Raw genomic sequence first — 72,089 nt, 5'->3', positions numbered from 1 at the left:
TTTTTTTCAGTTTTCTGCACTCGTTTGGAAAAGTGGGCCCTAAAACATAAAACTATAAATCTGTAAAAAGGTCAAATCAATTCGCATAGTATAAATAAGCATTTAATATTGTCCTTTATAACTTTTACCAATTCAAAGAATTTTACTTCCACATTCAATGATATAAAATCTGTTTGGAAGTGAATTTTCCTTACTCTGGGGTAATTTTTACTGCCGTACAGAGGCCATAAAATGACAATGAAAATAAACTAGTAAATGCAATTGATTCATCACATACATGTGACCTTTCCTTTTGCATTATTCACACAGGACTAAAAATCAGGTTTCCTCAGAGTTGGTCAAAAGCAGAGGATGTCTAACAACCTCCCCGATGCGGACTACTTTTCATCGAAGAAAGTCCATAAATTCTAAATGAAATGCGATGTTGTGGCCAGAGAAGGAACTTTTGTGCATGATTTGTAAACAAACCGGATGTAAATAATTTGTGCAAAATGGAGGGAGAACAAAGTGTATCAACTGAGTGCCTTTTTATTTCATTGTACCTTCTTTTTCAAAGGCGGCCAGCACCTTGACCATGTCGAATAACCGCTTCGTCCCTTGAGTGATATATATTTCCATATCAATTTTAATATTCTATTATGGTTTCTTGCTTTGAGGGCAAATACCCCAGAAATGTTTTTATCAATTCTAACATATCACTGACATGGTCGATTTGTACGGGACTATAAAGACACATGAAGCTTGAGTTTAAAATTTTACATAAGGTCACGATGTCCTGTAAAAAAAAAATCAGAGGACCGCTAAGAAAATGATCTGGGATTAAAAGAAATCCTGAATATAGGTGAGATAACGCGCATGAGCTGTGAAAGAATAGAGTGTGGCCGGGGTCCCCTCTGACTCACGCGGTGAGGGTTGCTGAAGCCTGACCCGAGGTCAGGAAAGAGTGATCATTAACGCCCAGAGGAGACAGATGAAGAGGTACGTACGGAAAAAAATAAATAAATAAAAAAGGTAGAGGGGAGGAGGAGGAGAGAAGGTAAACTGGTGCTTTAAATAGGAAATGGATAGTGATTGACAGGGTAAAGAGGGTAGGTAGAGCCCTAGCTTGCGCCCTGAGAACCATGCCCTATATAATGTGAAGTAGTAAAATATTGAACAATTAATAGAACTCATAGTATTACAGTAGACTACACGGTACAATATATTTGGAATGTATATTGTGTTATATACTACAAGAATATATTAGTCCTCTGAACAAAATAAAATTCCTTAAAATAAGTCTCTGTCAGTGTCTTTCTAAAAAGAAATCCCAGGGCCACACTTGGCTTTGTGATTTATTTTATTATTATGTATTTATTTAGCAGACGCCTTTATCCAAGGCGACTTACAGAGACTAGGGTGTGTGAATTATGCATCAGCTGCAGAGTCACTTACAATTACGTCTCACCCGAAAGACGGAGCACAAGGAGGTGAAGTGACTTGCTCAGGGTCACACAATGAGTCAATGGCTGAGGTGGGATTTGAACTGGGGACCTCCTGGTTACAAGCCTATTTCTTTAACCACTGGACCACACAGCCTCCTAGTTACATAAGTCCTAGTTACATAAAGTCTACATTAAATAAAGCTGTTAATATTGTAAAATATATGTTAAATCCTGTCAATTTATTGTCAATTAACCTTGAGTGAAAATAGGACCTAGTGCCAAAATGCTTACTGCAAATGCTTGTAAATGAGTCTATTGGGACCTTAATACCAGGCAACACCAGAAATGAGTGCTTTTCATCAACTTTCCATGTCAGTCACATTCACCAGCTATTCTCACCCACTGCCTGTCATGCTTAGTATCCAATCTGTCTGCACTTCAATGAGGCCGTACATTTAAATGTTGGCACCTATGGTCAAAGCCTTGCAAAGTGATCTCCTATATCAGGGTGCACTGTATCATAGCTATGGACAACATGGACCACTTAGTGTATGGCACACACCAGTCCTGTATTTAGTAATACATCTGCGTAGTACTTTATCTATCAGAAGCCACTGCATGAATCCTTTAAAATGTGTATTATTCGATTCTGATCTCACTATGTGCAGTGATTAACAATCAGATGAGTAATCATGATCTTTTCTGCAATTTGCATTTGAGCGTTTATGTAACTACCCTCTTGTTTTTCTATGCTTGCATGACAGCTTATTCAAATTGGTTCAATTTTCATGACATCATTTTTAACTGAGCTAAAGCAATTTAACGCTTGGTTTGAAATAGATTAATAAATTGCAAAAGAAGGTTTGGTGGTGCATTTTATTTCTGAACAACAAATTCCTTCAGATAAAGGTAAAGCATGTCTATCTATTTCTGTATGCATTTGCCATTATAGCTCAGAATGGTTTGCACAATGGTTTGTATTAATTAACAATAGGAAATCAACTATGGATAGTTGTATAACTTTTTTAACAATAAACATTTGACTTTTTACAAGCTGCTAGTGTAAATAAGTAACAAGGAGGGTGCATGTTGGGGCTCTTAAATGAACCTCCTGAACTATCCATTCAAAGCTCTGTAACATCAAGGTTTTGTTTTGTTTTTTGAATAATTAAATGCTTTGTGAACTTACTTCATTTTTAAAGGCAAGTCTGATGTCCTTGTTGCTTAAAATGTAAAATTGTAATGAATTGGTGCTTAACTATATAGGGTACTTGTTATGTATCATAATAAACTGTTCTATATATTGCACTGTCCTTATTAAACTTTACCATAGTAAATGGTAAATTTGCAGTTTTTCCATGCTTTTCCCATGGTTCATGACACACACACACACACACACACACACACACACACACACACACACACACAGACAGACACACACACACACACACACACACACACAGACAGACACACACACACACACACACATATATATATATATATATATATATACTTTTTTGCTATAACGTACATCTCTGGGCTTTAATATGATTTATTAATCTTTGTTATTCTTTTACTATGCCTTATATAGAAGTATTGTTTGGAATTAGGGTGTTGTATTCTACAAATATAATTAAAATTAATGATTTTTTTACATGAACAAAAGTCTACGCAATATACAGTGATCTTTATTTTACATTTATTTTACATTAAAAACAGCATGACTGAAAAACAGATGTGCTTCTTGCGTTCAATACTTTTTCGTCGGCCTGTGAGTAATTCTCATCTCAGACTGGATGTCTCTCACAGTGGCCAGTGAGCTGGAGACAGCCGGTCTTCAGTTTATGTGCATTTACAAAGGATTTCGAGCTTCTTGACAGGAATTCAATGGTAATGTAAGTCTCAAGGTTGGTATTAATCTTTTTATAAACCACAGTCTGTATATTTAAACCTGATTAATTAAAAAAATGACAAACTGTTATGGCACGATCAAAAGATAAACTACAGACAAAAAATGTCCACATGCTGTCTGTTTATTGTATGAATTTCATCAAACCCTTTGAACCAATCCTTGATTTTCTTATTGTTTTACCATTTGTAACAGAACATATTAAACACAGTACATTTTAATGTGTGTATTCCTGTTAACCAGCTGGGCCAATCAAGCTAAATTAATTTAACCGTGCTACATTGCTGCCACCGCATAACTGCACTAAATATATCAATCCAGCCCATATAAGTTATTCATTTCAATTATTAAAATATCAACAGACTCTGAACATTTTTCCTGAAATCCATATTAAGGCAGCACGAAATAAAACGGCACAGCATTTCACTTTTCTTTTGTATATAAATGTACAATATATTGTTATTATTATTAATAACTCTGAGTAGAGTATGTGTAGACTAGACATTTTATTTTGCCTATATTTATACTTTTGTTCTTGACCGTGGTCAGGCGCACGTCTCTTGAAAACACAGCTCTTAATAAATATTTGATTCTTGCAGTCTTTTAAATAAACAAGTCAATGTTGTTTCAAGTTGCACTTTGATGTATTAGAATTTTTTTTTTTTTTTCCCGGAATGAGAATAATAAATGCACAAAGGATTCGCTCAGGTAACCCAACAAGGAGGCGGGTCTCTCCAAAATGGAAAACGAGAGAATGGTAAAACTTTTTCGGGTAAGGTAAAATTGTTTATAACTCAAAAAGAATGCATGTCCAACACTATGAAGCTTAAACTATGATACTGAATCTTTAACCACAGAAAGAAGAATAGCCAACCAAACCACCCACGACTGGAATCTCTTACTACATGCATCCCCTGAGCCATGAAAAGAGCAGCTGCACGCCGATTGACAGGAGGATTCACTTCCCTACAGTCATATAACTGCTGTCTGCAAAGCACTGCTAATAAGTTCAGATGTGTGGATTTATCTACGGTTAATACCATTAAAGCTGTTCTTTAAGGCAAAGACTTAATGCTTAATAATGCATGTAACAAATTCACTTAGGAGGGTGTTATTATAGTTGGGGCATGGCAGGATATGTATTAGTATCTTTGACACCTTCATTAATTCAGTATTGCACATAATTCCAGTTATCATGTTTTCTGTTACAGTGTTGTTGTTCCTGTTGTTAAAAATAAGAAAATGATCAGTTTGCCTTCTGTTGATTTATTTTTAATCTTTTATATATTTGTCAATATGTTTGGGATTCAGGGCTGTAATTTGATTAGACCCAGATATTTCACTTCAAGCATTACAATTAATTATAATATGTTACCATATTTCTCATCATAATTAAGAAACTGGTAACACTTTATATTAAGGTGATGCTTATTAATGTTGTATAAATGTGTAATATATGTGTAATAACGGTGGTATATAGTGTTAATAAAGCATTGTTGATTGTTTATAACCATGTGATAGCCATAGATGGAATTACGTTTAAACATCCCAAAGTAGATAAGTGGCTAAAAACTGTCCCCTTTATAAAACTGTAATTCCGTCTAAGGTTAGTGCTTGGTTATAATGCTTTATTAACACTTTATAACATAGTTATTAAGCACATATTGTATATTTATAAAACATTAATAAGCAGCACCTTAATATAAAGTGTTACCAAGAAGGTCTTCATGAAGAGGAACATATAGGCTATTCAAAAACTTTTCAGAAATTCAATTATGAATTTCAGTCATTATTTGCACAAATGAAGCATTATCAAATGGCATTGCACACATGCTTTTGTCCTGCCAAGTAGGGCTGTTACTCTGTTTTTTTTATTTGTTTGTTTTTTATTTATTTTTTGGTCAGTGCACTTGTAAATAGTGTACTGGCTTCTGGTTATTATTTTATATGAATCCCTTTCACTGACTTGCAGATAGATTCCTTGTTGGAGGCAGACCACACTTTATGCCACACTTGGGATGAGACTCCATTCCTATTTGTCTGTGTTAATTTATTTCTTTGCTGTTTATCAAATGTAATTACTAGTCCACTCAAAGCAGTTTTGGGAAATAAAAACTGATTGTATTGGATAGATGCCTCCCACGATGTCAGAAGTAGCTTTGCAAATCTGAAATATCCCTTAAAATTAGGTTGAGTAGAGGGTGGCCACATGTTTAACTGCCGTTTGTAGTTTTTCAGAAATCCATAAAGGGAAGTGGACACTCCTAGCTGAATGGCGAGGTTTACTACAGTCTTTCTTAAGCCCCTTTCACACTGGCGCTCCTACTCGGTTTCCAACCCGGGATCTGGTTACCTGGGTCACAATCCTGCGTAGCGTGAAACCACATACTTGGGTTGTGCCCTGGTTGACCCGGGTCGGCCACAACCCACCTCAGGATGATGTTTTGACCCGGGTCGAGTGAGACAAAATGCATGATGGGTGTTTGTAAGCAGATGAAATAAGAAACAGCCACACCTGCGTGAAGGTTTCACGCCCGTAAGCAACATTTCTGTTTATTCTATTTAGCCATATTTTTGTTGATTGAGACACACCATGAGCCAGATTGCAGCAGGGATGAAGAAACATTTGCTCTAATCAACATTTGGGCTGACGATTCAATACAGAGAAGCTTGGATGGATTTGTCTGTAACAAGCTGCTTCCGGGGCATTGCATACTTACTTCTGTCAAGCAGATCGACCCTGCTTCTTCAAAAAGCAGCGTGAAATCACATAGGCGACCCGCATGATACCGGGTCGCGACCCAGGTAGAGCATGCCTGTATGAAAGGGACTTTAGATTTGATTAAACTATACCTTGCTGGGAAAAGTCATAACTGAATTTTATGGGAGTATTTTAGAGCACTGGAATTCCTTGGTGCAGTGAAAATTACTAAAATTCATCTGTAGCCTGTCCCAACAGTACATACCTTCTGTGTTTCAAGTACAGCAATGGGTGTGTCAGAGGTTCCCAATATTATTGAACTTATAATACTATGACTGGATAAATGGGTTTAACAGGGATCAAAATGAAAATTAAGTCTGGAAAATACAAACATTAACAGCAAAAAAGTACAAAAAAATTATGTTTATTATAGTTGGAACGAAAACTGAATAAATTGAGCCCAGATGTTTTCTCAGAAGTTCATTACTCAACTGAGTAGTATCTGTGTCTGGTACAGTTTTTTTTTATAATTCTGTTTCAGTGAGAAATGGCTTCTAGAATGTTAACAGTCAGTGTTGCTGGAAAAGTCTGCAATTAGACCCAAGCCTTTGTTTGCTGGGCATGCTAGGGCATGATTATGTATGTAACTTTTCCATACAAATATTCTCAATTGTATCTGTTGTTACTTGTGTTTTTATATATTCATCTGTCTATGCATGTATGCATCAGTGGAGCATACTCAAGTTTACTCAAGGTTAACATTTAAAGTGGAACCTGTCATATCCATCAGTGCGTCTAAACCACAAAAGTACAGTACTGCACAAAACAGTGAATATTATTGCAAAACAAAGCACTGCAATTACAAGATAGCATTCCAAAAACAGTTCTTACCATGCTTTCTCAGTATAGTAATTTGATAGTTTTTCTTTTACCATTAAATGCATGTTAAAAGAACTGGCATTTAAAAAAAAAAAGTATTCACACAAACACAAACTGGCTTTGGAAGTCGGTGAAGGATTTTGTTTCAGATTGTTTATGGTACAGTAATTATATGAATCCTTTGTTTTGTAATTTCTTTTATTGAAAAGTTAGGGTTGTCTTTTTTCACTGTAAAAATTGCATATATCACTGCATTTCACGGTCTAAGAATAAGTATTTTGAGGTTTGGCATGGGACCCACCAAAGTGCAAAAGTGGGAGAAGAAGATAGTTTGATATGCTGTTTATGGACAAACGGTTAGGATGGATGGGGTCAAGACATCATTGAACTATTATATGATAAGAATAAATAAATTCTATTAAGAATTTAATGTGATTGTTGCTAACAAAATAATTCCATAAATCTTACTTGTCTTGCACTTCCATTCGCTGTATAGGTCTGCAATATGATGGGGTACTACACTAGGTTACAGAAATCAGTTTGCTAGCTCTGATTTGAGGTATTCTTGCACTTCCTTTTCATTAGTGGAATTGTCTCCATCCTTTTTTTATGCCATTAACCAACCAGTTTCTTCCCCTATTGACTGACATGCTTTCACCCCAAAGACACTGCTCAGGTGAAATGGCCAAGGAAATAATAAGACTTCCTGAAAATAAGACAAGCAAACTGAGAACTTTTATTAACCTACAGTAGTAGTTTCTTGTGGACCTGTTTCCCATGCTTATACTATGGGTTTATCATGTTTTTTTTATTATGGTTAACCATACCATACACATTAAATCATACTCTGTCTTTTATTTAATGTGCCAAATTATTATTGTTGTTTGTGGTTTTGGTCTGCATATCAGCAGGCTACAAGCCTTCTCAAATATTTCATTCAAATCAATTTAGTAGGGTGTGCTAAAGTTCATGTAGACCTAAGTATGAATTCCACAGCCATTGTTGTTGTAGAAGCAGCGTGGATATGGGAAGTGGTTTAATTTGTATTTGTGAATTTCTGTTTTACAGTAATGGAAGGATTAGGGCAGTCCGGTTTTCAGTTTTGTGTAATGAAAGTTTTCAAAGTTACCAACCAGAGTACTGTCCAGCAAGTAGCTTTTAGGTCATTGTGACAAAGTGGTGATTTATTACAGGTGCATGCAGTGCAGAGTGGATACAAGAACAGACAATGATTTTTCAGGTGCAAGGGTGTTTATTGATTTGTTATACAATGTCCAGAGCCTTATGGCAAACACCTGTAAATAATGAATGATGGAAGTGATACAACGGCGTGTATCACTCCGTTTGTAATCCTCGGGTTTGACCCGAAACCAAATAACAAAAGTCCAAGTTCTATTACATACACACGAAGCACAAAACACAAACACAGTTACCAGTGAGTGATTATTAGTGCTCGTGGTGCAAGACAGTTCTCCATGAACAAAGGGAAAATGTTGGTGTCCGGGTTTGATGCTGGCTGAATAGCAACAGCTCCGGATCTTTAGTAGCAGTCTAAAATAACAAACAAACAAACAGTTTTTACTCAGACAACTAAAACACAACACTCACGTTTTTAGCAACACAGGATACTACTTCTAGGTTTGTTCTAACCATTTACAAAGGAACAGATCACTTACAATAGGTCCCCTATTTATACCCTCGCTCATGACCCCTAGGTTAATGAGCGCATCTGCTCCTCCAATCCTCAGATGCCATGCTATTTACCATCTGGGTCATTGAGTTTGGGTACCGTAGCTTCACCCCTTTCCTAAATGACCAACTTCCATCTACCCTATGGAACAAATTGTCGTGCCATTTAGTTAAGGGTACTCTGTTCCCGTTACACAGTGCCCTCACAGGTCGAGAGGGAGCTCTAACACCAAGAATCATTCCATCTCTGTCACAGTCATTGATACTAAACATATTGTCATAATCACTCTTTCCTGTTTACAGTGCTGTGTGGATAATTGTTAGGATGGGACATTTCCTTGTTATCTTTTGAGGCAAGTACAAACACAGAGCATTAGACACTGATAAAAAATGTGCTACATCCTGGCAACTATCCCAGGTGAACATGGAATCAAATCTCAATTTGCTGGCGCTTGAAATAACATGCCCTTCTACAGAACAAATACAAATGGGTTCCAAAATATTATGTTTAGGCTCGCTCCTTTTTCACTGTTGATTTTTCAGGGGCTTACAAAAGAAAATATATATTAATTTTTAAAATAAAAATGTAGCATTTAAATGTTGAAAACTTGCTAAATATTTTAAGATTTATAAATGATATCTGAATGTACACATTTAAAAAAAAATGTATTTATTTTCAAAACACCTATAAATCTGGCGAACAAATACAAGATTTAAGTTAAATCTGGGAAAAAATACAAGATTTAAGTCATGGCACCCCATGACAGTCCCTTTAAACTTGCTGGGATTTATCTCATTCTCAGTGACCTGAAAATGGATCTCTGCCACTCACTTTAAAGGTCACTGTTTAAAATGCCTAATTATCAGATGCTGTGGTCTATTGTAAATAATGTGTTGCATAATGAGAGATATGTTGGAATAGCAGATCATCACCAAGGCAGATGTATGAGTCTATAGAGATTTCTATACAAACATAAGCAATACGATTTGAATGTGTGATGCCCTTTGTTGCATTGCCTTGGTGGGATGCATGGGCAGTGTTAAATTTTAAAGAGAAAGTGGCTTCAAATATCATTTTAATATATTTTTACATTCCTCTTACCATTTTATGAAGCTGTGGTTCTGGGTGCTGTTGTTCCAATATTTAATTGCTATGATCTTTCTCTTTATTTTCTCTATTTGAATGGAATGTTTCTCAGTGCGGGTATTTAGGCTCTACAGCCTTTACCTTGCTTTGCTGGGAGTTAGGCTGTAGATCTACCCTCACTGAGAAACATTTCTGATTCCATTCAAGTCTTATTACAATATAACTTTTGAACCCTACCAGGCCCACCTACTTTACATACACTGCTGTGCAAAAGTCATATACATGTTGCACTTTTCTACTCTGGTGCATTATGAGCATCAACAATTTACTCAAAGCCTCCATTAGTATTTTCTACTATTATAACAACCTTGACTTGCATAAAAGGAAAAACATTGAGTGAAACAGCTCGCATCACTTGATTTTCAAGGTGTGGTATACGAAACATAATCAACAAGTATGGAGAAACATCATCTGTAATTGACAAACCCAGGACTGGAAGACCCAAAAAGCTGTCTAACAAGGACGAGCAATACTTGAAGATAATATCCTTAAGGAATAGAAAGAAGACAAGTGTTGAATTGACAACAGAACTGGCAGAAGGCACAGGTGTCGTTGTCCATCCATCAACAGTCCAAAGCACCTTTGACCATTATTCAGTAGTCCAATTTCTGTGTCCTTGTGCATATTTTAGCCTTTTAGTCTTGTCCCCCTTAACAGAAGTATTCTTACTGCAACACATCCTTTAAGTCCTGATTTTAAGAGTGACCTTTGTACTGTTGATTTGATGGACAACGACATTTGTGCCTTCTGCCACTTCTGTTGTCAATTCAACGCTTGCCTTCTTTCTTATATCATCAAGCATTGATCATCCTTGTTAGACAGCTGTTTGGGTCTGCCAGTCCTGGGTTTGCCAGTTACAGATGATGTTTTTCTGTAATTGTTGATCATGCTTTGGATACCACAGCTTGAAAATCGAGTGATGCAAGCTATTTCACTCAATGTTTTCCTTCTTTATGCAAGTCAAGGTTGTTATAATAGTTGAAAACACTAGTGGAGGCTTTGAGTAAATTGTTCATGCTCATAATGTATCAGAGTAGAGACTGCCTAGCTTTTTTTTTTAGCATTACTAATGATTTCATAACCAAGTGTTTAAATTGGATAAGTAAAAACTTTGAGACAGATAATATTATATTTTTTAAACATCTTTTTTTTTATAGGCTGTATCGGACGGCAATACTGGTTTTGCACATTTAAAAAATGTAGAATTTAAAGATTATATAAAATTAAACACTAACATTTCCAATTAAATAAAATTGAATTTAAAGATGGATCATGCGCTGCTATTTTTAGAGTTTTGTTATAGTTCAAGGAAGAAAATAAAATGACCTTCATCCCAGGTTCCTGAAGGAACTTACTGATTTAAACCACAAATCATTATGCCAGCCGTGCAGGCTGTAATGCAGTATTAGACTGAGACGAGGAAATGAAATAAAATGAAATCACCATCACATGCCTTACCTTCAGTTTACTAATATTGATTAATGCCCCAGACACTGGAAACAACATTTGTATGAGAAGATTTTCACTGATTTTAACATTACAGCAAAAAAAAAAGTCTGCCTATTTATAAAAAGTCCAGTATAGTAAAAAGTAGGACACTTTGGTAGCTGTGTTTGATTGAGACACAGGTGACCGGTAACATGATTCAAAGAGGCCTTGCAGACTGTGAACTAATGCACAAGCCACTATCAGTATTGATTAACCTTCATTGCAGAGGTCTGATTTAACAGACGGGTACGAGGAAGGAGACTACAGAGGGTTTAGAGGGTAAAGCTGAATCAGCAAGGGATGCCAGGCAGAGCCGGAGGTGCATTAGTGCTGCTCAAGCACGCAGTCCTGCCTACCTCTGCTTCCAATGACCTTTAAACCAGCACAAGCATTCGCAGTGTTTCACCTTCTCACAATACAGCTTCAGGGACAACTAGGGGAGCCCAGGCACTCTATAGGCATTCTTTCAATGTTACAGTTGGATTCTGGATTACTTTAAAACCATGGGAATATTTACACAAGGCCACATTGGTAAATACGAGCTGAAGGCTGGTCCAATGTAATTATTCCAAATGTTTAGTAGGTAATGCTGCTTGATTATCTCATTTATGCAACTCTTTGGATATGAAAGTTTACAGTTCCTTCTATCTGTGGGGATTTAGAAAGGACAAATGTGACCTTAGACTGAAGGAGGCAAACACTGTGGTGGGTATGCAACTTTAGTTACCATGGTTTTACAATGATCCCTTTAGACCTCTTCAGAGCATTTAACTTTAATAAATGTCACTTATTAAGTCCAGCCTCTTTAGATTGTTCAGGACTGGCTGGTACAGTTTAGCTCAGTAAGAGAGCGAGAGCTTAAATGACACATCACAATGATACTGCTCCACGGTAAACGCAGTGGAGAAGGGTAAATTGACTACTGTACTGTAACCAGTCTTTATAGGTTTAGGTTTATGTTCAATATTTTGGACTATGTGTAGTCCACAAGCAGTGCAATAAATGTTACATAAATGTTGATGACCCGTGATCCTGTGTGTTCAAGCCTTAAGCCTGGGACACACATGAGTGCCACGGCACCGCTAGCGGGCAGCGGTGAGGTGCGATACCGCAAAATTGGTGGACACACATTAAAACAGCATATACGACGGCGGTTTCCAAAATAAATCAAGGCCCTCTCAGTCTCCTTGTAGTACCTGTTCTTAGGATCAAACAACTCTGGGTGATGCAAAACTTCAGTTAAGTGGTTCATCCATGTTGATGGGTATTCTGAAGTTTTCTGATATGTCGTATCTAGATTGCTAGATTTGATAAGCTCGGTTATCGACTCTGCTTGTGCAACACACTTTCTTTAACAACATTCTGCTGTCTTACCTCAAACATATTTAAGAGCCTGACCATTTCAAAAAATATATTGTTAGGATTTATATTAGCACCCCATTATAACTGTATTTTTGGATTATGCAGACTTTCTGTTTCCCCATGTTAGTTCTGATTGCACACCCTATCCATGTTAGTGTGGTACAGAAACGTTGGTTGCTCCAAGCCTTAACAAATCTTTTTATTTATTTACCTCTCATTAGAACAAAGACCTACTCAAAAGTTTTGACTTTATTTTCACTCTCATTTGTCTTGCCACCACATTATAAAACCCCACCTAACCAGAGTCACTAACTGTGTGAGTGAGGGTCAGAGGGGTCCTAATACATACTACACAGGACGTTCATTTATAGTGTCGTAGTAGGAGTCAAAGTTAAAAAAAAGGTTTCTTTGCAACCCTTGCTTGTGATGTACTGTACAAATACTAATAATAGTGTTACACACATAAACTCCCCACCTCCACCTGAAACCCAATTCCTGAATCCCACATGCTTCCATTGAGAAAGTCCAAATTCGTTACTAAACCAAATCCAGACTTGTTAAATGTGTAGAAAATAAGAACATAATTCATTTAAAATATTAAACAGATTGTTCTTTAACTGCTACTGCTAAAAGCTTAATTGACTGCTGGGTTGTGGCAGACTTTGCCTTTGAGATTATGTCCGGAAATGTCGTTTCAATTACATCTTGTTAAAACAACCTTGAGGAGATAAAAATGCATGTGTCCTGAAGGAAGGAAAAATACTTTGAGTCATGATTGTTTAATCTGTTAATGCTTTATTTTGCTCCTCCCTTCTGAACCTCCCTTCTCCTTGACAACATTGACATAAACAGTTACTGTGCTGCTAGCCTGTGGTATTTTTCCACCATTTGCAATCACAGAGAGTCCCATATCCTTGAAGTGCTCAAAATGCAAGCACTGGAATACGAACCCTAACACACACTACTGTCTAACGTATTGTTTCTATTTATAAACTGTCTCTGCTTGTCCAAGGAAGAATCTGCTCACAATCCAGTATCCCATGTCATCAAATACATATATATATATATATATATATATATATATATATATATATATATAGAATATACTGACTCGCTTCTCTCCCTGCACGGGGGGGTTGTGCCAATAAAAAAAACCTTGGGCTGCAACTTCCTCCTTGAAATTGAATTCAGGACACACTGTACAGGGGGCAGGATCTGCAATGGCATAAAGCAGGCTGCATTAAAGAGGGCGGTGCATCTGAAGGTTACAATACAATACATGCTGTGCTGTTCTGTACTGTACTTGTATAATGTAGACATTTTAAACATGATTTGAACTTCTGATATGAGTTTGCTTTGTTGATTCTCATTTCAAATTCCAATACTTTGTTAATGGGAAAGAAAAATAAAACTGCCCCAAGTAAACTAATACCAAGCCACTCAGAATTTTAATTTAAATACTCATTTTAATCATATCATTTAACTCTTTTAGCACATCAGGCAGCACCTGTAGACTGGCAATTGATCCTCAAATCGCTACCACCTATATTATGTATGTAACGAGGTTAATTATGAAGGTGCTGCACTGCATGTGCAAGATTGTTGTTTATTTTGGTTTATTGATTATGATCACCAGTGATGTAAAATCTAACTTACAAAGTCATCTGCTGTGTCATTGAACAGAAAACTTGTATAGCGTAGCGTTGTATGGAGGTGTTTACTAGAGAACCCAACAAGGCTTTTTGGTTCTTGAAACTCTTAACTGGTTTATTTAAATCAGATCCGCACACACAACTGAACAACAGTTACCATTTTCTTTACTCCCGCCAAATGTAAGTTTAACCAACTTCATAAAGAATACTATTATGTCAGGTAGAGTAAACATATCTTTCAAAACTCTTTACATTTGCAATGGAATATATAAATGTGGTTGTTGTTTTTTTGTTTTTTTCATTCATTTAAGGTTATGGTTTCAGGACAATTTCTTGATTACATGATGTGGCGCGGTAACCTCCTAGTCCAGATGGTAATGCAGAGAGAGAAACTCAGACACAGAAAGCTGCAAGGTTAAATGCGCTAATGTGCACTTTATTCAAACAAATAAACAAAAGTAACACAGACAAAACATTTACAAAAACACTCTTAAAAAAACAAAACGGCACAAGGGCCCAAACAAAACTCACGAAATGTAAACAAACAGACAGGATAGGAGCTCCCAAGTGGCGCATCCAGTAAAGGCGCTCCACCTGGAGTGCAGGACGTGCCCTATAGCCTGGAGATCGCAGGTTTGAATCCAGGCTATGTTACTGCCAACCATGACCGGGGATTCCTAGGGGGCGGCGCAAAATTGGCCGAATGCCGCCTAGGTAGGGAGGGCTTAGGTCGTCAGGAGAATCCATGGTTTCCGGACCAGTGACCCCTGTGGCCGATAGGGCACCTGCGGTTCTGCAGTGGAGCCATCAGATCTGTGTTGTCCTCTGGCACTATAGCTCTGGTGGCCTCGCTGTGGATCCGCAGTGCGAAAAATGACGGATTGCAGGAACACGTTTCGGATGATACGTGTTCCATCCTCCGTTTCCTGAGTCGCCAGGGTTGTAGCAGTGATAATAATTGGGCATTCCAAATTGGGGGGAAAACTTGAGTAAAAAAAACATTGGTGACAACTAAATTAAAAAAAAAAACAAAAAAAAAACAGACAGGATAGCACACAAACACTAACCTTCACCACAAACACCGACATTAATTCTCCACACTAGGCTCCACACCTGTGGCTGAAGGCAAATTAGTCATTTGACCACTTATTAACTTGTCAGCTCCAGTCACATTCCCACATGTTTTGACACAGAGAAATGTAACACCCTCCCTGCCAACCTAATATTCCCCACACCAACACACACCCATGCACCAGCAGGGCTTTCACCCTGCCACACTGCCACACATGAATGATCTGGCCATAGAGACAAAAAAAACGTTGATTATGGGTCTTTGACTATTTAAGATTTCTGTACCCATCATTACCAACACAATGAGCTGGCATCCAAACCCTTGTGTGGTAATGGCAAGCTCTGAGAAAGTAGGCAAGGTCTTCTTCAGAATGGAACTGAAGAATTCTTTACGTCTTTTGACTCTGGAGTGGTGCACTCCAACTCTACTTCAATACCTAACCAAACGCATAACACAAAGGATGTGCCCATGTATACAAAAGATCCTGTCAATCTAACAGTTTTCATGTTAAGTGAGATTGTATCTTAGAATAGAGTAACATCATTAACCAGAAAATATATAATTGAATTATAAGTGTGTTTGTTGAGAAAGTACATGGGAAATCTTTTTTTTTTTTTTTAATTTAGTACAACTGGTCTTTTTGATCTACTGACCTGTAGCTGCACTTATATCCTGTGCTCATTTTAGTTGCTTATTTATATAGCATGTTTATCTCTGCATGCGCTTAAGTCTGCTCTAATCAAAATACAATAGAATTTGTTAAACAAGGGTATTAAGTCTTGTTTTAAGTGCTTTCGGTCATATTTATGCAGAGCTAAAAAAACAAATTCTCATTCTTTTATTGATTTTTACTTTACATTACTACTTAAAATGTCCTATTATAAAATGTCCTATTTGGCAAAAAATGTAAGTGATCCTTAATGAACCCAACCACATTCACAATGAAGGCCACTACACACGAGACACGATGTTAAAAGTGAAAATGGTCAGCGATGCGACAAAATGAATAGAACCTATACTTTTGAGAAGTATCTTTCACACGACAGGCGACACGAAATAATTTTGTCGTGCGACAACTAGAGAATCGAGCAATCAGTGAAGAGTTTCAATGCGCGTAGTCCACCAGGGTAAAGCAATATTCAGAATTATGGAGCAAAAAATAATACTTGCTGTGGCAAAATACCCAGAGCTTTTACGACAGAGCATCACAATTATAAAGATACAGAGATGAAAGATAATATATGGGAGTCCATTTTGGAGGAGCTGAATAAGCCTGATATGTATGTTTTATTGCCATATGTTGAAATACTGTCAGTGAAGATACTCATAATTTTTACATCATGTTGATGAATATGTACCAGTCTTGATCATAGTTTTGCCAATAGCAATTTTTAATAGTTTTATAGATCTGGCAGTTTTTAAATCTGTCGCATCATGTCTGTGTCACTTGAGGTGTCACTGCAAAAATGTCCCCCCCAAAAAAATGGCATTGCGTCTGTTGTGTCGCTGCCTTTGGGCATGTGTGCACAGTGATATCAGTGTGGAAATTTTCATTGTTTAAAGTACATTCATAAATACTGTACATAAATGCATGCAATTAACCCATCACAGGAAAGTTTATCGTGACCGTGTTCTGAAATCTTAAGTTACTTCAGTGTTCTTTTTGCAGAAACTGAGAACTGTTTCCAAATCTTCAAACATAGTTATCTGGTTTAAACAAAAGTAAAAGCTAATAATGATCCATTTGTTGTCCTGTAAATGACTAACTGTGCAACTGTGTTCAAACCAGGTCAAAGGAGGTTATTGATCCACACTGGAGAATAAATGTGAGGCGAAGGGGATGTAGTGGAGGTAGTTCGTACATATGTCACACTGCATGTTTTCCCATATATCTGGAGTACCATGTATCCAATTGTCATGAAACTTGGTACTGTAGTAACATTATTTAAAATATCCGATTCTGGGGATATATGGGGTGGCTGTCTGTCTGTATGTCCATATGAATGTCAGACTTACATTATTGCATGTGTCTGGAGAATTGCACCTCCCATTGCAAACTCATTACACAGTACATCATCACCCTTTCCTTTAAGTCTCGGAACTAACTTGGTGGTTACCCAAGTCCTTCTTGGAAATGTGCAATGTAAAAAGGTAAGTGAAATAGAATTGTGATATACAGTAGATTAATGTAGTTTAATAACTAGAGCATTAAGATGTGTCAAGAATTAAACGATTTACTTTGCCTTACATTATCTGGGTTGTAATGTACAGTAAGGCTATTTTGAAGAAAACGTTTTTGTATTGAGGTATGGTGAAAAATAAAACTGGAACTGTGAAACTAAAGTCTGCTTGACTTTATAAAAAAAAAGTATTTCATTGTAAAATATGTTGAAGAGAAAATAGATGTTTAGATATTTGGTGGTAATGCAGCCATAAATAAAATAAAATAAATAAAAACATATTTTTTATGCATATTAATTCCCGGGTCATATAGTATTCCTCGAACAGGTCAGTAAACTGTAAAATAATTTCTGGTGTGATTTAAGTCATAAAGCATTATATTAACGCACACTATGAAACTATTTTCAAAGATGTAACACTTCACTGAGAATTCTGGATTGAGCGGATTAAGCCTACAGGCTTGCTATTAAAATATTTTTTTTATGTATTTATTTTTTTGTACAGTATATGTTTTTCATATGCTTTGGGTCTAGTTCTCTGTTCGTCATGGGCTAGAGGAGATCCTGCTGGTAGAGGTGAGGCATATAGTTTTTTTGAGCATCCGCACAGCAAGTGCCTGCCAAAGCGCACTCCTGGGTCAGGAATAAATCAGCCCAATGGTGCAATATTGTTGGTACCTTCAGGCTACAAAATAAGATGGGTAACCTTGGAGACAGAGACACACACACACACACACACACACACACACACACACACACACACACACACGTTTGTATTCCCATATTACGCCTGTGAAATCTCTTTCTGAAAGGCATAGTTCTTGGTTCTGAAGATGTGTGAGCCTGTTTCCCGTCTGTTACAGGTGATAACGCTGTCTCAGCAGACAGAGGGATGGTTTCCACCAGACACAAGGGAGCTCCTTCTATTGATGCAAGCTGCATATCTGGGGCAAAAGATCCGGCGAACTGCTCAGTTGCTGTTGGAGTTGCTTTGCATTTCTGGTATGCAGTTTCAGCCTTTTCCACAAATTTTTTAAACGTGATATTGTTCCTGGACGCCTTTTAGGAAATGCAGTATTAAATCTGATTGCAATTTCACTCCAACATTTGAGCGTTGCAAAACTGCTGTGGCGTGTTTTCTACCATTTTGATGCCATTTTTTATGCACTGAACGAAATAAAGTTTCTGCTGTGTCGAGTAATTCTGAGCATGACTTCCAGCTATGACTTCTATGGTATGAATACAATAAATACAACACCTTTATATACTCGGATGATTCGATTTGCATATGTATTTAAATTGACAGATTTGATATTTGCTCTGATTAACGGTCTTTGTTAATAAAATTACACAAATAAATACGTTTTGTTTATACTACACAAAACTTTTAGGCTAGTTGAAAATGTTTTTACACAGAATTGTGGGATCTGGAACCAACTCCCCAGTAATGGTGTTGAAGCTGACACCCTGGGATCCTTCAAGAAGCTGCTTGATAAGATTCTGGGATCAATAAGCTACTAACAACCAAACAAGCAAGATGGGCTGAATGGCCTCCTCTCGTTTGTAACCTTTCTTATGTTCTTATGTTCTTATGTACACCAGGCCGGATCACACAGTACTGTAGTTATTCCACAGATGAGGATGGCCGACTAACATATAAGCGAGTGGGCCGTTGACGGCCTTCCTAATGAGCGAAACAACCACAGTACTGGATAATTCTGTTTTTATAACAAGGAAATGTATGGAAAAGAAACCTAAATTGAACAATGAATTAATGTCCTTATATCAAATGTTGCATCATCTTAGCAACATGACTGAATTTGGAACAGCGCGATTTACTGGGTTATTCTGTCGTTGCATTTGAATGAATGCAAGACAGATTCCAAAAGAGAGATACGGTTAAATAAAATATTCTCTCAGCAGCATTCACTGGCACTAATCACTAAGGGTCTCTGATACTGACTGAATGGAAAAACATGAGCAGTTCCATGATACATGCGGAAAACATTTTAGAGCTAGTTCTTGGCTCACCATGTGGTGTTGTGTAGTGACCTTTTCCCTCTACAGATATACTCCTGAGCTAGGTCTGCTCTCTGGAATTGCCAGCTGTTCAAATCCCCAAGCTGACTGCCCAGCATCTTAGAAGGTCCTAAAATAAACCCAAGTCATTATGTGATGTTCTCGTGCCTTGATGTGCCTTTGCAGGAGGGTCCCTCGCCCTGAATGGTGCAACCTGGTATTTTCTCAGCTGTTTATTGCGATGACACCTGGATTATGTAGAGTACACTTTGTCCTCTTCTAGCCGATATCATCTCACTCGAAACAGAGCTAATATACTTGTGAGTGCTGTAGCTTTGAGTAAAAAAATAATTCAAAATAACCTGGAGATAAAAAAATCACAACTCCTTTCTTTTTTTTTTTTGCACTTTCCTTAGTAAAGCTACACATTAAATACTGAAATAGGTTTTTTTAAATACCTTGCTACATTTTCTAATGTTGTTTGCAATCATTCTGAGTGGTTCTCAGTTGTATTGTGACTTTTTTTTTTTTTTTTTTAATTCTGGCTCCATCTGCTTCTATGCTAAGCTAGTGGAGCCATTAGAACTATGTCAAAATAGAACTCAACCATACAGTAAAACCTTGATTACCCAAACCCTGGTCATCTGAACACCTCTGTTATCCAAACAGCCCCTTGGTAACCTGTCTGGTTGTCTGCTGTACTCTTCTGCTCTGTTTTAATAGAAAATGTACTTTTCAGCCCTCAATCTCTGGCATTTCCAGAACTGTTCAATACTGGATGTTATATTTTTACAGATAAAGCAGTTAAATAATCTTTCTGGAGATTTCTTGAAAGTCAAATAATCAATTTCACATTTGTAATTTGATTAGCCAAACAATATATGTTGTGCTGCATATTCAGTGGCTTTTATTTCCCCAGAATGTAATAACGTTTATTTGAGATCATATTTCTAACAAATTAAATAAAACTAAAATAATACCTGTCTGCTCTTCTGTTTTGAAGATGTAGGCATCTCAACTTGGGTAATTTGGCAATAAAATAAGAATTAGCAATTTGATATGAGCAGTTCTACAAACTTAATCTCTTCGGATTTTTACATTTTCTTTTAATTGATTAATGTTTATGCAAATCGCAAACTGATAGTGATCCAGTGAGAACTAAATCAAACAAGAAAAGGGAACATAACCTTTTAGATAACATAACTTTTGTAGCCTTTTATTTTCATCCCACATTACTTATTGGGCAAGCTTGATGTGATCTTCAAAATTCAGGCAGGATACCCACAGCTCCTGTATAGTCAACATAAACATACAGGGAGGGAGTTGACAACACACCCCAATTCCAAAGGCTGGGTTGCACAGCAAGTCTGGCTGTACATACTTACCAAAGCACTACAGAGCTGCAGGGGGGTAAATTATTTCAGCTATTTGAAGCTATTTTCTTGTAAAAGCACTGTGACTAAGGAAATACTGAACATTAATATGTACAGGATTTGGAATACAGACTTACAACACTTTCCAGTGAGATACTGGACACTTGGCATGTATGGAGGTCTGGGTTTAAATCTGGTTTAAGGGGAAGCTGGAATGATAAATGCAGGATACTTGCCTGACTTTAGACAGTGTTAGTGTTGTTCATTTTTGATGAGCACTACAATGATAGGTAAAAAAAAAAATAAAAAAAAATCCTGAGCCAGTTCTTTTATATTGTCTATCTCTTTACTTAATAAAAATACAGTAAAAAAAATATAACCCATTAGTCTCTCAACCAATAAATCCACTGTATAAATTCATAGAAATTTGATTTTTTTTGGTTTGTTTTGCTTTGCAATAGTCCTGGTACAAAATGTACAAGATGGCAAGAAGGTAGTACATGTAACTGCACCTCACAGCAGCGTTCAAGCTAAATCAGTCTTGGAGAAACGCTTGCCCCCTGCCAAAGAGGCAAAAAAAAACAGCACATCCTCAATGCGTGGCAGTGGATACAGAGCAGCACGTAGTACAGGGCACACAGTCACTTTAAAATCACCACAAATGCATATTCCATATCTTCTTCATTACTGGAACTACTGGTGTCGCCCATTCACACCAGTCCACCTTTGTCAAGATGTCAGACTCTTCTAGGAGCTTCAATTCAGATTCTACTTTGGGACACACATAATGTACGGCACAGGTCGTGTATTGTGAGGAATTCTGGAAGGACATCATCACCAAGCACAATGTTTGCCTTTAAGTGTTTTATAGTGCCTAGTCTTCCTGAAAAAAATCTGCTGACTGGTTTAGCATTGGACATAACTTTTCAGACAGCTTGTCAGACAGCTGGGGGCTGTTGATAAGCTATGGCCAAACAATGCTGGTCCACCGCTCTTGCTAATTTGTACCTGGTATTGTTTTATGTAACATTAATAGGGGTCACACCTTTAGGGTAAATCTGTTCACCTGTATATGTTCCGAGTAGTACTAGCATTGGTGGCAATTTAAAAGCTGGAAACAATTCCATGTATTCTCTATGGGAGATGAGTGACACAGCAGACCCAGTATCCAGCTCCTTTTTAAGTGAAACAACTTCTACTTGTGGTGTAATCCAAATGATGTTAACAATCACTAGTGGCTTTGGAGAAAAAAGGTTGTGTAAAAGGTCCACAATGTGCATGTAGGTGTCATCAGCCACTTTAACTGAAGCTGTCAGACTGCACAGGAGGATATACCCAGTACTGCACCCAGTACAGTCAAAAGGACTGCTACTTTATTTTCTTGCATAGCTTCATTACCCTTTAAATGTTGTTCCAGTCTTTCTACGTCATTTTGAAAAATGTCAATTTTACCAACACAGCCTGCCATCTTTGTTTTCTTTAGGTAGCTGGTACCAGCACTGATTATAATTTTGCAAAGCAAGTTATACAAGGCCTTCACTTTTCAACTATAATGTACTCACAGGTACTGGCCCTTGCTTCATTTGCGTAGCTGTCTGCAGGGTCCTTTTATTCCTTGTTTGTTTGTTTTTATTTTGGGGGGGGGGTGGGGGGGGGGGGGTTGTTGTCACGGCATTCACGAGGTTCCCATCCTTGTCGACAATTTGTCATGTATGTGAATTATTTATGACAATAAACACAACACTGAAACATGTTTTCTGAGCTCTTTATTGCACAGATTCCCAGTGCATTACTCCGAGGAAAAATCCATGCACAAGTACTGAAAAGCACAAGTACTGAAAGAATATTACCGGATCCATATGCCCTTTAATTAACTAATTAACACAATGTAAATACATTACACCTCTTTCACAAAGTTAGATTACTTACTTATCCTCTTCGTGCCTTCTGGTACATAAGGCAACGACAAGAGTTCTCCAGCCCTGGCGGCCCTTGGCCTGGTTTCTGCTGTACCACAGCTCAAGGAGTTGCTTGAGCTCTGCTTCCACCGTCCTTCTCCAAGTCGTCTTTGGATGCCCTCTCTTTTCTTTTTAGGTGTCCAACGCAAGGCTACCTTTGTGATGTCACTGTCATCTTTGCGAAGGACATGGACAATCTCTTCCATCTCCTTTTGGTAAGGATGGTCCTCATATGTCTTCATGCTTGGTTAGTTTGAGAAGGCTGTGGTTGGAGATTGTCTGTGGCCAGAAGATGCATATGATTTTCAGATTTTCCTGACAGCTGGTGTGAAAACTGGCAAGTTTTTTTTTTTAATTTAAAGTTATAACCATATAGAATGCCCTAGACAGAATATAATAAGTGTCAATGGGGCCTAACTCCTGATAATATAATTTAGATTTTTAGGTAACATTTACAACTAATTTCCAACCAAGGTAATATCACTTTGGGAAACTAAATCTAAAAATAAAAATTAAATTTTAGAAGGTTTACGTGCAAGTAAGTTGATGTCCAATATTGAATGTTCTGACATATAGCATATAAAACACTGCAATGTGCATGTTTACAGCTTACGATTTGAATTATTAACATGTGCAGCATAGTGGATAGCATATCTGTTTATTGAAAATAAACGTTATGTGTTTTAAGATCTGTCATACAAAGAGTGCAAGAGAAAGTACACTCTCAAATTGATTAGAGGTAGCCACCGAACACTTATAAAAAACGTATTATAAGTAATTTTATCTAAATAAGAAATAGATGAAAACCTGATATTAACATACCTAATCTACTTTTATAGAACCTGTTGCAGTTTAAACATTTAAAATGTATTGTCATGGACATTCTGAGTGTGAGAGCTACACTCTCAGTGAACTTATAAGTGTAGATGCTGCTAATAGGTTCCATTGGAACATGACTTATAATGTATTTTATTTCTTATTTTGCCAGGTTATTGGAGAACTCCTGATAAAATCAGTTATACTTATGGTCTCAATTGTTGCTCAGTCCCTTTGAAGTTAAAATTGAAAAGGTTGGACAAACGCAATTGTCTACCTTTAATTGGTCTTCCCTGTAAAGTAACTCATTTTGTCAGTCTTTCTAGTAGGGCGGGGGTTTCTCCTTTGAAGTGATTTCAGTCAGACGTGATCCCCCTGATTGGCTTGCGACTACCCTGTCATTTTTCTGTGACCCTTAATGGGGTCATCCTCACACTTCCATGTCTTGACATGTCCCCATCAGAATGTATTAGTAGTAACTACACTTATAACTTTGCAGTGTATATCTTACACTTAGAATATCAATGACAATGGCAGAACATTCTTAATGTTTAAACCACAAATGTTTTTTTATTTAGATTTAATTAATATATTAATTAGTGTTTGGTGGCTACCTGGCTAATCATGTCGAGAATGTATTTCTCTTGCACTCTCTGAATGACAGGACCTGACACTGTCAACATGAGGTAGCCACCGAACACTTATAAACATACATGACAGTAACAGTATTATAAGTTGTATTGTAGGCTGTTTGCCCCAGCTTGTGTATATGTGGTGTTCCATATGCATTTTCTACAGTTACTGTATTTTAAACTGTTTTAAATACAAGACAGCAATCCCATTTGACAAAGGGTCTGGTGAAGCTTGCTTCAGTGTGTAAATGACTGAGTAGTTTGTGGTCGCTCATCCACTCAATAGTCTATAATTGAAGTTTAGGGGAATCATTTCCTAAAGGGGCCCCTGGGGGTTTGCAGTTTAATTCTGCCAAGAGTGAGTTGGCAGGATGTAGAATTTCAACTGAAATGTATTCTGAAGGAATCCATACAGAGACTTTAATCACTGCTCTGTCTTCTTCAAATACACTGTGAACAAGTTTCAGTGTGAATGCTGTTTGAACTCCCACTCAGATGGAACACTAATGCTACTGATGGGGTTTTGGTTGTGCAGGTATGTAAATTTGAAAGCACTGTTCAAAATACCTCCACTAGTGAAGCCTTTGATCACATTAACAAGCTTTAACTAATACATTTGTTTCACAAGCTGCAAAGCCACAAACTCTGTTATGTAAACCTGCCTTATAAAAATAACAGCACTGTGTTTGTGTGACCGTACTTGGTGCCAGTCAAGATTTTATAATTTGAGCTTTTTAAAAAATAAATGAGAAGCTGTTATAGTCACCTGTTTGTTTGTTAATCAAATAGACAACCAAACACCTTGCTTGGTTCTTCCCAACATAGATGACAGTCTTGCCTGAGCTATACATGTAAATGGTTAATACAAATAACTTCATACTTTCTAACGAGTAAATCACTTTAAATTCCACGTAATTTTTTTTTTTATTAACATGTTCTTAAAGTTAATACAGAACAAATTCCAATACACCCATAAAAATATAAAGTTCATCGGTATGACAATCTTACAGAACTGTGAATAGACTAAAATTTGGGATAACCTGAAAAGGAAAAGTTTTGAACTCCTGATCCCCAGGAGCACTGGAGCGATCCAAAGGCGGGGGGCCGTCTGGAACTCTGGTGTCTGGTGGACCAAAGGCGGGACTGTCTGGGGGATTGACCTACACTACGCCCTCGGGATGAGGAACTTCAACAGGGAGGTGATGGACTATTGAAATCAATGACAGCTTTCAGGGAAGCTCAGTGTGTATACTGTATTTACAAGATAAGGGAGGTCAGGTGTCTGTAAGAACAGCAGCATCGAAGTGAAAATGAAATCTCATAGTTGAATGCTACTAAAGTACTACAAGTACTAGAAATGCGTGTTCTTTTACATGCATAGGCATTATTAATATAGAGATGGCTGACGAGACCTAAAAAAAACAAGGTCAGTGTAACAAAGTATGATGGCTAATCACTTAATCTCTTCATAATGAGGAATTTAAGCAGGGGCAACATAACCATTTTTTTCCAGACGCAGTCTAATCCCTAATTAGTGTTTGGTATATCCTGATTTTTCCATACACAAATCAACTTGTATTTCCCTTTTCCATTATTCTTTTTAATAGGACATGTTGTTTTGTTACTGCCATAATCCTTCAAAAACTCATATAAGGTGAATTCAAAGAGGTCACGATTTCACAAGGCAGCACATAAATATGTCTCAAAGTGCCAGTCTTAAGCACAAAGCTCATGTTCTATTCTTATAGTTATTACCATTGAAGGTGTGCTGATGCTTTTGGGTCAAGGCAATAGAGTGATTAAAAGTTTATAGATTTATTATCTTATACATACTGTTAAACAGATTACACCTTCCTTATTAAGTTGGTAACTCAAGCCACAGATAGTCAGTACAGTAACAAGTGGTGTGGATGTGAGAATACTGTCTGAATGTCCTCATAGAACCTATGTATTGTTTCTGCTACTTGGCTATAACAGTTTTCACACCTCAAACCCAACTATCTCCAACATCTTTAAACTAGCAGATGTACAGCTGTGAATGGTTACTTTTTAGTTATAACAGTTTCTAAGGCTGAATGGGTTTTAAAGATGGTTGTGCACATTTTTTGGATTGCCTTCAATGTTTTAAAGACTTAGTAAGGCCAACAATAATTTTTGTCCATATTTCCCTTTTAACAATCCCTAAATATAACAAGATTCATAAAACATGGGTCGAACTACAATATGCATGGCACCATGATGATGTTTCCGTAGCAGATTTTTATAATATCAAAGTTAAGTAATAGCTGAATTAGAGATTTATATAACTGTCTATAATTTGTTTTCCACATTTGTTTTCTGTTACTCAACCTCTTTAACAAAATTAAACATAAAAGATTGGAGACATACAATTAGAAACATATTCAACACAAAAATTGTTTTCCTATGCCAGTCTACGCTACAGATCCAAGGTTCAGTAAGAATGGCTCTATCGAATATAAAATGGCTCATTTTGGATTTAGAACTGTGATTTTCCCAATTGGAACGACACAAGATCCGAACTATTGCTTGTACTCTTTTAAACGTATGCGTTTGGAATACTAACAGCCAATCTGGATTTAGAACTTTTCCAAATCATTTTATAAAATACCTCTGACACAGTGTGCATTGGAGTTTAAGGGTTCTGTTCAGCCCTGTGACAATCCAAGAACCTTCCTAGTCCACATGTTAAGCAGTGTGCATCCACTCACAGCAAATTAAATAATGTACACAAGCAGACAGGATACTTCGCAAGCAGCAGCAGCAAAGGAAATCAGTCTACAGTACATTTAACATGCTTTCAAAATAATAATAAAAAAACCTCAAGCCATTAAACACTAGAAAGTTTATCAGAATAATAATGTATCTGTATTACTTACACATTGAAGCCAGTAGAAGGTATTAGTACAGTAATGTCATTAGAGCAGATTAGTGGCCAGGGTTAGTTATAGTGTTGAGTTAGGTACACTTACCTTTGACATTTATGCTTTGGAGTGCACAGCAAAGGGCAAAAAGGTCCTTGCAGTGGCTTACAAATATTAAATATTGCTAAAACCCATGTTAGTTTTATGAATATGGACTTTGTTATGTTTGGTACATTCTTACTAATTAGAAACATGTTGTTTCTGTGATGCAAATGTTTGTAAATGCAATTAACAAACTGAGCAATAAGTTGTGAATATAATGCATGCTCCTGATTGATTGCAGGGATTTCTACCTGCAGTAGGCAGAGGTAAAAAATAGGGCAGCATGTTCTTTTAGCACCAGAATACTCCAGAACACAGAAATGTGGTGCACCTTCCATTTGGAGAGTTATTGTTAAGTGCTGAAATAAATGTGGATTGCTGATTTCCTATTTACCTTGCTGACTCCTTATATACTACTCACAAACTGTTGGTAAATGCATACATTTGTGCAATACTCATCAGGTCTGTGCATATTAAGTACAATACATTCCTACAGTGTTAATCCACCATCTGCAGTCCCAAACCTTTGTACTAAGACCAACATGACTTTGTTTTTTAAACAAACTTTCTGATAACAGATGTAACATTGTATTAAACTGAAAACTAGTCCCTTGACTGGGCTTCATGGCGAGGTTTCACTGTGTTTTTATTTGAGATAAACATGTATTTCTTATCTAACAATAATGATGTATACTGACATTTACAACTAGTTTCATACTTATAAAACTGTGAGGTAAGAGAATGTTTTCTCTACATGTACAAATGATTTTTTTATAACAGTACGCTGTCCAGAAATTAATTTATTGCTGTCATAACATTAAATGTTCAATTAGTGGATTACTACTGGCCTTTCCCAAACTAGGACATATCCAAAAAAAGAAGCATGTTTTTTTATAGCATTTGACAGTACCAGGGATTACACCTGGATTGGCTCAACCACTTATTTTAGGGGTAATTCCAGGATAGATGGAAGATGTAATCCAGGGTGATTCCCCAGTGCTTGGCCACATTGCCTTCTCCATTATTCACCAGATACACCACGCTAAACGCATATTAACTGTAGAGAGCATGGCTAAATGCAGCCAAGCACAGTACAAACTGACTACACCTCTGGCCCTTTTGGGTCGGTGGGTTACATGAAAAAATCTAAATTCCAAAAATAGGCAAATAGGCCTGATGAGGCACTTAGACTGTTTAGTCTTAACCTTTTTCACCATTTATTGAATATACATGAATCTATTCTAAAGATGGTGCAATACACAAGCATGTTTTTTAATTGCTGTAACACAAAATGTTAAAAATAAGATGTAATATTGAACTATTTAACCATGCTAACATGTACAGCAAGTATTTAAGGACAATGGGAGTATAGGCTGTTCAATAGGGATCTCATTCTGGTGTCAGAAAAATCTGGAAATCCTTAAGATAAAATATCAGTATGCTTCAGTTTTTCCTGTTCTTACATCAAAATATGCCAAAATATAATTATTTTCAGAGCAGTGTCTTACAGTTTTTCTCGATGTCTAAAGTGTTACGTAAATCTCACCTGCTGGCACTTCCATTCACCTTATAAGTTTCCAATTTTGAAAGCTACACATTATACAAAAACATGATATGACATGATGTAAACATGATATATGGTACTATACTAGTTCAAATACATTTATTTTCAAGCCTTATTTTCATGCCGTCTTGCACTTCCTTGGTCACATGGAGAATTAAATCATTCCCCCATCCCTCCAATACTTATTTCCTGTCATTAACCAACTGGCTGCTTTCCATATTGGCTGACACACTTTGCAGCCATTGACATGCTTTAATCCTAAGACATTGCTAAGGTTTATGACTTAGCAAGTGAAAGAGTAACAGACCTCCAGAAAGCAAGGCAAGCTAAATAAAATGTAACCTAGTGTAGTCCTGGATATGATGCTTAAAACTAAAAAGGCACTAACATTTGAGGCCTTTACAGCGCATGGTAACGGAATTTTATGGAATTGTTTTGTTTGCTGCAATCATTATATATGTGTGTTTTGATAATTGTGTTTGGAGTATCTGTAATTGTGCTTTAGCAATTAAGAAAAAGTATAGAGTTCAGTCCTTAATAGTCGGTCCAACCAATATATATATATATATATATATATATATATATATATATATATATATATATATATATATATATATATATCAGACTGAACTTGAAACATTAGAATAGGACAGGAAGAAGTTGCATGAAGCTACAAATCAATGGTCATCCACTGTAAAGACTCCTGACTTCCCAGTAACTGAAAATGAATAAAACAATAAAAAATACACTATGGTTTATCGACACATGTTGAGAGTAGAGGAATATTTTATTGTATTTTATTTTATACAAATTATCTACTCAAGTTAGAAGATTAAACCAAATGTATTTATACAAGAAAGAAATGAATAATACATTGTAAAAAAAAAAAAAGACAAATGATTGAAATAAATCCATTAAAAAGCTGTAATACAACAAGCCAGGATTAGAATGCTACCATTATTAGAAGGATATGGCATTCCTATTGAAATATGTTTTTGTTGCACAAGTACTTTAGTAAATAAGTGCTATGGGCATTCTCAACAGGGACATTGGGAATCTGAGAGACTGATAGGTAAAGATCTTCAGATTCTCTGTTATCGATCCTTTGATAACACACAATGGGATGGGATTATGGCTTCCTTCTAAAAGTTTTTAAAATCGCAGTCAAAGTCTGTCATTCTGCACACGACGTACTTCCATTGGCGATCTCTGAATGGACAAATAAATAACACATTAAAAATGAATAGATACTGTTCATGTTTATTCTTTTTTTTTCAAATGCCTTTTTAAAAAGGAAAAACCCAATTCATAAAGCAGCAGCCGTATACCGTATAGAATGTCAAATGCCGTCATTGGGGAAGCAGGGCGAGGTAACAGGTCAGGGGTGCTCAATCATGGGCCTAAGATCCAATATTTCAACAACCAAATCCAAAGTACTTAAATTGACATAGCTTTCTAATGCAGGCAAAAGCCAGAGCCTGGAGCCTCTTTAACTTTAGGTAGTTTGTGGGATGTAATCTGCTATATGGAACTGCTAGGAATGTATGTCAGTGAGTGAGGATTGAACCGTCTCCAATTAGAATAATGTGATGCCTTATGTGCTGAAAGAGCCAGGCTTAATCAGCAGGTAAGATTGTACTGTTAATTAAATGTATGTCTACTCTGTAATACACTTGCCCCTTTTAAGTGACCTGGAACCCCTAAGGTTGTTGGGAGTACCATGTATCATGCAGACATATCCATCTATATAGTTACTTCTCATCTCAGGCACACAAGGTAACAACTGAAAAGACTACATCAGGCAGAACAGTTGGTACTTTCTTGATCAAGAGATATTACATGTGCACAACAATAATTATTTCTATATTTCTTTTTTGCTTTATCCTAATGGAATAACACTGTAAATCTCACTGTATTTTTTAATGTAAATTACCCCAGATTAGTGTTGTAAAGTATTGAATCATAGAACATTATGCTCTAAACTTCCTGAGAACAAAACAATAACAAATATAAAAAGCAGGAAGAAAGCTGCCACTCTTTCCCAGAAGTTATACATTATATAGTTATTTCATTGTTTCCGGGATATCATCTAATAGCATAAATGATGGTTAAGTACATTAATCCAATGTAACTTTCTAGAAGTCTGAAACCTCTTTCGATTAAAGCTAATTTAGTTAATTATTCAAATAAATCTGGTCTTGTACGGAGCGTTGCTATGCATAATTTTTATATAATTAGTGCAATTTTCAGCCACCTGCAAGAATACATTTAAACTTCACTAATGTGTAAAATAATATATAAAATGGACTGGCCACAAAATGTCTTTAAGTTGTATTTTTATGAGCAGCAGCATCTGCAAGCAAAAAGCAATAACCTTTTGGGTCAAATGATTATAGTGAAGATTACAGAGAAACATGAATAGCAGAGACCCACCTGTGCACCGCACTGAAAGTAGTGCTTGCTCCTCTGATGAAATAGCCATAGTTTTCAATAACTATATCACCTTCCTCTTTATAGTGCTCCGGTACATCCTCTGTGAACCTTTATTAAAGACAAACAGCATGTTAGGAAGCATGTGGTGCGGACTTTGTCGAGAGAAAGGTATGGACATATTTTGATCTCCCATAGCCTGTCAATGAATGGCTCATTCCAGGTAGTGGATTTTGTGCTATATACATAAATATCTATTGCTGACAATAGTACAGTGTTGAAAGAAACGAGGATGGGGTGGTGATTGTGTCATCCAATCATCCAAGTTAATTCTGTTATGAAAAGTTTTAAAGATAACTATAGATCTCTTAGAATGACAAAACTTTAAGTAATCTAGAATGAATGCAGACAGAAAAGGCTACACATAGAAGTTACATAAAAGCAGATATGCATTCACTTCCTAAATCCGATTCCAAACTCAATACTTATGGGCACATTATATCCTTAATTGGCCTGTATCATAAAACATTTTCCATTGCCATGTATTTCAAAGCCAGTAGCACTTTAGATTACAGGCATGTGCATGCTCTGTAATCCAGAGTGAAAGCCTACTGTATGTATCATTTCTTTCTCTTAGGAAAATGTTGAATTGGTATTGTTATTGAATAATATTTGGTCATTCCTGTTATATTACGGTATATTTAATCAGGATACTATAAAGCAATAATGATGCACTCATTTGTAGTTAAAATCCTATCCAAAATCTCCTCCACTGCTGGGCCAAAGGCATGCCCTGGGGATATTGGCGCAACTAACAGTGTCGCCTTATCCGCATCGGGGACCCTCGGCTGTGACAGCCACAGCTGTCTGCGAGCCACCACCAGGCTTGCCAGGCTCCAGCCTAGGCCTTGCCCTGGAAGGCCGTAGATCTGGAGCAGCATGCCTGAAAGGAGTTCAGGGAGCAGGGCTTCCTGTAGTATGCCATCCATATAGGCAGTTAGGATACCCGAAGCACCAAAGGCAACACGTGCACCGGGCTATGTGTGCACGAGGCACTAAGTACTACGTGCACCGATCACCATGCACGTGCATCGTGCACACCGTGTGCACCGAGCACTGCGTGCACCTAGTGTACCGAGCACAGAGGGTGCTATGCACACCGGGGTACTAGACAACGTGCGTACTGAGCACCGTGCATACCAAGTGCACCAAGTACCGTGCACACTCAGTTCAGTAACACAGAAGCTTACCTTACTGTAGGTGAGAGGCAAAAGAAAAAATGGTCTCCGTGAGTTAGCAATAGCAAAGAGAGTAATGGATACATTTATGACAAGAGTAGGTGGAAAGGGTGTTGGAGAGTCAAACACACCAGCTGTTTAAAAAAATGATGAAGGTAGTGTAAGAAATATGCGAAAAATTAGCAACAGACTGACTGATGGAAATCTCTCTGCTGACGTTTGATGTTATTATTATTATCATTAGTTTCTTAGCAGACGCCCTTATCCAAGGCGACTTACAATTGCTACATCACATTATTTTTACATACAATTACATTATTTTTTTTACATACAATTACCCATTCATAAAGTTGGGCAGCAGTGTGGAGTAGTGGTTAGGACTCTTGACCGGAGGGTCGTGGGTTCAATCCCTGGTCGGGGAAACTGCTGTTGTACCCTTGAGCAAGGTACTTTACCTAGATTGCTCCAGTAAAAACCCAACTGTATAAATGGGTAATTGTATGTAAAAATAATGTGATATCTTGTAACAATTGTAAGTCGCCCTGGATAAGGGCATCTGCTAAGAAATAAATAATAATAATAATACTGGAGCAATCTAGGTAAAGTACGTTGCTCAAGGGTACAGCAGCAGATTTCCCCACCAGGGATTGAACCCACAACCCTCCGGTCAAGAGTCCAGAGCCCTAACCACTACTCCACACTGCTGCCCACCACCATGGTCTCCCAAAAGGTGCATTAATGGTAGGAACTGAATGTACTTCTGATTATTTATTTATCTGTATTTTTAATTGGCGGTTTGGATGTGTTGTTGGGTCTGGTGGCCCTTAGGGCTGTTTAAGGCCACCCATGCAGCCCTTTCATTAATTTCAATTGCCCACCACTGAATCAGACACCATCATTGTCACAGTCCAAACAAGTCAAGTTACATGTAACAAAACAGCCAAGACTTAACAATATGTTCAAATAATGATTACAGTCCTGTATAATTCTGTAAGTGGTGCATCAAACTCATTGTGCTTTCTTATATGCTGCCTTTGTTCTTGTTAATGGCACAACCATTAGCATTGTACATTTTTTTTTCCAATAAGGTCACATTGTCCATTACAAACAGGACTGCTCATTCTAGATATAGAGGCTGGTTTGTAAAAAAGATACTGCAGTATTGTGTTATCTTAGCAGCATGCACAAAAGTTAAGCTTCCTGTTCTTAGCATATAAAATGCCCAGTCCAAAACAAAACAGTAAAATTCTCTTTCAGGTGCATTACCTCCTACTATTAATCATTTTACTGTACACTAAAACAAAATGTTATCTTAAAAAAAAATAGGATTTCTTCTGCAAGTGCAATGCATTTTTTCTATGCAAATATCCACCTTAACCTTCATAGGTCTCTCAGGAAGTCATTGCTGACACACTCACGTGCATGAATAAGGGCATCTTCGGCTGTACCTACAGCAGTAAAACTGCCATTCTCGATCCAGGACTGCTGGGAAATACTGGCTTTGGACACCAGCTACCAACCCGTTGTTGGTGCAAAGTTGATACCTTGAAAGAAAAAACCCATGTATTATTTCATATTCTCTTTCTACACACAAATGTGCTGATATACAGTACAGTGCTGTTTCACACTATCTGACTGCTGCAGCAATGGACTGAAATTATTGATTAGTCATTACCGTGATTAATGAAGGACAGTTAAAATCAGATAAAATCACTCTTGTCTGCCAGCATTTCAGGCATTTGCTGGAAAACTGTAGTATCACCTTCAATAAACACATTTTAATGTATTTAGAAGTACAGTACATCCCACAGTGAAGACACCAGTCCTAAAATTGAATGCAAAATCTTTGTTTTGGCAAGCACTCAATTTACTACACTGCACACTGCACTGAGCATAAACAGTTAATGACCACCTCTCAGCCAACCAGACAAGCTTTCATTCCACACGATTTGTAATGCCTCTACCATGAATGGCAGCTATAAGCTATTTTGCACTTCAGCCACACATACAATAGGGATATAACAAAAAATACAGTGATGATTACGTTGCTACTGTTTGTTTTTAGTTTTGGTTTTAAAAATATCTTACAGTAGGTGTAACTATAGCTTTATAGTGAAAAAGTAATACATTATCTACCAGCCGTGATGAACTCTTAACCCGAAGAGACCAGATAACCTGCACAGTTTACCATGGTAAATGTATCAGTTTATCATACCTCACCATATCTAGTGTATGTTCTGTCTTGATTTCACAATGCTCAACTACACCAGAGTTTGCTTTGTTTTTTTTAACTTCTATAATGAGCGGACAGCAGCACTTGAGGTTACAGTAGATTTAGAAATTACTTTGTAATATGTTTATTGCTTAACAAAGCATAGAGCAACCACAAAACGAGCCAATTGTGTTTTGAATTTGAAAAGTAATCCATTTCTTTGAAAATGTCTAGACTTGGCACATGTTTAATCCTTTGGGAGAAATTGTTTTCATAAACTGGAAGCATGTGAGTGGATTTTCACCTCAGTGGGATGACCTCATGCAGAGAACAATTAGCTTAGTCGAAGAACACCTGCTGGGGTCTATTAGCCTAATAAACTGTTGCAGTGTAGGTTCAGTTTATAATATGGAGATTTTATATATATATATATATAATTTGTTTTATTTAGCAGACGACTTTATCCAAGGCGATGTACAGAGACTAGGGTGTGTGAACTATGCATCAGCTGCAGAGTCACTTACAATTACGTTTCACCCGAAAGATGGAGCACAAGGAGGTTAAGTAACTTGCTCAGGGTCACACAATGAGTCAATGGCTGAGGTGGGATTTGAACCAGGGATCTTCTGGTTACAAGCCCTTTTCTTTAACCACTGGACCACACAGCCTCCTATGATGTTGTTGAATGTGCTAAAACAATGACACACAACATCATAGCTAAGATATTTGTTTTGGGGGGGACTGCTGCTGTACCCTTGAGCAAGGTACTTTACCTAGATTGCTCCAGTAAAAATGGGTAATTGTATGTAAAAAATAATGTGATATCTTGTAACAATTGTAAGTCGCCCTGGATAAGGGCGTCTGCTAAGAAATAAATAATAATAATAATTAGTATGCCCATGGTTTATGAATAAAGGCCTGTCTGTCTTACTGATGTATTTTTTAAGGTCCCCTATCTATCCATGTGTGTAATGAAGGAGCAGTGTTGTGTGATTCTCTGCTGTTTTGGTTTCTGACCCCTGTCTGTGGAGATGAGGTTAAAAGCTCAAAAACCACGAATGCCTGGCTCTCTTGTATAGTTGTTAAGACACTGGATCGTGGTGTGAGCAGTCCACCCCTGTTACATATCGGCTTGAGAAATGCTCTATGAAACATAAGGACGCCTCCTCCTCTGCTTTAGCATTAGCAAAGCCCATATGACACATTCCAACAAAAGGAATTCACAGTGAGTAAATGAAGCCTTTTGTTCCTGTAATTCATACAGTTCACTGTAAGTTCTGTTATGGCCTATTGATTGCAAAAGCTTTCCCTCTAAGTAAATGGATGAAGTTATGTGATTGCTCATTGCAGAAACATATCAGAGTTACAAAGAACGAACAAACCACAGAAACTTACAATAACCCACTGTTGTATATTGTACACAATCACCCATCATTTAGAACTACAATGTTAAACGTTACAGTCCTTATTGATACACACAGAATAGGCAAATCAGTGTATGCAATTAAGGGTTAACATTTTCTGCATGCTGTTTTAGATATCATAATAGACATTAAATGCACAAATAAACTGGCGCCACTATCCAGCAGATAAAAAACAATGCAGGAGAAAAAATAAATATCAGCAAATGCCAATCATGGAAAATCAGTAGTCTGTTTGTTATCTGACAGGTGCTTTCCAAATGACTTATTATGTGCTGAAATAATCAGAAAAGAAAGCTGGTATAGGACCTGCTTTCTCAATGGGCAGCACAAATACATCACCTAACAGTCCTTACTGCAACATGAATTCTCATTTTCATGCTGTGGATCTAAAATTCACCACAATTTGATTATTCAATAGGGTCTTTGAGTATCAAAACTATGAAAACCAACATCTCTAAAAGTGCATGAAAGTATTATAAATGTACTTGAAATGTAAGTGTGTAGAATAATAATACTAAAATCATAATTAAGCCAATTAAGCTCATTTATAAGATGTTTGTAAGAATATGTTTTAGGAATATTTTAGAGTTCATCCCTAACCAGTTACCTTACAGTATGCACTGTATGTTCCGAATGAATTCATTTAGATGTTGTTTCCATAGTGGGAGTGAAAACAGAGGAGGCTTGTGATTCACAAGACTAGGGGAACAATAAGTGATGCAAACCAGAGAGGGCTGAGTCAGCCTGGATCCAAATTGGAACCCTGGATCAAACACAAATTCTTGGCACGCATATGACCGGGGTTCATGTTCATACACTGAAGTACAAGCATGTTACACAAGGACAGTTTCAAGTTGTTACAACCATCCCTATATTTAAAAGGATTTGATAGTTTTGCTAATAAGAGTCTGTGTCACGGCCGCCTAATCTGTAGTACCGACTACGCCAGCATGGGAGTTACCCGTACAGAGAACTAGAAATAAAATAATAAAAAAATACCTCTTAACCGTGCGCTCGCACCTTTGCAGGATGCACTGACTAAAAAGAAAAGGCTTGCACAGGTTTGATAATACTTCCACAGGGGAGCCACACCACCTAAAGTTTACCACCTGCCAGAATTGAGAACACAGACCACAGCATATACATTTAAAATACTTTATTCAGTTGACCACCCATTCCAGCCATTTAATCAATAAATATCAAATGCAACTTATGGTACACATATATGCCTCCAGTACCACCATCTGGGACAGACAGGTGGCCAGCATGTGCAGCTGCTCGCTTCCCACAGTTTATTAGAATCCATATAATTAACACTGGATCCAGTATTCGCCAATTTATTTCCCTTCCCCCACGAGTGCCACTCACCCAGCCAAACCCTGTATCCCTCAGCTCTAATTACCATACAAAGGGCATTTCCAAATTTATGTTTCTCTCTCATCACTCGACATTTGTGGTCAAAGTCATTAAAGTTCAATCGGACTGTCTTGGTTCATTTATCTGTGTGCTCAGTGAATCTTGCGAGAAGAGGAAATGGTCAGTAGATTCTTATCCCACTGTGCACTGGTATTTGAGATAGCCAGAAATTAATTCTGTGGAACACAGCTGTCCAGTCACTGCCGCACCCAGTCACCAGTAGTCTGTATTGAACCATGCGCTTCCTGGTTCTCTGCGTCTCAGTTGTCTCTCTTGTCTGTGGCTTCTCCTTTCCTCTATTTCTGCTTGACTGCTGTTCGGCTGATTCGAACTCTTGCTTCCTTCTCTTCATGGCTCTGTCTGTCATTTCGATTGCCCTCCTTTCTCTCTTCCGTGCTCTGTGCCTCTCTTGCTTCTTTTTTGGCGTTACTTTCCTCTGCTTGCTCTTTCTCTCTCTCTCTTGCTCTGTGTCTTTCTCGTTCTTTTTCGGCATTGCTTTCCACTGCTCGCTCTCTCTCCCCTGCTCTGCCCTCGGTCTCTCTCGGCGTCTTTCTCGGGCCCTCCACTGCTCTATGTGTCTATTACTTACAAGTAGAGCAGGTGGGGCACTTGTCTCTCCAATCTCTACAAGAGGAAATAACAATGTGCTAATTGGATTAAATACCATCCGGGTGTAGCACTCTATGAGGAATACAAAAATGTGCTTGAATAATGAAACAAACAAGTACAAACCTAATTAAACAAAGTGTCAACAAAAATCAAAACATACATAAAAACAATAGTGTTCAATACATAAAGCAAACGTGTCACATAATAATAAATCTTTGGTGCAAAAATCACCTTGGATAAAGGTGTCTGCTAAATAAACATATAATAATATTATAAGTAACTATACTGACATGATGGTATGTTTTGAAATGCCCTAACTCTAGTCTTTGTTAGCCAGTTCAGCCAACATCAGTATGTACTTTGCATCTTTGTTATTTAGTTTAATAAGTAAAATGTAATATTTGTATTTGTATCCCTATTCTGTACTGTGTTTGTATAACTATTTTGTCTGCAAAACAAGTGCATGTGTCCCAGGAAAACTCCTTATTTTACTAAATGAATGCAGTTAGTATATTTGATTTTGCTTTTGCCAACTGAATCCAGTGTTTTCTGAAGTAACACAATTATTTTGTATGCTTTTTTCTTTTATTGTGCGCCTCATGTTGGTACTTTCTAACATTTTTGGTCTTCAATGAGAACATACAGGAAAAGCAATAAACATGGTAAAGTACATGAAAACTAAAGCATGCACATCAGAAAATCCCCATAATCCGCCATGTACTGTATGTACATTTATAGAGTCATGTGACATATCATGTGATCCACTGGACCTATATAATCGGTGTGAGACTTGTGTCAAATATTAAGCAACAATAATGGGAAGGCAGATACATGACATGATACAAAGATACAAGGTACATGATAGTGTGTGCCTGTGTAACCAGAACATCCTTCAACAGAAAACAAAATTCCAGTCTCACCATGGATGGAGCCTGCCGAACATTGCAATGTACTGTGAAAAAAGACTGACTTACCGAAATAACGTAATGCTTCAACACACTTGTTTGAACTCAAACCAGGAGCTACGCTGTCTTTCCAGCTAGTGAGACCATTCTTTTTTTTCTGCTGACATTTGAATCAGAAGGAATAAAAGGGTTTCCACAACACTACTGTTCAGTTATTTATTTGTATCATCTCATCAGCTGCACTGCTCACATAATATAATTTATAATTCTGCAAATTGAAATTTCACCAATAAATGCCACCCCTAATATAAAGGCAAACATAATAGCAATAGTTTTGACAGAGAGTATAGAAAAATAGAAAGCCAAATATACTTATAAATTTGGAGCTGGAAGCTTGCACTCTGCATTTTCATTATTTTATTAAGTTTAGTTGCCCTGGGGCTGTGCATTATGCAGAAGTAAGCACTTTAGGAATCTGAACCATGTAATCTGGAAGCCTCTGGAGCTTGTGATTTTAGTGCTCAGTCATTAAAGGTGCAGGGCATTGGCATTGAATTCATGATGTTGACAGCGGCTTGCTCTGTTTACAAAAGTTGTATTGTAGTTTTGTAATGCTTAGCTGTATTCAAACCAAAGCTTTGTTTTTATGTTTGACAAGCAAGTCTAAGTTTGTAGAGAAAGAGCAATGCTAGTACTGCATGTTCTTCTGGCTGTGTTGCAATGATTTGTGAAGTGACCCGTCTTGCCTTTGACGTCCCTGGGTTTGAACAATGGCATCCATTTGCAGCTGAATGGACAGAGAGCATTTCTGGTTAGTGCCCAAGTTGTGGATCCTACAACAACATGTATAATGTTTAAAAGGCACTTAATAAATGATAAATATCTGAATGATGTTTTTTTATAAAAATAAAATAAAAGGTATTTGGTTTTTTTTTTTTAACACAATTCAGATCCAGTCGCTTTCAGGTTCCAGTTTGAACCTTCACAGTAGTTTTCATTTTACCTGGCCTTGTGCTCAATGCATTGTGACCTGTCTGAAGCTGGCTGTGTATCTAGCCTTGCACTCAAAGCAGCAATAGCTATTTTTCATTCTGCCACAAAGCTCAAGGTCAGTGTGCACAAGTCTGAAATTACAGCAGAGGAGTGAAAGAGATTGCAAAAATTTCCATTTTATTCTAGTGTCAGATACGAGTCAGGTTTCAAAATCACCCGTTCATGGTACAATTGGACAGGAGATGTACCACAGGACTGAGAATAAGCATGCCTCTGATTATAGGTTAAAAAAAGAAGAAATACCTGGGTACATTATTTATGGGTTCAGTCCGTCAATAGCAGACAGTAGCTGGACTCCCAGAATAGTAAATAGCTTGTGAAAACATAGGGTCTGGATTAGAGAAAATAGTCAAAGGTAAAACATTCTCCACAAAGCTGCCTGGAACAGGGGATCCTAAGCTTTCTTGACTCAAGACCCTCCATGACATGAGGCATCCTGTCTGAGGACCCCCCATTGAATATATAGAAATTGTGACATACAGTCACCCTATTTAATTATAAGGTGATACATATTGTTCCCACATTGGAAATGATTGAGCTGACATTAAGTTAGTAAGTGTTACATACAAAATACTGCACCTAACATCTGCTTGTATGTAAATCAGTTGATACCCGGCCTGGGGAACATGATTTTTCAGGTGTCACAGTGTCATTAGGGAGAGAAGGTTTCTCTGTGTGCCGCTTCCTCCATTAAACCATCTCCCAAGCTTTCTTACAGGATAACCCAGGTGTTTAAATCCCTTTTCTTTACCTCTTTTTTTTACCACATTGTAGATAAACCCAGGAAAATGTTTTTTTTTTCTTAATATCTAATCGCTTCCTTTGCAGTAGGTCACATGACCTGATTGCAGATAGACAAAGCAACTATTACGTCTATATCGCTGTCTTTGAAATATTGGCTTATTCCAAATTAAAGTATAGAATTCAAGCAAAGAACCAAAAGATATTTTGGGACCAGTGATAATATTTCTATTGCTAAAGAGAGATACATGTAAGAACATGTATTTTAATTTGTGGTTATCTCTCCTTTAATGAGTTTATTAAAAACACAACTATTTTTCTTTTTGTCTAAGATCCAGGCGGTTGTAAACAGGTGTGATTGCAATATGGGTTTACTGACTGAAAACTTTAAAACGTTCACTGCAATACATGTTTATATTGTCAGTGTTTTTGAACTACATACAGTATTTCAGGTTTATACAGCACACTAGAAATATAACCCTTTAGATGCTGCACACAGCTTAGTTTAAAAAAAAGCAATTGAAAAGGAGCTGTAATTGTATTGATTTATTGATTGATCCCAAAGAAGATAACGAAAGGGATTAGATTAAATCAGGCCCCTGTTAGTATGTCCGTAGACTGCGCCAGCAGTGTAGGTCATTCTGTGCTGTGGTGGTTGGAAGTAACTTAAATAGTAAATCGTTTAGAAACCAGAATGGACCCGTGTTAGCAGCTCAGTTTTAAAGCTCTCCTTCTGTGGGATACAGTCTATGGGCACCGCCAACACATAAATCATGGCTCACAGCCCAGAGATGGATCTATAAGTGAATTCCTCTGCTGCTGATTTAAAACTAAATGATTGATAATAGGTTAAACAGTTTATAAAGCTTTACTGTGTGTTTAACCTCTATCATCTTAACTGCCAAATGCCTTCACACTTAAAAGAAGTTCAACCAACGCTTTTACATCCCTTTTCTTTTTAGCTTTGTACTTGAAAAAGTTGGAAATGCTCAATTAAAACAAACAAACAAACAAACAAAAATCTAGAAAAGCATCTAAAGGTTTTGCTCAGAATGAACAGTTGCTCCTTTGGGGTCTATACAATTGATTTTAAAGTTGGCGACTCTTAATCCAGCTGTTGTTTAAATCATGAAAGCAGTACTCTCCCTGGCGTTTTAAAGATTTTTACAGACAGAACTCAAGAGACTAAGATGTTATGGTGTTGGCGTTGTTTAGATCCAATATGGTTGATATATTGAACAAACACCCTTTATTTATAAGGTAGCAGCATAAGTATCTCAACATAATTAGTATTTTATACTCCATTTAAATCTCAATAAGCTTTCTATGTTTATGCGACATAAACAAAAGTATTTGCCTCATTGTCTCAGGGTCATATGTGTCTTGTTGCTTCCTCTGTTTTGATTGGGTGGAAAGAAGTCTACTGATTCACCATAGCAACAAGTGTGTTTAAAACACAAGTGAGTTGGCTGCAAAATAATGTAGTGGTGCTTGTTGTGGAGATGAGTAGAGCTTTCGTGTACTAACATTGTACAGAGACCCAGTTTAACAAATTCCAAAAACACTTTTTTTCCTTCCTTTATATATATGTTTTTGCAAATGTTGATGTTGCCAGCTGTTCTCTTAGGTTCAATAAAAATCAATGCAACAAACAACATTCCCAAAAAATGAAGAAACGTCTGAAACGCTAAATGTTCATAACTCAAAATTGTCATGCTCTCAGCCAGTGAATTATTCTGGACACTAGGGACTCTATCCTGGAGATTAAATTCAATATATTGTAATTCTATAGAGGCTTTTAAAAAAAGTACCAAATAACAAAACAAAAACATATGATAAAGATTACTGATGGTTTTTGGCATTTTATACACTGTTAGCATTTATTAATTGCATGCATTTCTCATGTTTTTAATTATTTGGTACTTTCAGAAAGACGCCTTATCATTTTATACACTGTTAGCATGTATTTCTCATATTTTTAATTATTTGGTACTTTTAGAAAGACGCCTTATCATTTTCAGTCTACTTGGCAAAACAAGTTGTTTGGATTATAATGGAAATAGATGCAGTGACATTGCACTGCATCTCCATGAGATCAGTTGAGTTGTGGCAAACAACAACAAAATAGTGATACATAAAAATGGGAAATTATTGTATTCTTTTACACAAATATGAGAGTGTGTTACTGTTTTCTGTGGTATCACTATTGTTAAATCTTAGCAAAGCATACTAAGGCACAGTAAATAAACAATTAACTCAGCCATATTAAAGCATAGCAAGTCCATAGTATTTAACAAGCACGATAAACTGCAAAATGAACAGGGAAATCTACTTGGTTGAATATATAAGAGAGATAAAGAGATAAAGCTGCTCTCTTAATCACCCCTTAAGAGCACAAGTCAAGCCTGCAATAATATAAGTTGCACTTTTGCGCAAATCAAAAAATGCAAACTTTGGATTCTGATGAGGGTACTCCATCATCAAAATGTAGCTCTTCTGTCTGGACACTTTAGGTTCACCTTTACTTGACAACAAGAAAAAAATAAGTATAATCCAAGCCTGAAGTTAAATACCATTTCATATAATACTCCTATAAAGTCCTATACATTTAAAACTATAACACAGAGCTTTAATTACAGTCAGTTTACAATACAAATAATAATTACAGGGGTGCCAGGAATACATAAAAGCATTGCTGTACAGCGATGTAATCACACTGCTCTTGCCAAAAAGAAAATGAACTCCAGTCCCTGGATAACTTGTTTCATCGCTATTCTTATAGCAGATTAAAAGGAGTACTCTACCTGATAAAACAAACTGATAGGATTAAAGTAATTATATTACACAAAAAAACACAAAAAGTTGTTTTGTTATACTTCTTTAAAGCCACTGAAAGTATTCTGGCACCATAATTATAATTTTCTCCCAGCAAAAAAACAATTGTTTCAACCTCAAATGGGCCCCCAGTGCTTTATCGAGTAAAGACACTACCACATGGAGAGCAGGGTGAGTCATATGAACATGAGCTTGTTGGCCGTTGGTGATCTTGGCACCCACAGGGAGCAGTGTCTAGCCTTTGAATACCCCGTGGGTTGGTGATGAAGGTTGGCTGGGTATACAGTTGTTCAACTCACTACTCTGACTGGCCTTACAATTCCAGAAGGAAGAATGTCCAGGCTGGAACCTCACCTCCAGGGTTGGGTAGCTTGACAACATCCATTCAGCAGGTGACAAAAGGCAATTGGCTTGACAGCAGGAACAGAGGTCGAAGATTGATCTTTAGTAAGTGGATCGCAGCAGTTGAAATAATATGGATTTAAGTATTTCAAATAAAAATTTAAAAAAAAAATTCAGCTAACAATTCCTTTTAAAATGTTTCCACACTGTATGAATTGCAATGAGAGGTTTAAATCAAACTGGAAGAATCATTCAACATTGCAGTTATGCAACCTGCCTGATTTTTTACTGAATGAGTTGTATTGTTATTTTTGAACATTGCTTATTAGTGTATTGTAATTCTTTTAATAGAATTTGGAGTGTGACATTTTGTTTGCTGTGACAAATCATTCTGTACTTCTGGGTGAGTACGAGTTCTCGCTGGTTTTACAACCATCCCGAGCAACATTTTTATTTCCTTTTTTAGATTTTTATTTTTAGTGTTACTGCATCATTTAACAAACAGCAACTCTCTCTGTACCGATTTTTTTTTTTTAGCATTTACTTGTATGTATACATACTGTATAACTTCATTAATATTTAGTCTGCATATTTTAAACTGTCACAGAATAAAGAATAAAGATGTTTATCTCCAGAAGAATCAGTGGTTTTGGAGAGTAGTTTCTATAATATTCCAAGCAAGATTAAACATGCAAGCAATTTATCCAGAACAAGTACAGAATTGAAGGATCACAACTCAGTTTTGGACATGACAGTTTTTAGGACATCTGTCCAGATTATTTTTCATCCAGTAATTTGAAGTTACACAACTTTGTTGCTGATGTTGAAAACAGCCATTACACATCCAACAACAGTGACACTACAAATACAAAACCACAATAACATGTATTTAAAGTAACTCAAGTAAACACAATAATTCCAATAAATCTAACCTAATATGTATTGTCATCCCTGTCACAGAGGAACGCAGTTGACACAGAAGATTCACTCTTCCAGTATCGATCACTGCTTTTCCTATGACTGCCATGTTTTCAGTGTCGATTGCGTTAATTCATGCAATCACTGTTTTAGCAATCAAAACATGTTTTTCACTGAAAGCTTGAAACAAAACAGCATTCAAAAATCAAATCCCCTTTACCATAATGTGTGTATGTTTCGTATTGTGAGACTGATAAAATGATGGCAATACATATGAGGAGGGATTAACTGGTATTACTTTGTCAGCTCTTTGTATTTTAAATTGTTATTAAAGACATTTAAAATTAAATGTCACCAAAACAATGAACTGTTTCACAGCTTGTCCAACTGATTCTAAATCCGTTTTCATTGATACATTTTGTGTACAGAATAGCAAATGAAAAAATTGATTTATTGAAAGATAAATGACTATAAGGTATGATGATAAAATGAAAATGATTCCTGCACTTATTATTTTTAATATTTATACACACTTTTACTGATCACAAATCTGCTTTCTGCACCACCTAAAATAATGCCCTAAAAATAGACAAAAATGTCTTTAAATCATTCATTAAAACAGTCTTCTCTACTGATGTCCTGCAGATATCTGTTATCCTTTTAAAATAAGTTTATATCTAACAGTGTTTCCATGGTAATCAAATATTTTATATCCATGAGCCAGCCAGTTACACTATTTGTTTGATCTCCTAAGCAACGGATTTGGATGGCAGTATCCTACCATTTTTTTTTTTCTTTTTTACCGAACTTATCTTCAACAACCAAAACAATAATCTACATTTTAGAAACATAGACATTTCAAGACAATTCAATATTAATTAACCATTTACTTTATATTATTATTATTTATTTCTTAGCAGACGCCCTTATCCAGGGCGACTTACAATTGTAACAAGATATCACATTATACATTATTTCACATTATACAGATATCACATTATTTTTACATACAATTACCCATTTATACAGTTGGGTTTTTACTGGAGCAATCTAGGTAAAGTACCTTGCTCAAAGGTACAACAGCAGTGTCCCCCACTGGGGATTGAACCCACAACCCTCCAGTCAAGAGTCCAGAGCCCTAACCACTACTCCACACTGCTGCCCTAGTTCAAGAGACAAATAGCTCAGTACATCTAACCTACATCTAAAGACTGCGTCTAACCAATTTAATTACGTTTTAGAAAACAGGATAGAAGCAGATATGTCATAAAAGTAATTATAATAATACCCTTTGATGTACCTAAAGTTGTAAATATAAAAAACAGTGTGTTAATATGCAGTACCATTTATAGCAGTGTTGCAAATACCATTTTAATTTGGTCTACACAAAAGGTTGACTTACCAAGAGACGCATCAAAGAACTGCAATTTATGAATACCTAAAAGAGGTTCCCTCTAATTTTATTTGTACTGTAATCGGTACCACGCATATAGCAAAAAGTTGTTTAAGCTTAACCCTTTTACAGCTTACAATATTAAGCTGTGCACGTCTCGCATCTTCAGACCAGTTATGCAGTAGCACTGCCTGCAGACCCACCAAAGTCATGACAAAAGGAATGCCTTACCACTCCTGCCCTCCACGGTTGATGTCGTCCCACCAGCACTCGGTTGGTTCCCCCATGGTAGATGGCGTGGGCTGGCACTCGAAGGTCCACAGCCTGTCTGAGCCCTCTTTCTCACTGAAGTAGCTCCTGATGGCCATAATGACTTCCCCGTGAGGGCACTGGAAGTTGAAGCCCTGTCTGTACATGTTGACCCAGGGCTCGTCTGGGATAAAGTTGGGCTGACCAGTAACCACTGCCAGTAAAGGTAAAGCACACAGCAGGAATAACAGAGCCATGGTGCAGGCTCTGCTCTGGACTCTATGACTGGCCTCTATAATTATGTTGGCTCTGTTTTAAGGGCCTTGGACATTTGTTTCACAGATGTTTAATAACAGGATCCAGAGGCAATATGTCATTAACCAAGAATATGTTTATTGTTGTAAATTAGCTCCGGTCCAACTTTTAAGGTGGATTATTTGCCAGCACTGGGCTGATGGAGGGAGGGATTTGTTACTGTAGTTTAAAGGGGCACTACTACCTCTATTTGTTCTACATACAAGGTTTATTTTCTTAAAATAAACATTTTAAAACTTTTCAGATGTTTTTTGGCTTGGCAGATTCTAATATTCAATTTTTACTGTACACTGTGTATATAATGAGCCTAAAACACGCAGCTATTGTTCATATTTTTTTTATCAACTTCAGCATTGTTGGTTCTTTTTCATATCTGGACCAACATAACAATTTCCTTCAATTTTTGTGCACGATATAGTCCATGTGATGTTCTGGTAATCTAAACGGCACATAGAATGTCATATTGATAACTTCCAATGTGGAACTGTACATGGTTTAAATGAAATATGGAAGAATTATTTTCCTTTTTTTTGTTGGACAGGACTAAACTACTGGCGTGTGCGAGACTACAACGGAAACGTTTTTTAAATTAAAACTGGAAACTGCTAAACTGAGAAACTGGGAAAGCTCACTTAAATATCAGGCTGGGAATGCAACAGCCAGATCTGTTCATGAGGGATGACATGTTCAGCTCTTGAAAGTAATCCCAGAAAAAAAAGTTCCATGAAAACACTTTATAAATTAGTCCAACAGAGCAGTCAAAACTGGCACAAAACTCCCAGTGAAAAATGTCAGTATTAATTTATACAACTTAAATCATAATAAACAGTCGCTCCTATACCAACAATGGTATAGGGGAAGCCAATACAGTGGGTTTGCAGTCCCCAACGAAAATGACACTCCAAACCACAATCCTCCGTGCACAAAACTGTGCTCTGTATTTCCCAGGGAAAGTGGTGTTCGTGTCTGTGCTGTGATTGTGCAGTGAGGGCAAGTGCTCAGGGTTTTTTTGCTGGCTCCGTGGCTGCAGCTCCTGGGTCTCTCATTCCTCCTCTGCAATACACAAAAAACAATAACAAACATAACGCTCTGACGCGTCACTATCGTCACCGTAAGGGGCCGTACTCACGTAACTGAATCCCTTTTGTACCACCAAACTCCTTCCTGCAATCAGCCCGTTGCCATGGTTTAACCAATCGTTGCCTGACCCGTATCTGATCGCCATGGAGTTGTTTGGAGTACTTGCAGCTACATGTCTTCCCCAAGATGGCCGACTTCCGGGTTCCACCTACCGTCAAGTCCACCAGTCGAGGGGAAAACCTACAGCCAATCTTACACATTGCCTTTTCTGGTCGGGAAGGAGATTTAGAGCTCAGATACCTTCGCTCTCTGTCACAAGGTCAAAACCATGTTTTTCTTTATTTCTACTTATTATTTTGTGCTGCTGCCATTTGCCCCAGGACCACCTTGAAAATTCTCAGGGAGTATTTATCCTGGTTAAACTTAATTGAAATAAGGCTACTATTCCACTGCCCAATGTTGTCGTGCTAAGATGCGTAATTGTTGACAGGTCAGCATTAATTTGATTTGTGTCAACCTCTAGAAAACGCATTATAACATATACTAGCATTGTCATATATTGTATCTTACTGACCCTCAGTACCAATGAGAATTCTTTATATACTAACATGCTTGCAGAGGCAGTGGAGGTCAATCATTGAAACAATGGGATGCACATTGAGACTGATGTCTAGAATGGGGTTTGTGGCAGCAGAAACACACCTTAATAGTACAGCTACTGGGAAATATATATATGTGTGTGTACAGCAGAAGAAGAAAAAAAAGGCTTCTTTAAGCTCTAAAAGCTCAAGCAATGCTGCTCTTCATTTAAATTGACTGTAATGCAAACGTCATTGTGAAGGATATCTGTATTTATATTTGTCAGGCTTTTCCAAGGTGATTTAATGTAATAGCATTTGTAGGTGGAGATGAGGCATTGATAAGAATCCAGTGATGGCTTTCATATTGTGCATGTTCTTCTTCAAGGTTAGTGCCACCAATTTTTTTTAAATAAAAAAAAAATGTTTCTGTGTGAATTTACAATTGTGTGTGTGTGTGTGTTTTTCTAGATTACCACATAATTATTAGCGTATTATAGGCCTTGCCTGCCTCTAATCGGTATGGTTCTGCAGAATCCGGCTTCATGCATACATAACATGAACACTGCTGCTGTAGTACTCTGCTATATTGGCCAAAACACAACACTATGTACACATACTTGTGGAGCAGTGCCCTAGTGGTCAGTATACTGTATCATACTTGTGGAGAAGTGCCCTACTGGTCAGGATCGTCCGCAGCAAAAATAGCAACCCAGACACGGAAGACTGCAGTTCAGCACTTTATTATTTATTTATTTCTTAGCAGACGCCCTTATCCAGGACGACTTACAATCGTAAGCAAATACATTTCAGAATCACAGTACAAGTAATAATACAATTAAGAGCAAGATAATTACAATAACTTTGGTTCAAACAAGTACAAGTGTGACAAAATACAATTCAATAATACAGCAGATAACAGTGATAGTTACATCAGGATATGATTAATTACAAAATACTACAGATTAAACACTTGGCAGATTACAGTACTCTGAAGTACAGGATTAAATGCAGTAAAATAGTGGGCAGATAAGAGCAAATAAAGCGCATTTTAAGGAATGGTGATAGTGTCCCAGGTGAAAAACAGAGGAGTTCTACAGGTGCTGTCTGAAGAGGTGAGTCTTAAGGAGGCGCCGGAATGTGGTCAGGGACTGGGCGGTCCTGACATCTGTAGGAAGGTCATTCCACCACTGCGGAGCAAGGGTGGAGAAGGAGCGGGCTTTGGAGGCAGGGGAGCGTAGAGGAGGTAGAGCCAGTCTTCTAGTGCAGGCGGAGCGGAGAGGTCGAGTGGGGGTGTAGGGAGAGATGAGGGTCTGGAGGTAGCTGGGTGCAGTCTGGTCAAGGCATCTGTAGGCTAGTACAAGAGTCTTGAACTGGATGCGAGTGGTGATCAGTAGCCAGTGGAGTTACGCACTTGTATTCTTTCTCTTTATTTACACCATGTGGCTGTGCAAAGGTGGCCATCATGGCTCCAGGCTTTTTTCCCCACTCTTGAGCCAAGATGGCTGCCAGCCACAAAACCCCATATTTTTAATTGTGCAGGCAATAATCTGCAGAAATAAGGCACTTATATGATCAGGTGCTGTGTGCATATCATTTAAAGGGCCACTCCCCGATTATGGACTACACCATAGGGCTTTGCCTTTATTTATTCTTAATATATTTGTGAGTGAGCCACTGTCTTTCTTATATGTCCCGCTGCAACACAGTTTGTACATTTGAACTAAGTCATTTAGTTTATTTATTTATTTATTGTTTATTCTGACAACATAGCAAACTGCTCATCCATCAGTATTATTTACAAAGAACTGCTACACAACAAATCGATGGGTAATGTCTACAGGTGGCAGTGGTGTATATTCTGTAAAAACAGACATTTGAACTATTCATTATGTAGCAAATGCAGGGTCTGATGAACCATAAAGAAATATTTCAGCAGGTGCTTGTTTTCAGAACGTTATCCCTGGTTTATACAAAATATCTATCATTCTTAACATATGTAGCAAAGCAAACATAGAATGGGACAACGATGACACAGAAACCTGTAAAAGGAGACAGGAACGAAACATTTATAGCCCAGAGGGTTTGACAAGTGTGGAAGCTGCTGCATAAACATTTGCTAATAGCTATACAACACCACTCCCTTTTTATATGTGCACTGTACAGTACAGTGATTGTTTGGTATGCCCCGCAGTATTTTATTGTGATTATCTGTAATTACATTTTATGGAACTCATTATTTTTTGTTATAGGAACAAAATCAGTAAAGTACACAATAGAGCCAGGGTACACTATTATTGCCATGCTGCACTCTAAAGGGACCTTGCTCCCACAATACTGCAACCCATTTGATTCCTTTCTTTTTTAAACAGGATTACAGGATTTCCTGACTGAAATATAAATGCAATACCACCAGTTTTAGGGGAGTAACATCTATGCTGTTAGATGGTACCTGCTTCAGACAACTTTAAAAAGCACAACATAGTTGAGTTTAAGCAGTAAATGGGGGGGGGGGGGGGGTATCACATGCTGCAAGCAGTAGTGTGACTGGCATGTTTGGAGAACACTGTGCTATCTGGGTCAGAACCCCAGCATGGTGTATGAGTGGTACAGTACAGTCAGACCCTCAGCATGGAGATTAATCTAGGGCTCATTCCTCTCATTCAAAGCTCAATACACAGTGTTTTCCAGGAGGCCTCATTGTCTTCATACTTACTGCACTGTCAATATATGTCATTATATACCATAGTACAATGGACAGAAATAGATTTTAACAGCCTGTGAGATCAACGGTATGGTGAATTTTATATAAGGGAAGTGACACAATTTTCTTTTGTCAAGACAGTGCAGGTTTCACAAGAGTTCACAAACAGCGAGACTCTAGAGCTAGCACTTCATACTACTGTACTCAGGAAGCCCATTGTATCCGCGAATCCACTCAGGGGTGTTAAATACAGTTAAGAAAGTTTTAATAGCCACCCGAGTACACTGGTTTGACAAAAAGGATCATTTTCACTGAATAATGATTTGTGATGCTGTGCTTTGCAGCAAATGGTTCAGTTTTGTCTTGTTCAAGTTTTTATTAACTTGGCAACTTTCATATAACTGTCCGGGATGTCTCATAGCAAGTTGTTTTGATTTTTTTAAATGTCTTTTAATATAAAGTTTATTAATACACAGTGCAAGTTGGGATTGTTCTTGAGTTTTATTTAAACCCAATTAAATTGCCTAGAGATCTGGCTGGTATTCACTAAGCTGCTTGGGGATGACAAATGTTATCTTTTGAAGAGCAAGCAATCAAAATAAATTATAAAAAAAGCTTGGTGACACTCTTTGTCGTCATGACACAGATTGCTTACAGGCAGGAACCTTAAGATTTATTGGCTTTATCCAAAATGCAAAACAACCAATTTAAAAGAAAATAATCCTTTTTAAGAAACACCATTAGAGTCGTAACTGCTCTCATACTTTTTTTTTTTTTTTATTTCATTCACATATTAATTAATTAATTCATACAAAATAAATTAAAGAAAAAATCCCAGTGAAACCGGATCAATTTATTTTATTGCGCCTATGGCAACAGTACCCTTAGGACCTTCCAAAAAAAAATATAATAATAATTTGGCAGTTAACATTTTATAGTTGCTGTGAGTGTTGTGCATTTATTTATAAGTATTGCTTATGGCTAAAGATAGTTCTCTTAATCAGTACTTGTTGTTGTACTGGAACGACAGCTGTCTGCCTGTTCCACGTTCTATGGCTTTCAAGGTCCTTGTGTTTGTCTGATTTGTTTGTGCTTTCCACTGGGGTATCCCGGCCTGCTGGTATGAGCAGTGACAGCACAGTGGCAAGGTGACATCAGTCAGCATTGCTAGGTAGTCATAATAAATACTACATGAAAGAACAGATCTTAGAAATAATACATAAAAAAGATGTGATAAAGAAGTTTAACCTCCATCAGCGACACAGATATCATTATAAATAAAAGCACAAAACCTACAGGAAATGTGTTTAATTGCTGGTCTATATTCAAACTGATTATATTTCAGAACTTGTCATGCTGCATATTTTGTAAAGTACTATCTGATTTTTGAATGCACTTGTAAAAGCTAATAAATTCTGTAGTAAAAAAATAAAAAGGTCTTTCAGTCTGCCTCTGCAGTGCACTGTCTACAGTTGTAACTAGTTTGGTGGAAAAGATTTTCTATGAACCACTGAAAGACAACGAAACTGCCCACACTTCTCAGTGATCAAGTGTTATCGTGCTTTGTTGTTAACAATAGATATGTTTGCTTGCAGACAGCTCAGGATGACACACCCATACATATAGTTGGACCCGTAAGCAGATTTTACAAGCATTACAGCCTCGTTTTCTCAGAAAACAAGTTCTCAGGGAACTTATTCTTTTGTTTAGGGTTTGTGGTTGCCAGGGAACATATTATCAAGTCCATTACTTTCCACCTTAAACTGGGCACATTCCCACACACGTTCAATGTTTAAAATATATATTTATTTTTTATTTGGAAAACTATAAGGCACAGTCAGTTAACATGTGGGCCTTTCACCTCTAAGGATTGCATCATATTTAGCTTAGGTTAAATTAAATGAGTTAAAAAAAAAAAAAAAAAACACTGCCTAAGTCTGCACAATATAGTGTGGCACGAACTTTGGTGGCACTATAAGGAACTGGGGGGTTTCAGCATCTACAAATTGCTTTTTTTTTTTTCTTTTTTGTAATTAAAAGTCAATGGTGATTAGTATAGAAAAAAAACTGCTCACACAGAAACACTGAAGGATTAAATATTTCACAACAGTACAATAAAAACAAATAAAGTTAGAAGGTAATGTGATAAATAACACTCATTTTTAAGGTTCGTAGCCCCTTTTAATGCAGACCCAGACCAAAAAATTGAAGTTTTTAGGCACTGGGTGCCGTTTTTATTATTTACAGAAAATAAAAGACAACTGAAAACAAAACAAAACTCTAACTCACACATGGAGTACTAACTAAAACTTCTCACAATCCCTAAACTAACAAAACTGGACAGCTCAGCTGTTTACCAGTCACCAGACATAAACTGTACAACACAAACGAAATTCTCTTCTCTTCTCTAATGGAGCCACTCACAGAAGAAACTGGGATTTCTAATTAAATGTTGATAGTCTTAAAAGGGGCTGGATGACAATAAATTGTGTAGAATCCCAGAGAAAGGGGACTGTGTGAACAATAGTTATTTCCAAGTCTTATGTGTACAGAAGGTTTGTGAACTGAGCCGTAGATAGCTAAGAGACTGCAGAATCTCTTTTTCCTTAATCCACCATAGTGACTTTGATCTCATTAGGGACTGCCTCTCTCAAGTACCGTAGAGATAAATAACTGCACTAATGTAAGAATAGATTATGACTCACTGCATTTGCAGATTCACTTGTAAGTACAGAAGAAAATAGAACCTTTTATGATTTAAGTTATTTATTTTTAGCACAAAGATTCTATAAAAAAAAAAAAACATTTCCCACTACTGTATTATTGATGGCATTCTTTTTTTAGTAACCTCAGTCTTTTTCCATTGGAAGAATAAAGTTAAAACATAACTAGAGTTGTGAAACATTTCACAGTTGCCTTAACTATGTATTGTTCTTCTTTTTCGATTCACTTTGTATATCATTGTTTTATGTCAGTCATCACATCAGGGTTACTTTTTAAAACTCACCAAGCACCACAGCGACCTCAATGAAACAGGTACATTTTAAAAATAAAGCTAATTACAAACATATTATAAAATGTAAATGATTTATATACAAAAAAAACAATATTATTGTAATAGCTACTGATGCAATAATTATTACATTATTGTTTATCAAAAAATCCCACTGAAGATGTTTAGTTTCCCCTTGTCAGCTTGGGCGTTTTAAAATTACAAGATCTTTTCAAAATGGCCGCACTAGTGCACGATAGTGTGAGAATTAACGCTCCTCCTGTAGTGATTTAGAGGACAGATGTCAAACCCCAGTGCACGAGCGCGGCCATTTTGAAAAGAGCTTTGAAACAGACTTCAAAGTTTTAAGTGTAAACAGTTGTCAGGATGTTAACAATGAAAAGAAAAATTACAGGTACTGTAATGCATGGAATTTAGTTTGACGTATGTTTTTGAAAGTAGAACTTTTTTTATTTCACATTCTTCCAAAAAGTCAAGGGTAAAATAAGGTTAGGCATTTAGTACAGATACAGATATAGATACAGACCTTGTTTATGTTTAAATACCAGGACGTTTACATCTACTGTACACAAACAGTGGCTATGTCTTTGATCCACAAAGGTTATGTTTACAAAGGCAACGCTCTTTACAATAGAATGTGTAGCTGTGGGTTACAATGTGAATTCTCAACTCGTCCTTGCACAATGTACTGAAAACCAAAGTAACAGAGCTTTATACCATACTGTCTTATTTTGACATTCAACCTTGAGATACAGAAGCTTCCGCATCCACCGGTTCATTAACAGCTACTGTGTTTGGTAGATATTTTTTATGTGTATCCTCCAATTAGTGGATTAGTGACATACAATTGAGTACAACATTTCAACTACCGGTTAGAGCTTTTTGATATTCACTGTGTTAAGGTGCTTTGACTTGAGTTCAGCTTGAGACTTGAGTTGCTCTTCTGTTCTAGTTGCCTGCCATGTAACGTAGGCTACATCAGCCAAAGTGTCTTGATCCTAACTAAATACCTGTTCACTAGATGGCACTGGCTCTTTCTTCTATGAAGACACTGATGTATCCTGGGTTTGTGAAATGCAATTGAGTAATTGACTCCTTAAGATTATAAATGTATACTTTATTGAATTGGGCCCTATGTTTACATGATTTTTGAAATCAGAATTACTGAAAACAAGAAAACCGACTGGAATTGTTGTGTGCATGTAACCACACTGAATGACATCCAAGATAATGCAGCCTGCAATAAAGTATGACATTCCAAGTTGTAATAGTTATGCCATGAAGACCAGCATGACTGCTATAATACAGTATCACGAAGAGACTATGGTTTAGCCAAAGACACATTTTCCCCAAAGCAGTTTTGAAAATAGGACTTCACTGCTGAATTCATGAGCCGCACCAATTGGCCTGCAAAACAAACAAGGAGGCATCATTAAGAAAATATATTACATTGTCATGTAAAATGACAGGGCAATTATCATGAAGTATCCCTGGATTTGAAGCCTATATGTAATACACAGAATTGGTCAGGATGGTGAAGTGTGCCAGAGGCATATTTAGGACCTGACCAGCAAGCACTACGATTTATGAAGAACTAGCCATTAACCCAATTTCAAAGTCCAAACATCCACTGCACTCCTTCCCAGAGTCATAAATCAGAAAAAGAATGTTTCAAAGCTGAGCTAACTTCCCAATTTTTATATTCATTACACAAAAGTTGATTTATAATAAATCTACTTTTGTATCTGTATTGTCATGATCTGAAATTAATTTAATTTCTTAATAAAAGACCCAGTGTCTATATAATCTATATAAGTTATAGCAATAGAGATGTATTAGACTTTTCTTCCAAGCTTACTTCACATATCTTTCAGTACTGTTTCAGAATTTTGTGACAGCTTTGGGTAACTCCAACCTCCCCCACAGCTTGGTGGCCATGATGACATCGTAACAGCCATCCTGGACATTGCATCATCATGTTCAATTCTCACTCGAGTGACACAGCCATAGATCTCTTACTAAAATAATAAATCAAGGAGCATCTCTAAAGGTAAAGTAGTAGATAAAAGGTTCTACATTAATGGTGAGGCAAACCAATAGCGTCTAAGAAGCCAGTGAAAAGTCTTGGAAGATGGTACAATGGGGATCTAAAGGACACAGTTCATGTGGGAGAAGTTAGACAACAAGCAGCGTAAGGGTTGAAGAGCATAGACAGCAGTGCTTTACCGGGCAAACTAAAACTCTAGTGCTTTCAGTTTGGTTTACTGCCGAGGCTGCTGTGGCCACTGACAGTGTACGAGGTTTCTTTGACAACAGTAGAGAAGCTGGAAGCTTTAATCAGTTCATACGTCAGGAAATCGTTGGGAGTTCCACGCTGCCTCAGCAGAGTAGGACTTTATGGTAATGGAATACTGCAGCCACAAGTCTCCGCTCTAACCGAGGAGTTTAAGTGCACCAAAGTCCGACTGCAAATGGCATTAGTAGAGTCACGCGACAAATGTTTAAGGGAGGCAGTACCTGTGTTGAAAACTGGAAGAAAGTGGCCGGCAAAGAAAGCCGTGGAAGATGCAAACATTGCCCTTCAAATTGGTGATATCATGGGGCAAGTTCAGCATGGAAGAGGGGGTCTTGGTCTCAGTTCAGCTCCTCCTACATGGGACAAGGCAATCCCAGCTCAACGGAGGAAGCTGATAGTAAACAAGGTGCAGAAGCAGGAGGAGAGGATGAGGTGCATAAAGGCTGTTTCCCAGGCCAAGCAGGGAGAATGGATGAGATGGGAGAGTGTGGAACAACACAAGATCGACTGGCAGGACCTATGGACAATGGAACAGAGCAGGATCAGTTTCCTTACCTGGTCAACATACAATGATCTCCCATCAACACAGAACCTAAACTTCTGGGTAGGAGAGGATCCCTTCTGTCCTTTGTGTTCATCACCTGCAAAATTAAGGCACATTAAGCTCGGTTGAGTTGAGTGGGGGGTGGAGCGGGGTGATGCCGGGACGCCAGAATCACCATCGAGTCCTCTTGAGGTGTCGTGGGCTAGTTGACGAAACACAGAGGATAGAAGGTGCCCACTTGAATACCACAGAAATGTACCCTACTTAGCTTAATCCAGACGGTTGTCATGCTGATGCGCTGGTGAGACCGCACTGTGGTTGATCCCCTGAGCCAGCATCGCAGCCGTTGTGTGTGCTGATGCGTTGGGGAGGCAAAATAAGCTGATCCCCGGAGCCAGCATTACACTTCAGCCATCAACACCAGGCAGAAGGATATCTACATCATCAGATGGAAGTAAACGCAAATGGATGGAGACGCAGATGGATCATATTAGTTTACTGTGAAGCTACATCTTAGTTGGTGCTTATCTTGGCAAGAGCCGAGTTCAAATCAGCATGACGTTTTAACATCTACTCTCACGTAATGGAAATCATGGTGCTGTCCTAGTTTGCCCAAGCTAGAGGGACTTGCGGAACAGATTAATGCAGTTAATCAACTTTTATATTTGTTCAGTTACAGTACACAGGACTACACAGTACTGCAGGATCTGCGCAACACAACCACTTTTACTTATATTGTTTCATTATTATTGAATATATCTCCATATTCAAAGTTGAATTTAAAAAAAAAACAAGAGCTAGCGCTAATAATAGGCCAAATTTGATTTTAAAATGGCGGTTCATTCAATTTAAACAAAATATGTAAAGAATGCAGTTCACACACCCACTATAAGTCAGGTCGGTATTGCCATGGCCTTTGTTTTCCTGCTAATCCCATTTCACTTGCAATTGCATTCCAACAGGAAACATGGAGAGCAGTCTTTTAACTGTAATCCAGTATCATTATCACAGAGCACTGTATATTTATACAGGGTGGGGCAAAAAGAAAAATCTTTCAGAACTTAAATCCTGGCCGTTAAATCCTTTAGGTTGTACAGGTCCCTCCAGTTACCACAGAGGTACCCTATTTCTCTGGTGTGCTAGACATTCTGTCAATTTACTCCAATCATTAGCAACAGCAGTAGGGTGCTCAATTCAATATCCAAAGTGTAACACCTCCCCGGTCATGTGAGCATATAGACGCACCACAAGCAGCACACACCTGCCTTTAATTCCAAAATATCACAGAGCGACTACCCCAGTTCAGTGCGATAAGACACAGAACAAATTATAGAAGATCCTTTAGGTTCTTTTTATTCAGATAACAGATCTAAAAATGTAGGAACAAGGTCGCCAAGAAAATCACAGATACATTTTAGCAGATGTTTGTTTTTTGTAAACTTCCAATAGCAACATATGGTTTATAATGGTACTTGTATAATAAGAACCATGCAAGTTAAGATGAATGGTACAGTAAGGGGTCGTTTAACGGGTTGTAACAGCAAAATATGTTTTTTAATCATAGTAACAGCATGGCTTTTGCAGTCTGACAGATTTTTTTTCTTCCAGGGTACTGATCTCTAGGGATTGCTTGACACCATGAGATTGCTGAACTAGTCTTGAGTGCTGACGTCTGAGCGTTGCTGTGGTAATAGCGTTGGTCTTATCATAGCAGCCACTGAATAATTGTATTCCAAATATTTGTTTCCTGTATGAAATATTTAACACTCTCAGTCAGTGCAAAAGAGTTAGCTTTACTTGAGCTGTATTTGCTACGCAGACAACCGGTTTAAGAGGGCATGCTAAATCAGCTTTATCAAACAAACCTGAACGTCACAAGCTCTGCGTCAGTATTCTGCTTCCAGCACAATGCTAAATGCGTGGGATGAACTCCCTGGTATTACAAGCTCAATGTGGAGTCTCTAGGTTTGATGTTGCAATACACTGATTAAATGGATGTCTGTATTTCTATGTATATAGAAGTACCAAAAGAAGCTTCAGAAATTCAATGACAAAGGTTTTGACTAGCAGTAACTATATAGCTCAATAAACAGGTCTTCCTTGTTTTACTGCTTGCCTAGAGATTTATCTTTGTTAGTCGTGGTGGTCACCTAACAGGGAGGTTTGATATTACACACTGAAATAATAAACTGTGATAAACTGTCTATTTGAGAACTTAAGGTTCAATTTAATACAATCAGAGAATGTTAGTAAAAAAAAAATATTCAAGAGTCGAATTCTCTTACCAATAATTTCGGCTTATTAAAGGGTTAATAAAAACATAGCTGTTAATGATAAAGAAATTATTTAAAGAGACTTTAATATAAAATAATACAAAGGAACGTTTATGTTTTATCTAAGCCTAGACATTCTTAACTGAACATGACCAACAAACACCACACCTCTAAAACAAATGTGTACATATACAGTAGATTCCCATTCTTATTTATCAAACATGACTTACTCTATTCCATTCTGCATGAACTACATAAACCTTTTGCTGAGCATATAATTACTGTCGTGTCTATGTTTAAAATAGATCCTTCTGAAGACAAATGATACATTGCAGCCAACCATTAACTGAATTCTTTCCAACAGAGTTACCTTTCTACATTTCAAGCCTAATCCTCGTGACATGGTGACACTTTAAAAACTTCCAATGCTTGTCACTGCTCTGTTGCATTCCTAGTGGCGACCGAGGCATGGAAAATGTGAATGCACATGCCAGAAAAAGAAATCAATAATTGAATGCTTTTATAAATGATGGTAATGTAAGCAACCTTGATATTCGTCATACACGTGCAGGAAAAAAAGACAATTAAACATTCAGTTTGTTTAACTTAATTTTAAAGCTGAGGGAACACAGAGACACTTTGTTGCTTGGAACTTGGTTTCAGGAGACTAGGTTTCAGGCCAGTTCATGGCACATCAGTGGAGACTTGAGGAGACTATGCCAAATCAGTCAATCAAAAGCCCACCTTTAAAATGGGGGAAAATAATTATTGATTAAATAATAATTTTTTTTTTTTAACACATTCCAACATTATTGCTCAGTTTGTGTTATTGTCGCGTACATCCAAAATGATACAAAATAATACTGACATTTCTCTCATTTATAAATTGCAGTGGGGGGGGGGTTTACTGAGTAATTTCTTTAGCAAAAGGTGACGCATTCAATAAGATTTGCTTGTGTGATTGTCAGGCAAATCAGCACATTTTTGGCAGTGACACGATAAAATAGAAATAAAAATACTAATACTTCTGATTGGTATATATTTGGGGAAACCACCCGATACAGTCCATATATGGATAGTATTCATCACATGATTTGAATTAATATATAATATGATTCAGGAGGATTCTCTGAAATAGTCAGTGAGCAGACTACTTGTTCGTAGAAAACAAATTCATGATTTCAAAAGTACAGTTTAATAACATAATACCACTTTATTTATCAGTAGTCTAACATAAAATAAAAAAGGTCAATTGATTTTATATATTAGTGCTAAAACGTTTCTTGCTCTTATTTTCTTAGCTTTTTTTTTTTTTTTTTGCCAGTATTTTTTTTAAACAAAATAGCATTTTTTAAATAGACCATTTTCTTTTGGGGGGGGGGGGGTATTTTTTATTGAAATGAACGGGTAGAAACTTTGAACTTAAAACGTAAACTAATCAAGTGCAGAGGCAACATCATATTCGTTCAGTAATTGTAAAAATAACTGTGTTTCTTTGCTCCAACTTGTTTTTGTCATCAGAGCATCCGCATTAAACAATTTGACGTCACTGGAATGGCGAGGAGGGCGCTGGGACCAGAAGTACGCTCGGTACGATTTTCCATGCAAGTGTCGCTGCGAGTAAAAAATAAAAACACCTCTAGCGAGCGAGCGAGTCTTGTGAGGTAAAACTTAAATTTCAACTTAAACTGTTTTCCATAGCGTTTGTCGCATATATTTTCTTACTCGCATAAGTTTTACCGAACATAAAAGTTGGATGGAAAAAGGCCTATAGACATGACCCCCTTGTGGTACAGTACAATAGCTGCCCAGCTAAGGTGGGACATGTTTTCTAAATACCCATTATCTGTCATGTATGATCTTATTATGAGATTCACAGGCACAGACAATCAGGAACTGCAGCAGTTGGAGGTTACAGGGTTTAGGTGTTTAGCTTTTTTTTCACAACAGGGCTTTTCTGTGTAAAATTAAGCAATTTGTGTATTTATTTCCGATATAAACATGTGTTTTTTATATGTAGAGAAAATGTATAATTTATGTATTAAAAAATATGGAAAGAGATAGTGAATCTTGATTTGTTTCATGATATGAGTTAATCACAATTGCATTTTAATACCCAGATTGGCATAATAAGGGGTATAAGTTAATTATATAGGCTGCTGATCTAGAAGATTGTGGATAGAAATTGACCACCACTGAGGGAATAAAAAGAAGCTGAGCCAAGTAACACAAGCTAAGTGGTTCCCAGGAGGAGAGTAATCTCCAGACGGATCACATTTTAAATGTTTCTCTTGTTTTTTCTGGAGCAGCATCTGAAAGAGGAACTACTGCCACATACAAGTGAGATGTGGCTGCCTGATACACAGACCAAAATCAACAGCAAGGGGGTATTGTTTCTGAGACCTTAAACACAGGAAGAAAGACTATCACAAATAAGTTATTCTGGAAGAGACAGGGTCTGGATCCAGTATAGTTGTAATAAAATATTACTACTGTCTCAAACTTACCTGGAGCAGGGCAGACTGAGTGACATTGATAGAAAACTAAAATCTAACCAGTAGGAACTTCTATATACTGTACACATATTGGAAACATTGCATTACACTGGCAAGGTTTGCCGTACTGGTGTTTGCACTCCTGCTGGTTGAAAATCAGCAATGGGACATTGACCTCATCAGCATCTCCTTCTGGTCAGACACACAAGTCCAGGCAGAGACTGCCCAGTTTGGGCCCTGGCCTCCAAGGTTCTGTAGCTTGAATCTGTTGCTTAATTTTGGTGTGTGAAAAGAGGTGATCGGCTTTACAACAGGAACAGAGGTTGCCCACTGACCTTCAGTCTTCCTAATTTGTAAGTGGGCTGCAGTGGTGAGGCAGCATTGAAATTTGGAATCTCAAATTGGGTAGAGACAGATGTTGATTATCATATTTCTCTGTGAGTGTAAGTATTACCAGCAACGTTTCCAAGAGCTCTGCTGAGTTCACCTGGGTGCTTTAAACTTCAGAGATTTAAAAAGTCACAAAAAATGTGATGACTAAAACAGAAAATGATATACAAAATGAATCTAAACCAGCAGAAAAAAACAGAAATGAAGATGCCCAGCATTCAAGATAACCTGAGTACTGGGCATTTTTACTAATTGAATCCTTAGAATTTCTCAGAGGTGTCTCAGTCCATCTCAATCAAACCCACCAATTTACCTGTCTGTCAACCAAATTTCTGGAAGGTAAATCTCTAGACTAAATATCAATATTCAGTGTTTGGAGAGAGTCGGATGCTTTCTTGATAAGAAATACAACATTATTGTTTTTTTTAATTTGCATTAGTGCAGTATCACTACAGTTTTTTTTTTATATAGTAGAAATAGGCTACATAGTATTTGCATGTATGTGTATGTGTGTGTGTGTGTTCTGTTTCTGTATTTATTTGATTCACAGCCATATTGTTTTGTTTGTGGTCAATAAAGCAAATAAGAATAATTGTTGTTTTTTTTCTTTTTATTGTAAGACCAAGTTTTTGTACACTAGTTCAAAGTAACATTACAGTTAAAATGTAAGGCTGTAATTAATGCATACCCCGTAAGTCAGCATTAAAGTATGTACACTATTTACTGAAAGTACTCATGACTTCAAGGTAATGTTGCATTTTACTCACCTAAAATATATTTTACTCACATAATGTCTACATTGGAGAGTAAATTACTCAATGAACCAAAACCTTATCTGGAGCGCTGAAGATACTTGTGATATTTCATTGCTGCACCAAATTGCTCTATAAGGCAGGTGACTGCTTGCTTATTCAACAGTCATGTATTTGTACTGTTAATTATTAAAAAAAAAAAAAAAAGTGTGGGGTTTACTGGTGAGAACCACTTGAACACAGGTTTTACTGTAGTTTTGATCTGCTGCTATCTGGATTAGCCAAATAGATCCCACTGTGTTGCTTTTGTTATCACTTAACAAAATTCCAACGTATGGCACTGGGGTTTTATAAAGACTGGATCCAGTTATTTCCCAATCTGTGTTGCTTGAGTATTCCTGTTGTCTGCAAACAAATAGAGAGTACATGACAATAACAGAGCCATCATGTTTTCTCTTTATCCTATTTAAAAGTCAATATTGCATATTAAAAAAAAAAAAAACGTTTTCATCTTAAACTGCCTCGCTTTCATAGTAAACACCAGCTGTCTAGATACCATGTTTGGTTTGATTTGCTCATTGTGAATGAGAGTGCTTTTAATCCTTTTGACCTTCAGGGACATTCACCTTACATTGTGGCTAACTTTATGTAAGATTATATGGGAGTAACAGGAGTTCTGAACTTGAACACCTCCAGCTGTGTTTGCAAGTGCTGGGGTGTGTTTTCAGACCAGTGTAGAGGCAAAATGTTTGTTTTTTTTTGTTTTTTTCATTCAGAATAGCCTGTTTTTTCTGTGCCTTGTATTGAAATGTTTAAAGTTTGAAAACAAAATGGTCAGTAATTTAAATATATGAACCCATTTTATGTATAAACTAACACTTGCTTTCCTATTGAATTCACCTTTACAGAACTGTCAGAAACATATGTGTGAGATACAACCTTATCAGAAGCATTACCGGCAAAGCCAACAGGGTTATGGAATACACAGCACACAGTAGTCCTTGCTACTGTAATGGATTACCACTGCCAATTTGTTATACCATCGCAATACAATTTATATGTCAAAACAGGAAAATGTATTGTCAAATAAGGGATTTGCTAATATAGAAGCTTGTGTTTGTACAACTGAGGGAATGTCATTGTGTAAATATTTATATCAAGCATCATTAAAGTCAATGGGTGGGTTTAATAAAAAATGTATCACCCACTTTTGATGCTGGTTCTATACCTCTGTTTGTTCAAAACACATCAAGTTTGGGTAAGTTAATTTTACCAATGACTAACCATTGGCTAACCTTGTGCGACCTTTCCTTTAGTACATAGTCGTTGCATAACCAGTGAAGATCATTTGGCTAAGGCCTCAGCATTCAAAGTGATACCAACATATATTGCATCAGGTAATCGGTATTGGCAGTACATGGATAACATTTGGTGTGCCATTGCATTTGGATATCTATCAAATGATTACAAGATATTTAGTAAGGAAATAGACTGAGCAGTGGAGTAAAGTGAAGTAACCACTGGATATTTGAGGCTGCCAAAATAGGTGTATTTAAAAAAGAACATATGGGGGTCTACTTAATGTTGAGAGCAAATGACTGCTTTGTTACTGTAAGGTTTCACTCTGTTGTCAAGTAAAAGATCCAGTTGTATAGCCCTATATTGTTAGAAGAACAATTCAATTAAAAGCTGGTTAAATAACAATAGGGTTTCAGTCTTCTGAAAAAAGCTACATTTATAAATAGCATTACAGATTGGAAACATTTAATTAAAATGAAATTATACAAGCCTTTTTTTTTTGTACTGTTGTCTCTCAAAAGTGGTACACACTCACACACACTGTGACTTAAAATGAACATGTCCCTTAGGCACACTACGCACAATCAAGTGAGGTTATTCTACTTTGAACACACTATATACTGTATTTTATTCAGAATCCCACATAGGGAGGATGTCTTTAGCTACACCCTATACACCAACAGGGAGGAGGAAGGATGATGTCACACACACTCTTGCTCCTTCCCTCCTCCATCTCCATTTTTCAGGCTGACTGGGGTAGTTATCGGCAAGAAAAGGATCATTATGTGGCTTCGCTGAGTAATAAGAGGTTGTGCCTAACTGGCAGACTGGCTGGTTGAAATGACTGCTTGCTCTGCTCGCAACTGCTGAGTCCTGTCCACACGGTGTTCAAATGACACGTGTGTGTGTGTGTGTGTGTGGTTATACAGTGAGCAGTGACCCCTGCAAAACACTCAGGGGTTTTCTCTGGTGGACAACCTGCTCCAGCTGGAAGGTCATTCTACACCAGTTTTGACAGGTATCATGAAGTGGATAACTAGTTTAAGACCTGGAAGGATGATTAATTTAATTAAACAATTAAGAATGCAGTTGGAACAAACATCTGGTCAGGAGTTGTCCTTCCCTGACCTAGGGTGCCAGTACAAATCCAGCCAAGGTGACCTTAGCTGGATACAATTGGTCAGGTTCTCTGTCCAGAAACCACAAAAATTTTGCAATTGGCACCAATGGCCACTTTTGTGTCAGTCAGGAGACAGAGACTGTACAGTACTCTCCATCTCCTAACTCTGAGGCACATTGCAGTATGGTCGTTTTTTATTTGTTTATATATAAAGGAGTTCAATCTGCAGTATGTTTGCCTTTTATGTCCAATATATTTAGAAAATGAAGTATCATGGAAATAAAGTATCATGGAAAGTATGACAATATCTAGTTTAAATTTCTAAATGAATATTGTTTGAGATTTGCCCCAGAATCCTGCAAACCACATGACAGGTTTCTGGTAATTGTGCAAAGTTAACTCAGGTAAATACGTTTTTTATTTTTTATTTTAGACTTGATGCAGAACAGCTGTTTATATTACTAGCAGACATCAGACACCTTTCCTAATTTACAAAAATTCGCCATATATTTTTTACCATTTAAAAAACGTTTTAAATTATGTTTTAAATGTATGAGGAATACCATATAATATATTATATATATTGGTTTGTTTGTGAGCATTTGGAGTGCACAATCATCTATTCTATCCCTGTTTGCTGCGAACCTCGCACTGGAGAACTCAAGATCAACGGGTAACCTCCATTTCTGCTGTCTAATAAAAGGCCTCTATTCAATCCTATGCAGCAGACCTTGTCTGGAGCTTGACCAATGGGGTCACTGGGGATATTATATTTATAACACATACCCATTATATATTGGACCCATAGTTTATGTTTAGAGTATATTTAAAATCAACATGCCTGTACAATACATATAATTTTTTTAGATTTAGCCAATATTATTTGTTCATATAAGTAATCCTGGTTGAATCCCCAGTCACGAATGAGGCTGGCTTGATCGATGTCTTCTTTTAAGTTGGTGCCATGCAATTCAGGTAGTCACTCACATTAGAGTACCATCAGTCGCTCAGCAGGACTTTATTAACAAATTAGCAGGTGATTTACAAAACACACTTCCAATAGAGAGATAAGTGGACCGTTTTGGGACTACAAGATGTACGTTTCCTTCCCTGTCGATTCAGCTTTGTGTTATTTAATAAATGTACTGAACACAAGTCCCTCTTATAATAATATTATGATACCTGTATTTATGGAAACCATATGTACTGACTAGTTTGTCCTGCTGCAGAACCTCAAATGCTGAGAAGGAATGCATGTGTTAAATACAAAAGTGTGTTTAGAGTATAATAGAAAAGTTAATGTATTTTCAGTGTTTAACTTATATGTGAAGTTTTCTGAGAAAGCCCAGTCAAAGTTGGGGGAAGGGATTATATTTGTCCTGACCCAGTGCTGTTTTCACCTAAAAGTGTTACTCAAATAGCTACATCTTTTCCAATTTAATGCATAGAAACTTGGGAAAGAACAGGTTTGATAGCTTGTTAGAAGGTAGTTCAGAAAAACAGGAGTGTGTTGCAAGTTACTGCAGGAGCAGGCAAAGCAGCAGCTTATGCCTTGTACAAAAGCACACAGCTGCCAGTCTCCCTCTGGGTTAATGAAATAAATTATAGTTTACTTTTTTTTAATAAAATTATGAGGACTTATGCATGGCTTTATGTTGTCAGAACAGTAAGTAAGGTGAATAGTTAATTTTTATGGAGTGTCTCATGACTAATACCATGCATCCAAATGGAATGGAAATTGACCAGAATTCATTACCTACAACACACTACTTGCATTCATTTTGTATTTAATAACATCTCTCTATTCAACCTTGTTTAGCAGAGCCGCTAAATTGGTCAATGTCACAGTTCAGCAATGAGTGTTTTGATGGCACTTTCAACCACAATAAAATCGAAATTGATGTAACACTGCAGTCTCCCGTTGGTTCATCACTTTTCTATCTGTTTTTGATTTTTGATATACAACAAACTAGAATTACCAGTGCTTATGAAACTGCATTGCTTTAGCAGAGAACCAAATAGCATGACGAAGCAGATTGTTGTTGTGAATGGAAATGGGGCCTGGGACTTACACGAGGAGCTCATTTTGAACATTACGTTTAATTCAATGAGTTGCTACAGTATATATTGGCAAAAACTTAACTGCTTGTGGCTCAATCCTTTGTCAGGACAGTTCAAATAACACTGAGCGCAGATTGACAGCAAGTTCTCCAGGTGAGGTGTCATGCAGGTGCTTGATTTGTCTGGTATTAAATGCTTCGGAAGCATTTTATTTATGACTGTAATGCGTGCTGCATACCTTTTTTAGCACTAAATAATAGACTTCCAGGTTTATGATTTGCATAACCTTGGTCCATCAAAGGCACCATGTTTAGGATCTTACATCTTTTCCCTCCATGAACATCCATTCATTATATAGGTCTCAAATGTGCAGTTTTGAAAGAAACACATGTGTTTTCAAAACATGCTATCTGGCACTACACTAGATTAAAGAAATCTCTGTTTGCAAATGATGCTTTTAGACTGTCCCACTTGGGTCATTACACTGAGAGATTAAAGGGTAGATGCAAGGATACGCGCAAAGTGATTTGCAGGTGCAAAACCCCCATATGCGGCGTATGTAAAGAATGGTGTTTACATGGCGTTCTGCACCTGCTATCAAATTTGCACTTTACCAGCATTAATCCATTAAAATTATATGGAAATGCATTCAAATGAAGAAAAGAACATGGAATTGGGCAGGATCTGGGTACTAAGTGGGTGCAAACATTATAATGTGATGTAAGGATTTTGCCTTGCACTTAGGCAATTGCTGACCCTTCAGAAACTTTACACCTCTTCTTACAAGGTACAAACCATTGTAGAAGGACTCTCAGCTCCTTCTTGGAAAACTGTTATTGTCTTTTTGGTGTGCCAAGAAGACTTTGCTGCCCTTCCTGTGACATATTTTTTTGGTTTGTATTTTATGACTCCACAAATGTCATACCGCACCTACTGCTCTCTGTACTCTTAACTCATGCGGCCACTAAATACACCGATGCACTCATTCAGACCCTCATTATGATAATTGCGGATCATTATTTGTGCGTGTTGAGTAATTTGCATTGCTTAAGCTTACATAGGGTGCAGTGCAAAATAATTGCCTGGACGCAATGCAATTAGAATTTTGCATCCGCAATTGTTTGCTCTGCGCCTATATACTTACATCTGTTTTGTTAGTTACAATTAATTTAACAGCAGCTTGATTGCCCTGCATTTTATATAAATTGAATAGACCTTGTTCTATCTGTTTGGTCAAATTAGATAAGCTACCAGCTCAGTACCAGCACTCTGTAACAATGGCCACCCATGGGAAAAAGTTTGACTCAACAAGCAGTGACACACTATGAATTATTTTGATGTTATGTAAAATATTAAAACAAGGTTACAATGCTGTTCAAAAGAAATGTGAAGACATTGCATTTTTTTCATAGCATTTTGTTTACACTGTTTTCCATGCTGTACTTCCCGTTGAAGGAAAGCAGTCAATACATGTGAGGTACTTCTGGGAATTTGAATCAACCTTTGAGGACCAATCTCTTCTTAGCCTATGACTGACGTGTATTCAGTGTCAACTTAGTTCCTAGTAGGTAAGACTTACTGGAATTATTTTATTAGCACCATGCATTTTAACCAATTAGCTGCTTCCGATATTGACTGACAAGCTTTCACAGCGAGTAACATGCTTTAACACAAAAGATACTGCGGTGGTGAAAGTGTACAGATTTACTGAAAGCAAGGCATGGAAACATTATTTAACCTAATGTACTGTAGTACCACATATCTTGTTTTAAAATGCTATAATTACTATATATTTTTTGTACCAATGTACATTTTAGACCTATGAATTTAATGGAAGTGCAAAACAGATCATTTTATTGTGGGACATAAAATCCCCTAAACTAATTCCTTTTCTAAAATCACTCATGACCCCAGTTCCACACACAGTGGCAATGTACTTGGTTGACTCACACTCGTTAGACACAGATGTGAGGCATCAGCCAATCCACCAGAGGCTTGTAGAGAACAACGGAACTGGCGTCCCAGCTCATCTTTTATAGCTTGTGGCCAGAATTGTTTAATAAACCGGCATTCACTTTAAAGGGCCACTAAATTGCCACTGAAAATCATTCTGGTAAAGGCTGTCAGGGTTAGTCTTCACACCTTTTATTTTTCTAATGAAAGAACAATCGATAAAGAATGAAAACCTACTTCCCTCTGCTCTGCTGTGCACTTATTTGATCTGCAGGCCACTAGCACATCAAGGGAACTGTCTTTGTGCCAGACAGCGCTCAGCCTTGTGCACATTTATATTAGCATGCAGGGTCATCTGCGGAAGATAAAGAGTCTGTATGGAGGCATGTCATTTGAAAAGGGCACGATCTGTCCTGCAAAGACACTTGTACTTGCTAGGGCACCTGTGGTGACAACTGAGGGATTATAACAGGTTCAGTGATATGTATAGCCAATAAAAGCAAATTATAGTAGTGAAATTGATCAAAACATTGCACCCTATGTTAAGATCATGACCAGCAATGGATTTTGACCTCCATGAAAACCCCAGCAATTTTGGGGGGCATTGTGGCGCTGTTAATATATGCTTTAGAATATGTTCAAGCTCATTATCATTTCAATATATAAAATAATTGTTTCATTAAGAGTTTTATTTGAAGATTTTTTTGTATAATCTTGTGGTATTATATTACATTTTAATATGAATGTAATAATGTGTAAAGTGTTTATTTATATATATATATATATATATATATATATATATATATATATATATATATATATATATATATATAGTGCTTCACCTGTTCAGACAGCATCTGTAAACCTCACAACTCTTTGCTGTACTGGACTATATGGCACCCAATTGTACCAGTACTTGCATCAGCTTGTACTTGCACTGAACTGCTCCATACCTTGCCGCATTCAACTACTGCTCTTAACTATAACTACTTCCTGTATCTTGTACTTGATTTTACTCTTATAGGTATCCGTATTCATGTTTTGTGTAATTGCTCTTAATTGAAATTGTTCTCATCCATTTATCGTACTACTATGTGCTCTTAATGGACTTTACTCCTATAAGCAAATATTTTTACCATAAGTTAACTGCTCTTAGTCGAACTCTCTCTTGAATATAATTACTTACTGTATTCTTTATTTTATTCTCATTTGAATTTGATCTCATTTTCTACTAATTTTACTATACTTTATAACAGCTTTTATCTGTAATGTGATATTTTGTAATGTCATACTTTGTGCTGTGATATTTTGTAACAAGTGTAAGTCTGCTAATAAATAAATAAATAAATAAATAAATAAATAATAAAAACAGTGTTTTCCCAAATAGTTTTACAGAATACAGGGTTGGCCTGAATGAATAAAGTGACTTACAGTATATAAGACAGTCTGTCTATAGTTCGAAAATCATGAATTTTCTTTAGGAGAGGTTTAGCAATATCATCCCAAGAGTTTAACCACATACACCATTAGACTGCTGCAAAAATAACTATTAGTGTTGAGGACATTATGGAAATAAATCATATATGGTATAATTTTTAAGAAGAAATGAAAAAGAGGGTGTATGCTATTTGCAAGTGTCAAAACCATTAAACAACTGGTCACAAAACAAATGGATAAGGACTTTTTTATCAGCTGCCTGGAATGTGAATACAGATGACAGTGTGTATTGGAATACAATGATGCTATCAAACCAATTAAAATGCTAGACTTAAATCTTGACTGATTGCTTTTTAAAGTAAACAAGTCATTTAATCAGATAATATGTGCAAACTTAGACATTCAATTGCAGTATCTCAATAGGATCTTTTAAAAAATTGTTATCGCTTATCTCATCAACTTCTCCCCTGCTTAACTGTGTCGTATATGACCTTGTCATCCTTGTAACTGAGTAAATATGGAAAGCAATCCTCTGTTCTAAGCTGGCTCATAGGCAGATCTGTGCAGTACTCAGTAGTGGAAGCAGTTTTAAAGTAGAGGAACACATTATTAATTTAACTGGTTCTGGAGAGGGGCTAGGCCTGGAGCATAAAAAACACACACAAGTGAAATGAAAGCAATGCAACAGCAGAGAGTGATTTAGTGAGTACAGCATTTATGTTATGAGGAGTGAATTTATATTGTTATGTCTACCCAATCAGCGGGATACATTCTGCTTTAGAACTCAGGAATGAGAGATGATTGCATTTTGCACATGGATGTAGAGGTTGGTACTCTCAATATGTCTGTTGCGTGGATTTTGGCTGCCTTGGGAGGAAAAGGTCAAGACGGGGTCATCCAGAGGCAGAGGCGGCCATGGAGAGGTGACCCTGTAAGAGGGGAGTGGGAATCCGCTGAGAGAGAGAGAGAGAGAGAGAGAGAGAGAGAGAGAGAGAGAGAGAGAGAGAGAGAGAGAGAGAGAGAGATTGTGGTTGACACACCAGCACAGACGTCCAGGTTTTATTTACAATATTTTGCTGGTGTTGTTGCAAGAAGCCTCCACTAGGGTACCATCACTGGTATTGCCTAGTGTGGGAGGGCAAACAAAAATAATACAAAAAATGCA

The 72,089-nt window shown here is 37.1% G+C and overlaps 1 protein-coding gene across 1 annotated transcript; it reads right to left on the bottom strand.

Annotated features, from left to right (window-relative positions):
- Nucleotides 1-29,617: 29,617 nt before the first annotated feature.
- LOC117405090 (dermatopontin-like) lies at nucleotides 29,618-46,948 on the bottom strand. Its single transcript, XM_034007864.3, has 4 exons — nucleotides 46,597-46,948; nucleotides 33,936-34,061; nucleotides 31,283-31,390; nucleotides 29,618-30,058 (listed from the first exon to the last, which is right to left on the bottom strand). Exons 1-4 carry the CDS (start codon nucleotides 46,869-46,871, stop codon nucleotides 29,992-29,994), a joined length of 576 nt encoding a protein of 191 aa, XP_033863755.2. The 5' UTR covers nucleotides 46,872-46,948; the 3' UTR covers nucleotides 29,618-29,991.
- Between the last annotated feature and the right edge of the window lie 25,141 nt (nucleotides 46,949-72,089).

Source organism: Acipenser ruthenus, chromosome 9 (genome assembly GCF_902713425.1).
Source record: "Acipenser ruthenus chromosome 9, fAciRut3.2 maternal haplotype, whole genome shotgun sequence".
Taxonomy (NCBI): domain Eukaryota; kingdom Metazoa; phylum Chordata; class Actinopteri; order Acipenseriformes; family Acipenseridae; genus Acipenser; species Acipenser ruthenus.
This window is presented reverse-complemented; position numbering and strand designations above follow the sequence as displayed.

Excerpts from the sequence above, each read along its gene's own strand:
- LOC117405090 (XM_034007864.3), bottom strand. The coding sequence starts at position 46,871 with ATGGCTCTGTTATTCCTGCTGTGTGCTTTACCTTTACTGGCAGTGGTT. Across the intron at positions 34,062-46,596 it reads AACCGTGGAGGGCAGGAGTG|GTATCAACTTTGCACCAACA; the intron begins GTAAGGCATTCC and ends TTTTCTTTCAAG. Across the intron at positions 30,059-31,282 it reads ACTTTCAGTGCGGTGCACAG|AGATCGCCAATGGAAGTACG; the intron begins GTGGGTCTCTGC and ends TTGTCCATTCAG.